The 71,716-nt window shown below is 45.2% G+C and overlaps 1 protein-coding gene across 14 annotated transcripts; it reads left to right on the forward strand.

The window, feature by feature from the left end:
* Window positions 1-12,380: 12,380 nt before the first annotated feature.
* Window positions 12,381-52,611, forward strand: PAX6 (paired box 6). Of its 14 annotated transcripts, none has more exons than XM_060766350.2 (12): window positions 12,381-12,421; window positions 12,699-12,754; window positions 20,515-20,645; window positions 21,922-21,963; window positions 22,058-22,273; window positions 23,734-23,899; window positions 40,576-40,734; window positions 41,951-42,033; window positions 42,958-43,108; window positions 43,250-43,365; window positions 49,251-49,401; window positions 51,644-52,611. In XM_060766350.2, the coding sequence occupies exons 2-12, from the start codon at window positions 12,745-12,747 to the stop codon at window positions 51,727-51,729; spliced, it is 1,311 nt and encodes a 436-aa protein (XP_060622333.1). In that variant the 5' UTR covers window positions 12,381-12,421; window positions 12,699-12,744; the 3' UTR covers window positions 51,730-52,611. The 14 variants fall into 14 exon arrangements, with proteins under 14 accessions (XP_060622333.1, XP_060622354.1, XP_060622402.1 ...); XM_060766371.2 differs by having other exon boundaries at window positions 43,268-43,365; XM_060766419.2 differs by having other exon boundaries at window positions 22,058-22,072.
* Window positions 52,612-71,716: the final 19,105 nt, after the last annotated feature.

The raw sequence follows: 71,716 nt of genomic DNA on the forward strand, positions 1-71,716 counted from the left end.
TCCAAGTGGCCAGCTATGGTCTAAGGACATTTAGTATAATGCCAAATTTTTAAACTTTGTTTATGTTCCTAAATACATTGCAACTGTACCTTCTGTTCACTTCTGATATGATAAATAACTAAATGCAGTTCACACTGCATTATTTGCAAGTGTCGAAGCAGAACCAGCCTAGATCTAGGTAATTTAGGGAGAAGAGGAGATTTGGGGAAGTTGCAAGGGGTCTAATGTTTCAAGGATAATTTCTCTGGATTTCACTAAAGTTCAAGACGTTCAGAAACTGTCCTGCGTGTCCTTCGCACAACATAGAAGTCAAGGCAAAGGAAAAGGGACTCCAAAGGCCAAGGGATGAATACACCTGCGCTAAGATTACCTTCTCGTACAAAGCGAGGGGGCCTTTCTCCTAGCTGGGCCCCTCCCTCCCTTCCAGAGTTTCCCCAAACATTTCCCCAACAGCTTTCTTTCCGTCCACCAGACGAAGCCCATTGAAACCCCCAACTGCGGCGGCAAGAAAAATAAACATCGAAAAACAACATATCCAAGTGCCTTTGAAAAGCGATGGATAGTGACGAGAGAAAGCTTCCGTGGACTCCCACGCGCGAAGGAAAGGCAGCTCTCAGTCCACACGCTAATTGGGGGGAAAAGGATTGGAAAAAACAACACAACTCTGACGGCTTTTCGGGCGCCACCGCACTCTTCGTCCTCGTCAAGAAGATCAACGAGGGGTCGTTGTGAGCCAAGAAGAGCCAACCCATAGTTCTGGTTTAGGAAAGGAGAGGCCTCAGTCCCTCTGAATTCCCACCCGAGGATGGCCTTTACCAGGAATGACCCGGAAGTCTGAAAGTCTGTCCAGCAATCCTCCAGGTGGAGAAGGCCTCGCCTTTCTTCAAGGTCTCACTCCTGAGCTTGGGGGGCCCTGTTTTCTCCCAGGTCTCAGGAGGGCAGAGGGAAAGCCTCAACTTCCGAGGCTTCAGCTAGGACTCGCGGGACGGCTCCACTCTTGTGCTTTTCCTCCTTTTTCTGGATCTGCCGAGGACCCCTCTTTCCCAGCCTGGGTCGCTCCTGGCTCCGGTGGGCCTCGACTTCTCCTGGGCAGAAAGTGGGGCGCCTCTCAGGCCCCAGGAAAGAAGGGGGAGAGAGCAGCCTCCGCCCAGAGAAGCTTCAGCCGAGAGAGTCAGCCCTCAAGTTCAAAGCTGCAGGCCAGCGGCTCTCTTCTTTCGCCCCCATGGAGCCGGGAGGAGAGCAACCCACCGTAACAATATACAAACATACAAAACACACACTCCCTCTCTCGGGCGTACATATGAAATAGTACACACACCCGCACTTTTGTTGTGGGTTGTTTTCTTTTTTGGAAAACACAATCTAAAATGGCGTCTTGGGCGCTGCGGCTCGACTTTTTCTCTCTTAAGATCCGGTCATCTTTCCAAGGTTTCTCCCCGGTTGTCCCTAGCAGCCTTTGGCCCCATCTACGTTGGCCATTGAAACAGTTCGTAGCTCGCATCAACCCTCAGGGCAGCCACACAACAAACTCTCACGAAAGCCCTCCAAAGAAAGCCCTCAATGCTGATCAGTGCTTTGTGATCTGTGTCCTCGCCATCTGGGCCCGCAAAATGGATTTCCTGTGGAATCGTCTGCACTGCGAAACCTCTGCCGTCAATACCGGTTTGAAACTGCATTAACTGTTCAGTGTAGATGGGGTCTTTGAGAAGGAGAAGTCCACAGATTAAAGGACGATCCACAGGCCCTCCTTGTTCACACACTCAGGTTGGAAATCTCGGCCCCCTCCTCTCCACAGCGCACTCCCCCCCCCCTTCGTAATCGGGTCCGAAGCGCGTTTGCCTCCCTCCCCCACCCCCTCCCCACCTGACTGGGCCTCCGCCGGACCCCAAAGGCGCCCTCCTTCCGCAGAAAGAGGCCCCTCGATTGGTGGCGGGCGCCCTCCTCTTCCTCCAGGTGAGAAAAGTCTGGGGCGGCCTTTTGCTCACCTTGGCCTGGGCCCCGCCCCCTCCCTCGGCCTGCATTCCTCCCCCAGCATTTTAACACACACCAACCCGGAGCCCTGTCCCTCCTCCCTCTTCGCGCCTCCACTTTTTCATTTTCACACATGTTTCCTTTCCCATCCTCGTATCTCCCCCTCCCTCCCTTCTGCTTCTCCTCCTCCTCTTTCTTAGCCCCACATTTCAATGTAGGCCCTTAGCTCGGGTTTCTGCAGGCCCCTCCACGCCCCCTCCCTCCCTTTCTTTTCAACTTCGCCTTCCTTCCAGTCCCTCCCAATCCTGACCAAATCCTCCAGCATCCAAAGCAAAAGCACCCCGTTTTCTTCTCCACCTTTTGTGGGTCTCTTTCTCCCCCCCCCCCCGACTTGCTTCCTCTCTGGTTCCATTCCCACCTTTGAAATGACGTCAGTTCTTCGCCCTTTCCCTCCTCTTCTTCTTATATCCCCCCCCCCCTTTCTCTCTCGCTCAAAACAAACCCTGTCGAGGGGAGGCCCACTCGGGTGCCCTCAGGGGAAATAGCAGCGAGAGGACGGCCTCCTTCTCCTACAAGCCTCTAAGAAGGTGCTAATCCAAAGGAAGGCTAATTGAACGGTTGTTAAAAATGATATTTGCCTGAAGATCTGAACCAAAAGAGAAAGACACGAAAGAAAAGCCCGTGGCTCGCTCTTCTCTTGCTATTTTTGTTTCCTTGTGTGGCTTTTCCACTCCTTGGAAAAGTTAGAAATCTTTCTTTGGGCGAGAAAATGTGTCTGGAGGCGGAAAGAAAGAGAAAAAGAAAGAAAACATGGGTTGGCCTGGTTTCAAGGGGACCATAACAAACTGGTCTAAACAAAAACACCAAGTAGTTGCTACTTCATCACACCGGGGCATACATAAAGTTTATTATTAGAGAATGAATCCACTTTAAATCCGGTTTCTGCCTCCTGCAGAATGCTGGTGTTTGTAGTTAACTGTTAACAACAAACCCCAGAATTCAGGAGGCAGCAACCGGATTTAAAGTGGCTGGATTCACTCTCAACTCTTTCGGAGCGCAGAGATCTTTTCTATTCTTTCTTCTTTTGTGTTGGTAGGATTTCTCTTCGCTCCTTCCCCCCTCCCCCGTCCTGGCTTTTAAAGATTTCTTTTCCCAAAATGCTTTTTTAATAAAGGCAAGGAGGGGAAAGAGTGGGTTTTTTCAAGGCCCTTTGCCGGGCGCTTTCTGGGGGGAGAGCCGCCAGGCACTGGCTTGGTAATCTATGTTTTCTTTCCATTTTGATCTCTCTGCAAAGATCTTCTTCGGCGCACTTTGAACCAGAGCCTGCCTCTTGAAGGCCGCCGCCGCCGCCAAGTTTCCCATGGAGCTGAATGGGAGAGAGGAGGAGGAGGAGGAGGAGGGGAGGGCGCCTGTCTAGGGCTGGGGGGCCGCCCTTCCTTGGCCTCCCCCTCTCCCCTCGGTCTCAACATCGGGGGAGACCAAGCCAGGCACACAGAGACCCACAAGGCTCAAAAGTCCAACCTACCTTAGAGGAAGTCCCGTCCGCGTCCCCGGATATGCTTTTCTCTTGTTTTCTTCCAACTTCCCAGCACTAGAGTCTGCTCCGAATTTGACCAAAACAATAATATAAGGCACGTCCGGTTGCTTTAGGCCTTAACTATTGAAACTGGAGGTGAATAGCTGTAAGAGTTCAGGCTTAAAGTACCCTAAACTGAACTCCCCTTTCTTCTGCCTGTGATATCCAAAAGGAGGAGGGGGTGTAGGGGAAGAGCAACCCCCACCCCAAAATAAGTGGAGAGAGAAAGGGAATCAAGAGAGAGAGAGAGAGATGTTCAAAGTCATCTTCCAATGGGAAGGATGTGTCCACTAATTCCTCCATGGTTGCTTGAGGCCTCTCCTTTCCCTTGCTGTAAAAAGTCTCCCCCCTCCCTCCCCCCAAAAAAGTTTCAAATCCGAAAGAGAGAGAGAATGGAAGAAGGAAGTCCTGGATTAAATTCCAGCCTTCCTTTGCCTCCTCCTCCTCCGCACACATACACAAACAGGCACACATGCAGAAGGATATTTTTCTTTTCTACTCTTTTTTTTTAAAGCCAGAGCCAGGCAAGCGCAGCCCCCCACATTAGTGGCAATCAGCATCAAGGCAAATTGGCACTAGGGGGAGGGAGGGAGAAAGGAAAGAAGGATGGAAGGAAAAAAGAAAGAAGGAAGGAAGGAAAGAAAAAGAAGGACGGGGGTGGAAGTAGCCACGAGGAGGGGGGGGGGGGCATGCGGGAAGGGAGAGGACTGTCCCAGTAGTCTCTTAAGAGCCCATTTGGGGCGGTGAGGGGCCGGGGGTGGCTTCCCGGCGAGGAGGAGGAGGAGGAGGCTGACAGGGGGGCTGACGGGCTGGCAGCCCATTATCCGGCTCCCATTGAGGCGTCCTTTCACTCCCAGGCCCACTCCTTGGCAGAGTCGTTTGTCTCCGCATTGTACTTTATGGAAGAATGCGATGGTTGTCAGGGCCCGCATTCACTCGCCGGCCACTTTATTGATGAGCTCTGACTTTTAGCACTTTTCACATGTCAAGAGAAGTCAAGTGTATGCGGGGCGACGACTTCATTTTATGCTTGGCGCGTTCGCGGGGCCCCTCCCCAAACACCCAGCCCTCCTCACACCGACCCCCCACCCCGGAAATGCAGAGAAGGGGAGAGGTCCTTCCACCCCCTCCCTCGCTTTATGAAGATGTGTGGAAGTTGTACCCCTCTCTTGAAAAGGAGTGGAAGTTCATCTCTCCTCCCCAATTGCCCCCTTGCCTCTTCTGGGGGGGGGGGTTACCCCCCCCCCTGTGCATCTCCCCTTTCCTTCTCTCACTTCAAGATGTGTGGTAGTTTATTTCCCTTCGCCATGCCCCCATGTCCCCTCCCTTCAAGATGTGTGGAAGATCATCTCCTTTCCCCATTGCCCCCCATCCCCCTCCCTCTCTCCAAGGCCATTGGAAGTTTATTTCCCTTTTCCTTTGCCCCTTTCCCCCTTCGAGATGTGAGGAAGTTCATCGCCTTTCTCCACTGTCCCCATTTCTCTCTCTCTCTTCACTTCACCCACACATTGCCCCCTCTTCTCCCCTCTCTTCACGTTGCCTTGAAGTGCACCTCCCTTCCCATTGCCCCTTCCCCCCTCCCTCTCTCCAAGCTGAGTGGAAGTTTATTTCCATTTTCCTTTCCCCCTTCAAGAGGTGTGGAAGTTCATCTTCTTTCCCCATTGTCCCCATTCCTCCCTCTCTCTTCAAGATACGTGGAAGTTCACTTCACCCTCCCCCCCCCCACCACCACCACATTGCCTCCTTTCCCTCCTCTCTGCACAATGCCTTGAAGTACATCTCTTTTCCCATTGCCCCCCCTTCCCCCTCCCTCTCTCCAAGCTCATTGGAAATTTATTTCCCTTTTCCCTTGCCCCCTTTCCCCCTTCGAGATGTGTGGAAGTTCATCGCCTTTCCCCACTGTCCCAATTTCTCTCTCTCTCTCTTCACTTCACCCCACATTGCCCCCTTCCCCCCCCCCTCTTCACGATCCATTGAAGTGCATCTCCTTTCCCATTGCCCCCTCCCCCTCCTTCTCCCCAAGCTGGGTGGAAGTTTATTTCCCTTTTCCTTTCCCTTTCAAAATGTGTGGGAGTTCATCTCCTTTCCCCATTGTCCCAATTTTTCTCTTTCCCTTCAAGATGTGTGGAAGTTCACTTCACCTCCACGTCGCCCCCTCCCCCCCCTCTTCACGATACCTTGAAGTGCATCTCCTTTCCCATTCCCCCCACCCCACCCCCTCTTCAAGCCGTGTGGAAGTTTATTTCCCTTTTCTCTTGCCCCCTTCCCACTTCGAGATGTGTGGAAGTTCATCTCCTTTCCCCATTGTCCCCATTTCTCTCTCTCTCTCTCTCTACTTCACCCCACATTGCCCCCTTTCCCCCCTCTCTTCACGATGCCTTGAAGTGCATCTCTTTTCCCATTGCCCCCCTTCCCCCTCCCTCCCTCTCTTCAAGCTGGCTGGAAGTTTATTTCCCTTTTCCCTTGCCCCCTTCCCCCTCTTCGAGATGTGTGGAAGTCCTTCCCCCTCCCCACCCCCTCTTCCCCCCTGTCTTCAAGATGTGTGGGTGTTTATATTCCCCCCTTCTTCGCTCCCCCTTTCCAACTGCCCTAAACGAGCGGCACCCCCGGGGCCCCGACTGGTCCTGCCAGCGTCACCTTAAATGGAGGCGCGGAGGGGTTGCTTTGGAGTGTATTGAGGTGTGTCCTAATACTCCGCCATTCAACAAATGAACTTGTGGTGGTGTGTGGTCAGATCAGGCAAGTCACTGGCTTCCCTTCGGCCTCTGAGTTGCCCCGGCGAGAAAAGGGAGGGAGGGAGAAGGGCAGAGGAAAAGAGAGGGCCCTGAGTGTGGACTGAAACCAAGGGGTGGAAAAAACCCCTGTGTCTCTCCTCCCTCTCCCTTGCAATACACACCCGTGTGGCAAAGGTATTAGGTAAAACTTTGCCCTCTGTCCCAGTTCTCTCTCTCTCTCTCTCTCTCTCTCTCTCTCTCCCTCCCTCCCTCCGTCCCTCCTTTCCGCGTCTGCAAAAGGGAAAGCCGAGAGAAAGCCCGAGAGTGCGAACACAACAGCTCTTCGTCAACAAACGGCACGTGGGAGAAGTTTGGGAGTGTTTAGGCGAGGGCTCTCCAGGCCCTTTCAGGAGGGCTCTCAATACACAAAGTAAATGGTGTATTTGCTCTGCACTTTCCAGGCAGAGGAGAAAGAGGGGAAGGGGGCAAAGGAGCCCCCTGCCTCTGCTGCAAAGAGAGGGAGGAAGGGAGAGGGGGAGGGGATTCATGCTCATGCACCCTCCGCCATCCTCTCTCCCTCGGAGTCTTTCCTCACCCCCCCCCCCCACCTTCTCCTCCCGCGGAAACCGAGATCGACGCGGAAAGAAAAGGGCACCTTCTCCCCCAAGCCCCTTTCCACCAGCGACGTGGCTTGTTTACTGCAGGGAGGGGGAGGGGCGGTGAGGGAAGGGGATGGTTGAGTTGGAGGCGAAACAGAAAGAAAGAAAAGTTTGAGTTAGACCCACGTTGGCTTTATTTGGGGGAGAGTTGGGTTCCCACTAAACAAACATTGTCCCAGGAGGAACCAAAGGGCTGTGGAGGAGGTGCTTGTCCACAAGGATCACGCCTCAGGGAGAGGGGAGAAAGGAAAAGAAGGAGAGAGGGGGAGGGGGAGGGACCCCGAGAAGGCAGCAAAGGGGGGAAGGGAGGGGAAGGGGGCCTCCAAGCGATGTAGAGGGGAAGGAGGGAGGGAGGGAGCGAGTGGGGCTTCCTTCCTCCTTTCCTCCCTTCCTCCCCATCCCAGGCGCAGGCCAATGGGTGCGGGCGGAGGCACGGGGCGTCCAATCGGTGCCGGGGAGGGCCCTGGGCGTCGCTTGGCACCGGGCAATATTTGGGGAGGGGGGAGGGAAGCGGGCGGCGTAATTGCATGCGCGGAGTGATTAGTGGGTTTGAAAAGCGAGCCCGGCTGCGGCTGCTTTCCCGCTCTGGCGACGGAGGCGAAGGGAGGAAGGCTTTGGCGAGGAGGAGGAGGAGGAGGAAGAGGAAGAGGAGGATGGCGGAGGTCAGGCGGCGCTAATGGGTCGAAGGAGAGGCAGGCAGGCAGGCCGGCCAGGCGGGGACCCGGGCGCACCCACGCGGGGAGGAGGAGGAAGAGGAGGAGGAGGCCCTTGAACCCGCACCAATCGGCAGAGGTGTGTGCCCCCCTCTCTCTCTTTCTCCCCCCCTCCCTCCCTCCCTCCTTCCTTCCTTCCTCTCTCCCTCTTTCCCCCTCCCTCCCGCGCCTCGACTCCACTCACATCCTCTTTCTTTCTGCCTCTCCAGTCAGTGACAGCCCATTTTATTGTCAATCTCTGTCTCCTTCCCAGGAACTCAAGATCACACAACCAGCAGCTTCCGTGGAGAAAAACTCTTTGGGGCGGCGAGCCCTGGGAAAGGCGCCTTCGCTTCGAATCAGGGGCGCTGGGAGACGCCATTGACAGCCGCTTTGACAAGGAGCCAGGATGCCTCGGAAAGGTGAGTCGGCGGCGGCGGGTTGCGCCCTCCTTTCCGGGTCTCCCCTCACCGGCCCCCCTCCCTCTTTCGGGAGGCACTCTCACACACGCCTTCTCGGGGGATCCCCACTTCCTCGCCTTCCAGGAGAGATTCCGAAGCAGAGCGAGAGCCCGGTCCCCAAATTCCCCAACTCTCGCTCCAGGTTCCCTCCATCTCTCCCTTCTTCTCTTCCTCTCCCTTTCACGCCCCCAGCTCTCCCCCCGTGCTTCCCACCACCCCTGCCTTCCTCTCCCTCCCTCTCGCGAAATATTCAAAGCCCAGCGACACCACCAACCCCTTCCTTCTGGCCTTGCAAAGCGGGGGCTCCGGGCAGGCTCCCCCCATTTTCCAGAGGGCGGAAGAGACCGAGCAAGGCTGAAGCGGAAGCTCGGCCGTGCCATCACCCACCTGCTTCCTAGTGAGAGAAAGGGCTGAGTTTTCTCTTTCGTATTTGCTTCGCCCGCTTGGTTTTCCGGGCAAGTTGGAGTGGAACCCCCTCCTTCCTTCTTTTGTGTGTGTTTATGTGCTTTGTATTGGCCATTGCAGGTGTATGGAGGTGGTCAAATTCTCTTTTTACCCCCTTCCTCAAGTTATCACTGTACTTTTTTAAAAAGAAAAACCCAAACGTGGTGAGAGTCAGGAAATGAGAGCTGTGGAGAGGGTCTGGAGAGGGTCTGGGGGGAGAGAGGGGAAAGCAGAGCCTCCTTCTAGGCCAAGGCAGGTCCAGAGCCGAGCTGAAGGGCTGTCACTCTCAATCAACCTGCAGCCAGGTTGTTTCTTAACACCCCCCCCCTTAAAAAAACTTGAAAAACATAACACTAAACTTGCCCACAACTAAAGTAAATGGGCAGAAGTTTCTAACACAATTTCAACTGTGCTAAAATAATAATAATAGTAATAATAATAATAATAATAATAATAATAATAATAATGGATAATATTTTCCCCAGCTGCACTTCCTCCTTCCCTCTTGAGATGTTTGCATTCTTTCGATTTTCTTGGGGGGGGGGTTGCATCCCAGAGGCTCGAGAGAGGCCTGTCCCTAAATCCTTGTTTTAAACGTGGAGAAAAACAAGATCCTCGCTTCCTTTTTCGAAGGGAAAGACTTGACTGGTTGCAATACTCCCTCGTTCCCTCTGTGCGTGTTGTTCTCTGTGTTTTCCAAAGCACCTCCATGGTGTCGCTCAGAAGGCTCGGCAAATGCAAATGCCACGGGGAAATGCAAATGTCCCCCCCCCCCCCCGCCATGATGATGATAAAGCCCGGCTCTTTCTGGGGGCGAAATGGGAGAGAAGGGACACTTCTTTCAGGCCCAAACTTGGCTAGGAAAGGGCCTAGAAAGGGAATGGGGAGACTAAACTTCCGGCGTTTGCTTACCTTTGATACCTTCCAGGGTGGGTGGAAAGGGGGAAGAATTTTATGTCTTCTTCAACAGAGCTCCAAAGGCAAGGGAAGGCCGCTCTCTTTAGACCAGGCCTCCCCACAAAAGGGAAACTTTCCAGGCCTGGCTGGCGATTGATGCGCCTTGGAAAGCGAGGCCCTTCCTTGTGGCAGCTTTATAGGCCCCGAATAATCATTGCGGTCTTTGGCAATAAATCGTTTTACGGCCGGCGACTTTTGCAAGCGTCTCCAAGGCCTGTTTCTCGGGATCGTAAACGCGGCGGAGGGGAGGCTCAGAGCCCCAAAAGCCACGAGTTGAAGGACAGATTGGGAGCCCCAAAAAGAGGAAGGAGTGGCGGAGGAGGCCTTGCAAGAGACCGAGGGGGGGGGGGAGGCTCCCAAAACACCCCAAACCCCCCCCCCCACCCAATGCCGGAGCTTCTTTCCTCTGCCTACCTGTGTCTCTTGGTCAGAGATCGATGGCTCGTTCTCTAGGGAGCAAGTGGCCCAAAGAGCAGGTCACTGACCAAGGGAGAAAGAAGCGCCTCCATCGTCGCAGGCTTCCGGGTGGGGGAGGTGAAGGAGAAAAGGCTCAAACATATCATATTTCTTGCCTCCTCTATCCCCTCCCCACCACCTTTGCCCAGCCGCCCCAAAATTATATTGGGTTGCATTTTGATTATTATTATTATTTTCGTGTGTTGATATATTATCCCCGCCTGAAACTGCCCGGATGTTTGTTGCAAGCACTCATAAAAGCTACACATTTCTGCACCCATCCCCTCCATTAGTAACAGAGTCCGGGAGTCTTAACAATTGTTTCTTTTCCTCCTCGAAACTACACTAAACTCTGCTTCTCACGGTTCGCTCTGTGTGTGTGTGTGAACGACTTCTGGTGGACGCGTGTGGATGAGCAGACGTGTTTGGGGTCTTAAAAGGGCGCCTTTTTGGTAAAGAGGGAGGCTCCGAGAAAGCGGGGCAGGGGACCCCAAAAGTGGGTCCTTCCAGGCCCTTTCCTCTCGTCTTAATCCGAGGCCTCTGGAAAGCGGAGTCAGTCAATATTTACCACCGGCAGCCTCGTTCACGCTGCGAGAAAGTCCTTGTTGCAGGTTGATTTTCTTTCTTTCTTTCACTTTTTATGGGAAGTAAATGGCTTTGGAAGGAGCGGGAGACTGACTCAGAAATCAAACCGGATCTGTTTTGGACTGGGGCAAAAGGCCTCCGGAGTTCTGTGTAGAAAAAAGAAAGAAAAGTGTGTATGAGTGTGTGTATGAGAGAAAGCGTGGAATTATTTTCCTTCCAGAAAGAAGGGAATGGGAGATTCTTGAGGACGCTTTCAAAAACAGAGCGGAGGGAGAGACTTGGGGAAGGAGGGAAGGAGGGGGCTGAAGAAAACCAAGGCTGTCCCCGTTTCATTCTTTTACCTCCCCCCTCTCTCTGTCTCTCTCTATCCTCCCCCTCTTTCCTTTCCTCCCCCCTCCCCGAAAGCAAAACCTCTTGAATAGGTTCTTTATTGTAATTGTCTCACCCCAATTGAGCGCCCCACTGAGCTGTTGTATCTTTTTACAACCCCTAACAACTCACACCAGTAACATAATTACCTCGAGATATTTATAACGAGAAATTACTTTTCCATTTTCCCCCTGCCAGGCTGGGAACCTAAAAGAACAGGGAGGGAGGGGGTTATTTTGGGAAAAGTGAGGAACAAAACTTCACTTAAATATCCTATTTTATATATAATATAATTTATAATATATAATCTAATATATTTGCGTGCACACACATTTTACTTAAACATCCAATTTTATATATAATAGAATATATAATATATAATGTATATATAATATAATATAATATAATATATGCGCGCGCACACATTACACACACACACACATATATTATAATAATTCTATAATACTCCCCCTTCCTGTTCTGAGGTTTGATCAACTTTTTAAGAGGCAACTTCCCTCACTGTGGGCTAGTTTTGGGGTTGCCCAGGGGGTCTGGGTCAAGGTAGGACCACGGGAAGGGAAGGGGGAAGGGGAGGGCTCCGGTTGCTCCTGGGTCCTTTGTAAGTTGGGGCTGTTTGGGCCCTGGAGTTGGGGCGCTTCGGCTGGGAGGAGGAGGAGGAGGCAAAAGAGGCGGCTGGACGGGGCCTGCCTCCCCGGGCTGGGAAGGGGAGTAAAATGGAAGCCATTGTTCGCCTCCGCTCGCCTTTGTCCTCGCCCTTCTCGCCCCCTCCGAGCCTTACTTTTTTAAAGCACTGAGGCGAGGTAGACAGCGTGTGTCACAGGACAGGGGAAAGGGGGAAGACCTAAAGACCAAAAAAGAAAGGGAAAAGCCGGCCACAATCTGTGGAGGTCTCCCTTTCCAGGCCTGGCCCTCCCCCCTCTTTCTTCTCTGAACCCCTTTCCTCTCTTGGGAAGAAGGGGAGCGGGGCCAGGAAGGCGGCCTTTCAAAAAAAAAAAAAAGGCCCAGAAAGTCATCCCAAACAAGGGTTTCAACATCAACAACAACATCTACATTCACATGGGCTCCGGGTTTGGTCCTTCGGTAAATAAAAGTGAGCTCTCCCCCACCAAAAAACTTTGTTTTTCCTCCGACAAAGGCCTTGGTCCCCCCAAAACCTTGCAGACCCCCTCGTCTGGCTTCCAACCCCATCAGATCACCCCAAGGTGTCGGTTCCGTGTTTGCAAATACAGGCGCCCAAAGTGTCACAGAGCACCACTCGAGGGGCTGGGAACAGAGGGAGAGCCCCCTTTGTGTGTTGAGTCCTTTCAAGGGCAAGGTTTCCCATTGCCTCTCCCTGCAAGGGGGCCCATCGGTGTGGGGAGTGGGGGTGGCGCCCTTTGCAAAGCCCTTGGCCTGCTCCTCACTAAGGCTCCCTTTCCTCTCTCTCTCTCTCCTCCTCCTCCTTAGCGGGAAGACTTTAACCAGATGTGCGAGCCCTTCACCTGCAGGAGAGGAGAGTCCGTCACGCGTCAATCAGGCAAGTGGGACCCAGGCTCCTTCCCCAAAAGCATGCCTTCTTCTGGGTTTTTTTGGGGAGGGGAGGGGGGCATTTCAGCGCCTCTAACTCCTTTCAAAGATTCAGTCTGGCCCTTCTGGAGGTTAGGATTTGGGGCGGGTGAGTGAACCAAGAAAATAAAATCATACAAATTGGGAGGCCTTTGATGCCTTGGAGAGATGAGCCGAATATTTTGGGGGGTGTCCCTTGATGTTGCCCACCCCCCCCCCCCCAATGACTGATGCCTGTTTCCTCCTAGAGCCCGATAGAGCGATCTGCCTGGGATCTTGCCTCCTGCAGCCACCATGCAGAACAGTAAGTGAGCTTTCCCTTCTCTTTCACGCGTGGATGCCGGCTTGAGAGTGCAGAGCTGGAAGGACTGGCTTGTGGCTTTTGGTCTTTGGCTGCTGGGAGGCCGAGCGGGGGGGGGGGGGGGGCAAACGGGCTCCACATTTTCAAAATCTTCTTGTGAGTCAAGCGATTGATTTCCTCTGGAAAGAGAGAAGAGGCGGGTTTAAGAGAGGCCCCACACCCCAGTGGCGGAGTGGGTGCGTGTCTCCATCCACAGCCAACTTCACAAAGTCTTTGTATCCATGGAAATACTCGAAAATTTGGAAGTGTTGAGTTGGGGCTGGTGCTTAGCAGAAAATAAAAAGTAACACTGGCCAACACTCATTTTGGTGCCTTCTTACTGGATATATTTGGCCAGGGATGGCACTCTCTACCACTTGCTATCTGTTCGTTATTATAGAAAACCATAATAACCATAATATCTAAAACGCTAGAGCTGGTGAGGTCTATCCAATGCAATTTTCTGAATTAGCGCCACAATTCACTCCCAGGAAAGGGCCTAAAAAACAAGACGAAAGGGGTTGTTGTTGCTGTTGTTGTTGTGTTATTGTTGAGCTGTGTAATTGGTCTCACCCGGAGGCTTCTCCCAGACCAAACTTCCTTGGAGGAGCCCTTCGGTTCAGATTCCGAGTGACGAGGTTGTTTTTCCGGTTGGCGCGGGCCTGGCGAGGCCGCTCTTTGCGCGTGGATCCCAGGCGGGAGTCTTTCTGAATGTTTGTGGGTGAGAAAAGTTCTCTGAGCCGGGAGGGATTGTTCATTTCGACCTGTTTTGGAGCCGAGTTCATCTCCAAATTGTGTCAGGGAAACGGAGGAAGAGAGAGAGGACTTTGGCTGCTCTGTGGATGCAGTGGATCGTGCGCCTTGCTGCCGAAGAGGCCAGAGCCGGCCTGTGTGTCTCCATGGCATGGAAATGTGGGGGTGCCTTTAAAAGCGTGACCCACTTTCAGCAGGAACGGCCTTGCGCCGTGTTTCCTTTCAAGGGTTTCCTTTTAGAGGCCGGGCTGGCGGCGAGGCGAAGGAATTGGCCGCCGCTTGGCTGCTGGGCCCTGTTGTCGCCGCGAAGGCCGGGCAGCCAGGCAGAGGCACCAAGGCCGGCTTCCAGGGAGAGAGGCGCCGCGTCTGTTGTTTGTCGTTGTTGTCGTTGTCGCTTTCGCGGCTGCCATTGCCACGCAGGGAATTCCAATCTGCTCCCAAACTGAGGCGGATTTGACAGAGTGGCGCACGATCCACTGCTTGAAACTGGGGTCCTGGAAAAGAGTTCCAGGTCTTTGCTCTGATTTACAAATGATCCTGGGCCCCTCAGCCTGGTTCTGGGGTTTGGCAGGCCTTGTGGGGAGGGGGGTGTGCGATTTCCAAGTCGAATCAGCCCAGGCTGCAGGGAAATGAAGGAAGATGGGCCATTTGAGGTCCAAATTCGCTTGCAGGATCTCTGTTTGTGGATGAGGATCGGGACCTTTCAGGTCTGCTCGCGCGAAGAAATTGGCCCCATCTGAACTGACCATTTGATGCAGTTTCAAACTGCTGTTGAAGAAAATGGTTTTGCTGTGCAAGTGAAACCCTGGAGCCAATTGGAATTTCGCAAACCTACAAAAAGCAGTATTTTGTGCGCTTTCCTGAGAATGTGTTGTCTGGCCACGACAGATGAAAGTCAGCCTTGAACTGCATTAAATGGTCTGTGTAGATGGGGCTTTCTCTCTAGAATGGGAGCTCCCTCCATCCCTTGACTTGTAAGGTGACTCCGAGTTTAAGTGGGGCTGGATGCCCAATGAAGCCTTGTTTACCAGAACCTCCTCTGAGAGTCGCCTGGTGTTTACTCATGACACTCCATGAATTTCAAAGGGTTTCCTTAAGCAAGGGATACCCCAAAATGGTTTTGCAAATTCCTTCCTCTGAGGGTCCTTCCACACAATCCTATATCCCAGAATACCAAGGCAGGAAATCCCACATTATCTGAGTGTGGACGCAGATATCCCAGTTCAAAGCAGATACTGTGGGATTTTCTGTCTTGATTTCTGGGATACAGGGCTATGTGGAAGGGTCCTGAGACTGGATCTACACTGATTTATATCCCAGGAGATTATCCCAGATTATCTGGTAGTGTAGACTCATATAATCCAGCTCAAAGCAGATCAACTGGGATCAGATCCTGGGATATATAGGGTAGTGTAGATCCAGCCTAAACACAGTCATCAGCGGCTGATATTGGTTGTGTGTCTCCCATCCAATTCCCAACCAGCGCCATGGAGATATTTGCTCCCTCGTAGATGTGCCTGGGGAGGGGAACAGTGTTTGAATGTCTTTCCAGCGCCCTCCTCTACTGCAGTGTGGCCAGAGGATGGGGCCCCGTCGGCTCAAGCAGGACTTTTCCTGAACCCCTTGGATTCAAGGCAGAAGTAAAGGTGCTTCAACCTCTCTTCCTCCGAGGGAGACTCAGGCCTGCAGTCTCAGCCAGAGCAGAACCACCGGGTCAGTAGGAAGGACTGGCTAGCACCAAATGCAGAGGGTCTGCCATGTCGGACGAAGCAACAGCTCTAGCAAGGCTGTCGGGAAAAACAAAGGCTGCCTCTACACCCTAAATAATACAGTTTGAACTGCCTGATATGGTCACCCTATGATGCAGTTCACTATATGTTTCTACGGTGACCATATAATATGTTCAACCTGCATTATTTGACAACTCGCCTTGTGGAACCAGCCTTATCTGTGGAGTTTGTTTCTGAGGGGTTTCCCTTTTGGGACTGAGGGGCTTCCCCTCCTGGGCCTCTGAATGCCAAGTTTGCCCACTTGGAAAAACTCAAACTGTGGCCCGTCTACACCGACCCTTTCATGCAGTTCAAACCTTAGCTTCACACTCCTGCAGCTCGACTACAAAAGCGTGCAAATCAAAGTCGTTCAAAGTCGTGCTCTGTGATTTGTGTCATCGCCATCCGGGCCTCAAACTGGTTTTAGAGTTTCCTAGGACTGCACAGCAATACCGGTATAAACTGCATTAAATGGCCAGTGAAGATTTGTGTGTGTGTGTGTGATGAGTGACTTGAGAAACTGCAAGTTGCTTCTGATGTAAGAGAATTGGCCGTCTGCAAGGACGTTGCCCAGGGGATGCCCGGATGTTTTACCATTCTGTGGGAGGCTTCTCGCACGAGGGGCTGGAACTGACAGAGGAGAGCTCACCCCGCTCCCCGCATTCCAACCTAGCAGTTCAGCTGGTACAAAGGTTTAGCCCATTGCTCCAAAGGGGCTCTTTGCCACTGCAGATGAGGCCTAGGGAGGATTAATATTCCCGGGTCCGCATTTTGAAGGATTAATATTCCCGGGTCCGCATTTTGAATGTGCAAAGATAGCGGGATGCTTCTTCACTGTAGAATTACTGCAGTTCGACCCGCGTTCACTGCTAGGGCTCCATGCTAAGGGGCTGGGCCTTTAACCTTCTGGACAAAGAGCGCTAGCTAGTGCCTTCCCAAACTAGAGGCTTCAGCATTCCAAAGCATGGAGCCAGGGCAGTTCAAGAGGTCTCAAGCTGCCTTAGTTTGGCAGTGTGGACGCCCGGCCTGCTCGAGGCTCCCTCCCTCCGGGCGTAGAGGCAAAGGGTCCCAGTGCGGACCCGCGTCCCAATTGCCAGCATATGCTTCCCCCTCAGCCCCCTCCTCCGCCTCGTTCCCGGGGGAAATCAGGGCATTGATTGGGGCCTCACCTCCTCGAGGCACGTTGCGGACAGGACAGGCCTCCGGGCGAGAGGGAAAGGCCAGAGGGAAAGGCCCTGTCTGCACTGAGCACTGAAGGTAGCTTCAAACCGGAATGGAAGAAAATCGTTCCCCTGTGCAGAGGTTACATAGGAAATCCTGGAAACTGTTTGAGGCCCGGAGGGTGAAGACACAAACCACGATGCTAGCTTCAAATTGCATTAAATTGGCAGTGTAGACGGGGCCAGGGAGAGAGGGGGTGATAAGATAGAGAGGGGGAGATGAGAGAGAGATGAGAGAGAGAGAGCTTTCCCGCATATTTCCACGGGGGAGAGAAAAAAGGACCCCCTCCCCAAGAATTCAAGGCCTCATTGGCTTGCATGGGCCAGGGGGCAACACTCACTCACTCAGCTATCCCAGGGCAATATCATAGGCTGGGTCTACACCGCCATATAATGTAGTTTGAACTGCCTTATATGGTCAGTGCAGAAATTCTCGATAATTCAAGGCCTCCTTGGCTTGCATGGGCCAGGAGACAAGACATACTCAGCTACCCCAGGGCAAAATCATAGGCTGGTTCTACATAGCCATATCATGTAGTTTGAAGAGCATTAGACGGGCCTGTGTACTGATCATATAATGCAGTATAAACTACATAATGGGTCTATGCCCCGTCTGCACTGACCATTGAGGGTAGCCCCAAACCGGGGTGGAAGAAAATGGTTCCACTGTGCAGAGGTTACATAGGAAATCCTGGCACCAATTTGGGGCCCGGAGGGTGATGACACAAACCATAGAGCCATGGTAGGCATGAAGGGCTTTTGAGGAAGTTTGTTGTCTGTCCCCCTGCAGTTGCATGCTAGCTTCCAAATACATTAAATGGTCAGTGTAGACGGGACCAGAGAGGGGGGGGGGGCGATAAGATAGAGATGAGAGACGAGAGAGAGAGAGAGAGAGAGATAGAGAGAGAGTGCTTGCCCGCATATTTCCACGCGAGAACGAAAGAAGGACCCCCTTCTCGAGAATTCAAGGCCTCATTGGCTTGCATGGGCCAGGAGGCAGGACATACTCAGCTATTTCAGGGCAAAAGTACAGGCTGGGTCTACACAGCCGTTTCATGTAGTTTGAACCGCATTAGATGAGCCTGTGTACTGATCATATAATGCAGTATAAACTACGTAATGGGTTTATACTTCGTCTACATTGAGCATTGAGGGTAGCTCCAAATCGGGATGGAAGAACAGGGTTCGGCTGTGCAGAGGCTACATAGGAAATCCTGGAATCAGCTTGAGGCCACGGGGGTGAAGACACTAACAAACCACAGAGCAGTGATGCTTGCATGAAGGGCTTTTGTGGGAGTTTGTTGTCTGTCCCCATGCAGTTCGATGCTAGCTTCAAAGTGCATTGAATTGGCAGTGTAGACGGGCCCAGGGAGAGAGGGGGAGATGAGAGAGAGATGAGAGATGAGAGAGAGAGAGAGATTGCTCGCTTATTTCCACGGGGGGGGGGGGAGAAGGACCCCCTCCCCGAGAATTCAAGGCCTCATTGGTTTGCATGGGCCAGGAGGCAACACACACTCACTCAGCTATCCCAGGTCAAAATCATTGGCTGGGTCTACACTGCCATATAATGTAGTTTGAACTGCCTTATATGGTCAGTACAAATAGACCCATTTGATGCAGTTTGAGCTGCCTTATATGGGTCCGTGTACTGATCATATAATGCAGTATAAACCACCTCATGGGTCTATACTGACTATGTAATGCCGTGTAGTCATATCCATAGAGAAGTGAGCAGCTGGGGCTGGATGGGGGCCGTGGGTTTGAGAGAGGGGGAGGCCAGGGCGATTCCTGTGTAATCCAGGGCAACGGGAGGGGTAAGAGAGGAGGAATGAAAGAGAGGGGGGGGGGCTGGGAATCAATATCTAGGGGTGGTGTGCGAGGGGGGGGAGGGGGGTCTTTGCCGCCCCTCCTCTTTCAAAACTCTCTTTCTAATGGTATGTCCCAGAAGTCGAGATAAAAAGCAATACAGAGAGAGAGAGAGAGAGAGAGAGAGAGAGAAAGGAGGTCTCTCTTGCCCTAGATGCTTTCTCTCCTTCCTGGCTTTCTGGGGTGGCTTTTCCTTGGCGCTGGCTCCCTCCCCTCGCCCTCCCCCCTCCCTTTCCCCCCTCCCCTCCCCGCATCGCGTGTCACTTCGGATTTGTCCCGGCGGGCCGCGCGCTCCCTCGGTTGTGTCCGCACTGGCCCCGTGGCTACCTTAAAAAGTCGCTTCCCCTCGAAGGGGAAACGAGTAGAGTTCAATCTCGTCGGAGTGATACCCAAATCCGGACAGAAAGGGTCGTTTTTATCATGCTCCTATTTGTCGTGACGATGCAATTTTCAAAAGCGGAGCGGTGTCATAAAGTGACATGTCTGCCACAAATGCTCCAACTGATCTTTTCAATTAGCCTTCCATGCATGATCCGGGGCGACTTCCGCCTATTTCCAGAAATTAAGCTCAAACTTGACGTGCAGCTAGTTTTATTTTAAAGACAAATGTCAGAGAGACTCATCATATTTTCCCCCTCTTCTATATTTGGAGCTTATTTATTGCTTCGAAGCCGAGGCTCCTGGAGTCAATTTAGCAGGAGGCTCCAAAGAGAGGAGGAGAAGCAGGACTGAGAGAGAGAGAGGCAGAGGCAGAGGCAGAGGCAGAAAGAGAGGGGCAGAGAGAGCGGGCGCAGACCTTCTCCAGGGACCCCTTGGCCTCCAAAGCCTAGCGCTGCAGGTTGGGGATCCTCTTCGAACCCTCTTTTTAGATCCATGCTCAGGTGATCGAGGGGGGAGAGAGGGATTTGGGTTTCCCTCGCCTTGGTTGGGTCTGGGAGGATGCAAACCCAGACCACCTCCATGGCTTCAGAAGAATAGCAACTATTTTTATATTATTATTATTATTATTATTATTATTATTATTATTATTAATTGCCTTCCTCTTTTCCGGACTATGGAAGGGAGGGAGGAGAGAAATTGGGGGATTTCTTAGTGGGGGCGTTAGGGATGTGGAAAAGAGGGGGTCTCCTGTTGGCTTCCCCCCTTTGGGATCTAGAGGGAAGGAGGGAGGGAGGGAGGGGGAGGCAGGTGGATGGTCTCTGGGGCGGCGATCGGGGACCGAGGAGCTCTCTCCGACCCCACCCCACCCACCCCATGCCGGAGAGGGGCCGGTTCTCCTCCTCCTGCTCCTCCAGCCCAGCCCTCCCCCTTCTTCCCATCCCCTCTTTCCCCCCAACCTCCGCCGCTTTCGCCCGCTTGCTGCTGCTGCTGCTCCCGCCGCCAAGTCCATGGAAAGCATGACTCTGAGCGAGAGTGGGTACCCCCAAGGCGGCTCTTGTGGGGAGGAGGAGGAGGAGGCTGGCAGGGCTGGGGCCGCGAGTGGGGCTTTTAAGGGGGAAGAGGGGGAATTGGGGAAGGAAGGAGGGAGGGAGGGGGCAGAGGCGGAGAGGCGCGATGGCGAGCGGAGCGGATCTCGGCGGCGGGTTCCCAGCCCTCCTCGGACGGATCGCGATGCCTCCGGAGGAATCCCGCGAGGAGCCTGGTCTCTGGTGGGCTGTGGCGCGGGGGGCAAGGCTAGAAGGTGACCCCACGCGGGGAGAGCGGGCGGGAGTGGAGCTCCTCCGTCCGGCCGCGGAGGAGTGGGCGAAGGGCTGATTCCGTGGGGAAGGAAGGGCTTTGTGTGCGGGGTGGAGAGGAGGCTCCAGACCCTGAGGAGGAAGGGTCTCTTCCTAGTGAGAGGGCTCTCTTTGCCCCCCAAAGTCCCCCCATGCCTTCCCTCCCTAAGCCCCCGGGGGGACTCCCTTTCCGTACCCCCGTCCCCTCTCTTCCTTCTTTCTTTCCTTTCTTCCTTCTTTCCTGCCTTCCTTCTTTCCTTCTTTCCCTCCCTTCCTCCCCCTTTCCCCCCTTCCTTCCTTCCTTCCTTCCTTCCTTCCTTCCTTCCTTCCTTCCTTCCTTCCTTCCTTCTCAGGTGGCCGAGGCTCCCATTTCTCCTTCTCTTCCTCCTCCGTCCACGCAGGTCACAGCGGCGTCAACCAGCTCGGCGGCGTGTTCGTGAACGGCCGGCCGCTGCCCGATTCCACCCGGCAGAAAATCGTGGAACTGGCCCACAGCGGGGCCCGGCCCTGCGACATCTCCCGAATCCTGCAGGTGAACATGGCCGGTCGCCGCCCCGGCTCCTCCGGCCCCCCATCCCCCCCGCCCCCTTTGCTGTGTTTCCCTATGCTATGCTATGCTGTGTGTGGGTCACCCACGGAGGTGGGGGTTGGGACAGGGCTTTGCTTGGGGCGCCCCTTTGGGCAGAAGGGGGGGATCCGGTGTGGACCAGGAAGCACCTTCCTCTTCCTCCTCCTCCTCCTCAACCCTCCTGGGCCAGTCTGCCTCTTTACCTCCTAGGGCTGTGCTTCGGGAGGGAGACTCAAAGGGTTCTTCCACACAGCCCTATATCCCAGAACACCATGGCAGAAAATCCCACGAGATCTGCTTTGAACTGGGTTATCTGAGTCCACACTGCCATATATTTCCAGTTCAAAGCAGACAATGTGGGGTTTTATTCAGTTGTGTGGAAGGGGCCAGAGGGACCTCCAGTAGACATTGTCGCTTGACACTCTGCCTTCCCGCAGTGTAAACACTTTGATTCGAATTAACTGCCTGGAGGTGGACCGGGGCATGTGAAGCTCCCCAACCTACACACACTGAGCTGGAAAAAAGTAAAGGGGTTTTGGCTTTGTTTCAAGGAGACTTCTGTCCAATCAAGTGTGTCTAGGTCAGAGGTGTTGACTTTTCCCCCCACCCCGCTAGGACTTCTGCATGCCAGTATCTATATATATTTGTGTGTTTGTATATATTTATATTGATCGATGTCTATATTTCGATATTGAGAAACAAGAAGCATCTCTGGTCCCCTTGGAAAGATTAACTGGTGGCCCTTCCACACAGCCCTATAGCCCAGAACATCAAGGCAGAAAAGCCCACAGTTGTGGACTCAGATAACCCAGTTGAAAGTGGGCTTTTCTGCCTTGATATTCCGGGATAGAGGGCTGTGTGGAAGGGCCCTGGGCGCTGATTTGTTTCTGAGAGAGTGATTTGGCCAGGGATTTGGCTTAGGGATCCCGGTAGCATTATTCCTGCTCTAGATCTCCCCCACCTCCCTTCCCGACCAACCCTTAGCGACCTGACTCTTTTGGAAACTGGTCCGATGGTGTCTCTAGTTCCATCCCTACCGAGATCTGACATTTTTCTCCGGTTTTTCTCCCACCCTTTCCCTTTTACAAGTGGGTTTTTTACTAAAATATAAATATCTCACCTCTGTAGTGTGTAGGGCCACAAATGTAATATTTTTAAGAGAAAGAGAAAAAAAGAAAAGAAAAGAAAACCTCTCTTAAGTAAGTTCTCATACCATTTAAGGTATATTTTTGTGTTATAGACCCATGCAGATGCAAAAGTCCAAGTGCTGGACAATCAAAACGTAAGCTTGTCATTGTTTAATGCCTACTTAAACAATTTTATTTTTGTCTTGAAATTATTAATAATGTGATTTTCTGTCCGCTTCCCTGATGCAGGTATCGAATGGCTGTGTGAGTAAAATTCTGGGCAGGTATTACGAAACTGGCTCCATCCGACCGCGGGCAATCGGAGGTAGTAAGCCGAGAGTAGCGACTCCAGAAGTTGTAAGCAAAATAGCACAGTATAAACGGGAGTGCCCCTCCATCTTTGCTTGGGAGATCCGAGACAGATTACTATCGGAGGGGGTCTGTACCAACGATAATATACCCAGCGTAAGTGCCTCCAGAAACCCCCTTTTCCCCTCTGCGCTCTAGAACCCTCTCAGGAGGGAACGGGTTGTTCCTCGCTCTGACCTCCCTTCCCTTTGTTCTCCCGGGCCAAAGTGAACCCACGCAAGCTCGCCCACGCGCGTCTCCCTTTGTCCTTCACGAGGGGGAATTTCGGGATTCATGGGGGTGGGAGAATTGAAAGCAACCACAGCCAAGGAGGATCTCAACCCCTCCTTGGCTTTTGGGCTGAACAGAAATCCTCCCAAATTCAAGTTACACAAATTGGATTAAAGAAATGAACAATTGATGCCCAACAGAACCTGTGGCGAGGACCAAAGGGAGAAGCTCTGTGGGTGAGTTCTGCATTGAACCAGGTCTCATGCCATCCGGAGGCTGGTTGGTTCTCTCCCCTTATTCCGCCCCCATGGGAAGAGGAAAAACGAAGAAGGGGAGGAAAGTAACCAGCTTCCACGCCTGGATGGAGACTTGGTACCAAGCTCACTTCCTTATCTACTCGAAGGGGGACGGTGGTGGTTGTAGTTCTTTCTCCAAATGGATTGGCAACCTCTGGGTTCGGGGCTCTTCTCCACGCGCTTCTTTTGCTTCCACAGCCCCCCTTGTCCTCTCTGGTCCTCCTGGCGATGGCCAGCTCTTGACTTCAGAGGCCATCAAAATCAATGGGGTTCCACCTTCCCCATCCCACCATCCAAAGGGCTGCTGCCAACCGACCCCCATTTGCGGGAAGTCCTTGGTGGGAATGCCTGGGTTCTCAGTGGGTCTGCGTCTTCTCTGAGGAATATCTCAGAGAGAGTGGGAGTAGGAGTGGGATTTGGGGGAGGGAAGGGGGGACTCTGAGTCCTGGGTAGGTCTGTCTCTCCTCTGAGGAACATCTCAGAGGGGGTGACGATGCTAGTGGGATTTGTGGAGAGCGAGGGGGGACTGGCTGACTCTCTGAGTTCCCAGTGGGTCTGTCTCTTCTCTGAAAATATCTCAGAGGGGTTGTTGATGCTAGTGGAATTAGGCGATGGGGACTCTGAGTTCTCAGTAGGTCTGTCTCTCTTCTGAGGAACATCTCACGAGGTTGGAGATGCTAATGGGGTTTGGGGGGATGGAAAGAGGGACTTTCTGAGTTCTCAGTGGGTCTGACTCTTCTGAGGAACATCTCAAAAGGTTGGGGATGCTAATAGGGTTTGGGAAGATGGAAGGAAGGACTTTCTGAGTTCTTAGTGGGTCTGACTCTCTTCTGAGGAACCTCTCCGAGAGGTTGGAGATGCTAATAAATTTGGGGGGGGGGGGAGGAAGGAGGGAGGGACTTTCTGGGTTTGTCTCTTCTCTGAGGAACAGTCGTCGATGTTTGTGGGGCGGAGGGCGAGGAAGTGGGTGCTGTATATGGTTTGCTTTCCTTCCGAGGAAAGCCCACCTCCCCGTTGCAACCGTGGGGCTGACTGCCGCCTCTCTTTCAGGTCTCTTCGATCAACAGAGTCCTCCGCAACCTGGCTAGCGAAAAGCAACAGATGGGTGCCGATGGAATGTATGACAAGCTGAGGATGCTGAACGGGCAAAGCGGGACGTGGGGCACGAGGCCGGGCTGGTACCCGGGCACCTCCGTCCCAGGGCAGCCGGCGCCAGGTAAGGCCGAAAGAGGGGAGGAAGAGAGGGAGGGGAGGAAGAGAAAGAGCCGGACGGAGAGATCAGGCCTCTGCCCACCCCCACCCTGATCAATCCCTAATGTCTAATGACCCCTCACAGCCTAAAGTGGCCCAATTCGGCCTGGTTGCCCGCCTTTTGACTCCACCCACTCCTTCTCTCTCTCTTTCTTGGCGTCACCTTCCTTCGCCTCAATATCTTGTCTCTTGTCACCGTCGGGGATGCCTTGTGTGAACAGCCATAAAGCAGAGGGGAGGGGGGAATGGTCAAGGGATTGGGAAGGATTCTCCTGCGCCCCAAATATTTAAATCTACCCCCCCACACACACACACACACACCCCGCATGAAAAGACGATGCCTTTCCTCTTCTCTCTTTCTTGTCCCAATCTTCCGCCTCACACTGTATGGGAATCCCAAAACACACACACACATACACACAGCTAGTCGACTGAAACGCGCTTCAATCAACCACAGCCTCCCAGACGCTAAACCGCTGACAGGCGGAGAATACAACATCATTGTATCAGGTGGCTCTTTAAGGGTAATTGACAAATGATGTGACTGCCTGTGAGGAGAGAGCATTACCGATAATGGACCAGGAGGGAATAGAGGCTTCTGCCAGCAGCACCTCGGACAAACAAACGGGTGCCTTTCCACTACTCTGGCCCCTTCCACACAGCTGAGTAAAATCCCACCTTATCTGCTTTGAACTGGAATATGTGGCAGTGTGGACTCAGATAACCCAGTTCAAAGCAGGTACTGTGGGATTTTCTGCCCTGATATTCTGGCTGTGTGGAAAAGCCCTTTGTTTTAATTCGGGTTTCTTCGCTTCCACTTCGGCCCCTTCCACACAGCTGAATAAAATCCCACATTATCTGCTTTGAACTGGATTATATGGCAGAGTGGACTCAGATAACCCAGTTCAAAGCATATATTGTGGGATTTTATGCCTTGATATTCTGGGTTCTATAGCTGTGAGGAAAGGTCCTTCTTTCTCTCCTGCTATCTTTGGTTGTTCCTTTTTTCCCCTCGCTGCAAGTGTTGGGGTATTAGGTATTGTGTGTGTGTGTTGAAGTTTCCTGTTTGGCCCCACGAGTTTTCAGAGAGTTTTCTTCAGCAAGGAATACTCAAGACTGAAGTGCATTGATCTCAAGTGTATGAGTCTGGGGGCCCTTCCACACAGCCCTATATCCCAGAATATCAAGGCAGGAAAATCCCGCAATATCTGCTTTGAACTGGTTTATCTGAGCCTTGATATTCTGGGATATAGGGCTGTGTGGAAGGTCTCCCAGTTCAAAGCAGATATTGTGGAATTTTATGCCTTAATATTCTGGGATATAGGGCTGCGTGGAAGGGCCCTGCACTGCCATATGATCAATTTCAATGCAGTCAATCCGACTTCTGAAATTGCATTATATGGCAGTGTAGATAAAGGTCTCAGGGGAAGTTTTTCCATCTCCTTTCTTTGAAATATAGCCCATCCAGGAAGTAACCAGGACTGACCCTGCTTAGCATCCAAGATCAGGCGGTATCTGATTATTATTATTATTATTATTATTCCGTGTCAGGAGCGACTTGAGAAACTGCAAGTCGCTTCTGGTGTGAGAGAATTAGCTGTCTGCAAGGACGTTGCCTAGGGGACGCCCAGATGTTTTATCATCCTTGTGGGAGGCTTCTCGCATGTCCCCGTATGAGGAGCTGGAACTGATGGAGGGAGCTCATCCGCGCTCTCCCCGGATTCGAACCTCTGACCTGTCGGTCTGCCATGTATCTGATGCCTTTTGGGTATTTAGGCCCGGTAGGAAACGTGGCCTCTGTGAGACAATCACCAAAATGCCTTGATTTGATTTCCCGCATGGGTCTTCCTTGAGGGGAAAGGACCGATCCAGGCTGGAGCCGGTCTGGATTCGCTTCTCTCCGGAGTTGCTCGGCTTTTTCCTTTCCTGCTCCCAAAGTGGTCAAGACGGGCCTCTGTTTATCCTGAAGATTAATAGGTGTTTGCTGTGGGGAATGACAAGGGGTTAATGGGAAGGAGAAGAGGACGAGCGGCGGGTCTCTTCCTCCAGGCCCCTCTCTCTCTCCGGGCTCCGGCCTGGTCTTCTCTCTCCCCCCCCCCCCCCCTCTCTCTTTCTCCGGAGAGGTGTCTGCCTGCCCAGCAACCTGTTTTTGGGGGGCTTTGTTTTCCCTTCGGAAAAGGAGGTTAAGACGGGAGAGCGAGCGAGCGAGCGAGGGGGGCTGAAAGAGCGAGAGAAAGAAAGAAAGAAAATCAGTAACAATATGCGGAATATCGGGTACAAAGGATGTTTCTGTCACACGCAAGAATTTGTTATGGGAACAATTCTGCCGCTATGTAATTGCTCATTAGAGATCGTTTTGTTTCTCATTAAGGCGACATGAATAAGCGTCTAGTTGAAGGAGACAGCTGTAGAAATGTTCCACAGGAGACCTCTGGACACGATATGGCACCGCTTGCCAATTAGGCATGTCAGTTTTTTAAGGGAAGGGCGCCTTCTGGGGGGACCTGGGAGAGGCAGGCAGGGGCCGGGCCCATCCCGGGACAGAGCAGGAAGAGGAATTGGAGGAGGAGGAGGAGGAGGAACTCAGGAACTCAGGAACTCAGTCTAGTTTGCTTCCTTGGCAAAATGCGTCCTGGAATCCAAGGGAAGGTCTGGAAAGGTTGGTGTTGACCTCACTGGAGAGATCCCAGTCTTACACCAACCATATTATGTAGGAGTCTCCCTCATGGCAAAAAAATCCCTGTTGCCTTTCAGGTGGGACTATTTGTGACCCTTTCCCAAGACCCCCAACGCCAGGTATTGACAGCTTAGAACAGGCATGGGCAAACTTCGGCCTGCCAAGTGTTTTGGACTTCAACTCCCACAATCCCTAACAGCCTCAGGCCCTTTCCTTTTCGCCCTCAGCCGCTTTTCGCCCTCAGCCGCTTAAGCGGTTGAGGGGGAAAAGGAAAGGGCCTGAGGCTGTTAGGGATTGTGGGAGTTGAAGTCCAAAACACTTGGCAGGCCGAAGTTTGTGATAGGAATGAGGATAGGATTCCTATGGGATATGAATGAGGAGATGTTAGGCTCAAAAATAACCCTCACTTAGGGGGTGATTCCACAAAAATATAGCAGAGTGCCAGAAACACAATTCATAACCATACTGTGTAAAGTGCAAGGATTAGTTTCCATTCTAGAACAGGATTGCAGGAGCTACAACTTCATCTATATATAAATAAAAATGTAATTTTCGTTTGTGGGATTAACATAACTCAAAAACCACTGGACAAACGGACACCACATTTGGACACAATACACCTATCAGGCCAAGGAGCAACCATCACTCATAAAAAACACTGAAAAACACACCAGAAGAGACTTAAAAAGCAAAAAAATACAAAAAATAAAAAATACATTACAACACATGCACAAAACCACATATATACAGAAATGCACACACACAAAACACATATGCACAGCCTGGGACACAGCAACGCCTGGCAGGGGACGGCTAGTCTATATAAATAAAAATGTAATGCTCGTTTGTGGAACTGACATAATTCAAAAACCACTGGACGAATTGACACCAAATTTGGACACAATACACCTATCAGGCCAACTAGTGACTATCACACATAAAAACACTGAAAAACACAGCGGAAGCTACTTAAAAAGCATTTTTTTAAAATAATAATACAACACATGTGCAAAACCTCATATACGCACATATATACACACATATATGTATACACACAAAACACATATACACCGACTGGGCCACAGCAACGAATGGCAGGGGGCGGCTAGTAGGTTCTAAAAATAATAAGTTTATTAAAGTCAAAAGAAATCCATTCTGGGTAGAAAAAGTTATTGTAGTTAACTAGCTTCACTGAGCTTTTTTCTAAGGAAAGGGAAATAAATAAATAAATAGTATCCATGCAATTCCATCTTGCCTGGAGACTGGCAAGAAGCATCCTCACTCAAGGAAGACAAAAGGAAGAGAGAGACCTAAAATGGAGACAGGACCCAAAGCTAGGCCAGGGCAATACAAATACCTTTAAAAGAGGAAGTTACCCCATCCCGCAAAATGTCACATTGCTAAGTGTCCAAAAAGGGGAGGAGATAGTGGCACGCAGGAAGAGTAAGGACAGAGCCCCTTCTAAGCCCCTTCTTGAGATAGGCATGCATAGGGAAACTGAGGAAGGAATTCCTCACTCTGATCCCTTCTAGGCTAACAACTCATTGAGGGCTGGAGACTTGTGCAGTCAGGGATGAAACTCAACAGTTTGCCTATGCCTGGCTTACAAGCTATTTCTAGACATTTCCTTTGGATTCCAGTCTCTGATCAAGAATGCCCCTCCCCTCCATACGAACGTGGGCAGCCCCATTGAATGCCCAGGACATGAAAAAGAAAAACAAAAAACCGAGCAAGAAGAGGGGGTGTTTGAAGTGTTCCTTCAGAAGGAAGCCGCCTATTATATCTTGAAGCATATTTTCGGTGTGAAATCGGATTTTTTTGTGAGGCGGGGGGGGGGGGGAGCCTCAGGCCTCTTTCACACAGCTGAATAAAATCCCACATTTTCTGTATTGTCGAAGGTTTTCATGGCCGGAATCACTGGGTTGTTGTAGTCTTTCTGGGCTTGTATGGCCTTGTTCCACATTTTCTGCTTTGAACTGGAATATATGGCGGTGTGGACTCAGCTAAACCAGTACAAAGCAAATATTGTGGGATTTTCTGCCTTGATCTTCTGGATTATGTGTGATGGCTTTCATCCCTGACTGCACAAGTCTCCAGCCCTCAATGAGTAGCCTAAATAGAATTAGAGTGAGGGATTTGAGGGTTGCATTTGAGCCTAACAGCTCTGATTCCCATCAATGTGTCTGTGTGGAAGGGCCCTCGGTGTCGTGCTTGAGGTTAGTGGTTCCTTTCAAGCAGGGGCTTCCCTCCTGAAATATGTATTTGGATGTGAGAAAGTGGAAGGAAGGAAATTGAATCGAAACTTCCATTCCCACACATAGAAGTCACCCCCAATCATGGATTAATAGTATGGCGAAGAGGGGAAAGACAAAGAGATTTGGTTTTCTGGTATGCAGACACGTTGTGGTGCTTTGAGTGTTGAACTCCAGCTCTGGAGACCAGGGTTTGAATCCCCACCTGGATATAAAAACCCATTGGGTGACCCTGTGCAAGGACCTGGCGCAATGGGTTAAACGCTTGTGCCGGCAGGACTGAAGACCGACAGGTCGGAGGTTCGAATCGGGGAAAGTGGGGTTGAGCTCCCTCTGTTAGCTCCAGCTCCCCATGCAGGGACATGAGAGAAGCCTCCCTCAAGGATGGTAAAACATCAAGACATCCGGGCGTCCCCTGGGCAACGTCCTTGCAGATGGCCAATTCTCTTACACCAGAAGCGACTTGCAGTTTCTCAAGTAGCTCCTGACACTAATAATAATAATAATAATAATAATAATAATCCAATATGTGATCTAATACAACAGCCAACAGAGTGATCTTGTCTGCTGTGGACTCATCTTGTTGTGTTTATAATAATAATAATAATAATAATAATAATAATAATAATAATAATAATAGCTCCAGAAAACCCATGGAAACGACTTAAAGCACAGAAGAACAGAAATGCAGACGGGAGAGATAGCTAGAGAAGTTCAGGTGCTCCCAGGAGGAGAGAGAGGTTCGCCCCCCAGGTGTGTCCCTCTCTAGGCGGGGCTCACCTTTCGACCAGGTGAAATCACAGAGAAAGCTGACTCGGGTTTGCTGGAGCGGGAGCCAAAGTAGCCGCGGAGGTCCCTGGAATCCCGGCTGCCTCCTTATTTCTGTGTCCAGATGTTCAAAACGCTCCCTAAACCCGAGCAAGATTCCTTCTGTCACCTTCCCAGATCGGAAGGAAGGCCAATTCCTCTCCCCTCTTCTTCCTTCGTGGCTTTTCAAGAGGTTGAACCCAAGAAAAGTTCCCGATAGATTGGGTTCCTCTTTTGATGTTCCTTAAAGGCACCATCTTGAACATCGCTTTCCAATGGTGCCCCAGTTCCAATGGGAAGGAGAATTAGTGCCCGATCCTAATTTCCTTGAAAGAAAAGAAAAGTGACCATTATTTACGAACCAACCGAGAGTCGAGTCTTAAACCAAGGCTTCAGTCCTCGTGTCTTCTTATCATCGCTTGGACTCAGCACATTGTAGGCATCCTGATTCTTTGGATGCAATGTTTCTGCGTAATTGAGATTACTTGGTGATTCCAGCCCCCCCCCCCGTTTATTTTTATTTTTAAGATCGAGCTTTAGTATGTGGCCTTTATAGGTTTCATAGAATCCATTGTTGTAGGTTTTTCGGGCTGCATGTTCTAGAAGCAGTCTCTCCTGACGTTTCGCCTGCATCTATGACAAGCATCCTCAGAGGTTGTGAGGTCTGCTGGAAACTAGGAAAAATGGGTTTATATAGTTTGCAACAGATCTCACAACCTCTGAAGATGCCTGCCGTAGATGCAGGCGAAACGTCAGGAGAGACTGCTTCTAGAACACGGCCCACAACAACCCAGTGATTCCGGCCACGAAAGCCTTCGACAATACATTTCATAGGCTCGTTAGCTTGCCCCGAGGAAACCGCACTGAACGGAGTGGGGAAAAGCTCTCAAGGAAGGGCTGTACTACTAGTCTTAGCTTCCCAGGGAAGTTGGTTTCGAAGCTGTTGAAATAAGGTCTCCTGGACTCTGTGGAGGGCGGGCGACCCTTTCGATTGGCGTGGCCACATCCAGGGGTGTACATAAGAAGGACAAAGTTAAGACATTGACTCCCCAAAGAAGAATTTCCCTAAATCTTCCTCACATTTCTAGAATTAGAGTCATTTAAAGCAATAGACTTTCGGAATCCAAAGAAAAGGAGCAGGCAAAATGACGAAGGGAATGCGAAGGCATCCAACTTGAGGTATCCATCCCATACCTCATCACACTAGAGAATGAATCCACTTTCAATCCGGTTTCTGCCTCCTGCAGAATTCTGGGTTTTGTATTTTAGGGAGGCTGTTAAAGGCCCCCTCCTTAAACTACAAACCCCAGAATTCTGCAGGAGGCAGCATTGAATAGTAATTTCAGTAAGAAGAGGCTAAGGATTTATATTTTTATTGACTTTTTATGAACCTATATTTTATATGCTAATGTTTTAATTGTACAGTATTTTATATGTTGGGGGGCATCGAGTCGCCTTGGGGCTGAGAAAGGAGGTATATAAAAACGGTAAATAGATAAATCTATTTAAATAAAATGTAATGTTCGTTTGTGGGATTAACATAAGTCAAAAACCACTGGACGAATTGACACCAAATTTGGACACAAGACACCTCTCAGGCCAACGAGTGACCATCGCTCATAAAAACACGGAAAAACACATCGGAAGAGACTTAAAAAGCCAAAAAAACAAAAATTACATTACAATGCATGCACTAAACCACACACATATATGCAAACACACAAATATATAGACACACAAAGCCCATATACACATACTGGGCCACAGCAACACGTGGCAGGGGACGGCTAGTAAATAAATAATAATTAACCGTATTTAAAATGGATTCATTCTCTAGTGTGATGAGGTTGTTGGACAAGACCAGGGTTTGGACTCCACTCGACCGTGGAAGCCACTGGGCGATTTTGGGCGAGTTACACTCTCTGGGCCTCAGAGGATGGCAAACCCTTTCTGGGCCCTTCCACGCAGCCATATAACGCAGAATACCAAGGCAGAATAACCCACAATATCTGCTTTGAACTAGGTTATCTGAATCCACACTGCCATATCTCAGTTCAAAACAGATATTGTGGGATTTTATTCAGCTGTGTGGAAGGGGCCAGAGTATGAGAGGAAAGTTTAGGAAGGAAACGCGCGTGATGGTAAAAGGTGGGACATCCCTGAGAAAGGGTGAGCGGCGAGGAAAGACTGCCTCTCGTTAAGGGTCTGAAGCCCGTCTCCTGGTCTCCTCTCCTCTTGGTTGGGTCGGCATTTCCTCTCCTTTCCTCTCCTTTCCTCTTCTTTCTTCCACCCACGCGCGAGGCTCTTTAGCTAGCGGTTATTTATTTATTTCGTATCAAAAGCATTGCATAAATTAGTATAAAACCAATAAAAATAGAAGGAGCGCAGGTGGCAAAATATCTTTTGACCAAAAAGGAGCAACAGCAATGGCATTGTCTGCAGCCTCCAAAAAATCCTTCCACTGTACATGAGGCAGGGCATAGTGGACAAGCATACAGATGCGGAGTTGTCTGTTCTGCTCCACAGTCACACAAGGTGTGGGGTTCCTTTAGGCTAGGAAGCCCCACGTCCACATTTCCCATTGACGTGTAGGTTCTACAGTTTAGGACTTTTATCCTTACCCTTTGAGCATATTTTAAGTTTTTTAGATGTCACGAACACTCTTTCCAGGGGGGAAAAACCGCCTATCCTCGAATTTCTCCGGGTCATTTGCAACAGGCGCTGCCTGTTTTCAGGAGAAGGAATCTACCTTCGATTATTTCAACAAATAATCGAATTTTTAAAATCCCATATTGGAGATCCCCCCCCCCCCCTTAAGATGTGTAGAATCGGCGTGGGGACTTAGACCTGAAAGGAAAGTTCTCGCCAAGGTTTCTGCTTGAGGGTTTCTCTGTTGATGTCCTGCCTGGGCGCCTTTTCGGAAGGTGTTTGTTGTGCTCGTTCCCGTGGCCTTGAGAGCCACGGCCCTGATCCAGCCAGGCAGCGAGGGGCTTGGGCACCCCATTACTTTGCATAGGAGGCCTCTTGCCAAAGATCCTACCACGGGAGACTCCTCCAGACCCGCTGCAAAGAGAGTTGCTTACTCGGGAGTAAAAGCCCCCTTCCTGGGTTAAGGCCAGGAAAAGTCAGAAAATACCTCATTTACTTTAATGTTGGAGCCCCCCCCCCCCCGGTGATGCAGTGGGTTAAACCCTTGTGCTGGCAGGACTGAAGACCGACAGGTCGCAGGTTCGAATCCGGGCGAGCATGGATGAGTTCCCACTGTCAGCTCCAGCTCTCCATGCGGGGACATAAGAGAAGCCTCCCACAAGGATTGTAAAACACCTAAACATTCTGGCATCCCCAGACGGCCAATTCTCTCACACCAGAAGCGACTTGCAGTTTCTCAAGTCCTCCTGACACGAAATAATAATAATAATCAGATACCGCCTGATCTTTGATGCTAAGCAGGGCCAGCCTTGGTTACTTCCTGGATGGGTTTCTCAAGTTGCTCCTGACACGAAAAAAAAATTAATGTTTAGCCCAGGACACTGGTGGAGCACATTGACTTGGCAACAGATGTCTTTTGAGGGCCGACTTGTTTAGTATTGGGGTGCCTGTGCCTGACACCCCTATTAATCCCGCTTTGCCATGAAAAAGGTTGGGGAAAAAGGAGGAATTCCACCACATCGTTGGCTCCTCTCTCTCAGGAGCAAAAAAAAAATGTGAAAAGAAAGGGATGGGGCGGGTGGAGTAATGCCTTTTTTCTTTCCCCCTCCGAGCTAAATTAAAATTAATAAATCCGTCTTTGGCCGGGAATATTCATGGGCCTCTCTAATGCCCCCCCCCCCCTTCTCCTCCTCCTCCGCCTCTTCGCAGACCCATCTCTGTCTTGCTGGATTTTAAGAGTCCATTACGCGGAAAGCATAAGGCAAGGTTAGGTCTCAGAGGGGGACAAATATGGTCTCAATCTGATAAACGCCATGCAGCAGTGAATAAAATAATGGATACACGAGGGCTGACAGAACAAAAAGAGACATCTCTATCCGGGAGAAATTCTCCAGTGATTTAGTGGTTTTAGGGATCACTGTTTCTTATCTGCCCCCTCCCCACACAAGCCTCCCCCCCCGCTCTCTCCTCCTCCTCCTCCTTATAAGCTTTCTATAGGATTTAGACACTTTCTCTTTCAACAGATGCTACACTGTTTTGATCCCAGCTCCGCAGCTGAAAGGTGCCGCAATCGGTTTGCTATCTTTCTTCCTTTCTTTTCCCCCCTCTGCTAGTTTTCCGCCTCACTGGTTAAGACACTAAGAAAGTAAGGCATGATTTTATTTCCCAGCGTCTTTTATTTTTTTCCCCTCCCTCTCCCCCTTCTTCCCCTTTTCTCTTTCCTGGAAACAAATCCTATGCCCAGCGTCAGATGGTCTCGCTATAGGATAATAGGAACGGCATATTCACTGGCTTTGGTGCGGATTAGGTCTCGAGAAGGTGGAACGGGCGATTGAGTTCATTCCCTTTCTTATGGCAGGGAGTCCCCCTTTCAAAGCAAGAAAGATATCTTAATTGTCTGGCATTTCTTTATTTCCCCCCCTCCCTCTTTTTCTAAGAAAACATATATCTGCCTTTCCAGATCAACACTTTTAAGTAGTGTTAACAGACACCGTTTTGGGAGGGAAAGGGGAGGGGGAGGCTGGGTGTGTGTGTGTGTGTGTGCTTGTGTGTATGTGTCTGCCTGAAGAGGGACTTACAGGAGAATGAATGGAGACCAGAGAAAAGGTTGCCATAAATGCTACTTAAAGAAAATGAAGAGCCCTTGATTTAGGGCACCAATCGACAGCCCTATTGAAGTCAATGGGGAGCTCCCCATTGATCTTAAAGGAGCCTTTGAGGTCTCGAAAAGGGCCGCGTGACCGAGGCTGAAAGTGTTTGGGGCTGCTTTTCTTGGATTTGGGGTTTCTCACTGGCCTTAAGATACAAACAGGAAGAAAGGAAAGTGCCGCTATTTGCCAGAGACGGACAGACAACCTCTCTCTCTCAAACCCCCCCCCCCCCTCTCTCTGGTTGATCACTTATATAAACAGCACGCTCCACCATTTCCCCCCTCGCTTCCCAAACTTCTGCAAAATGTATTGTCGAAGGCATTCGTGGCCGGAATCACTGGGTTTGTTGTAAGTGTTTCGTGTGTATGGCCATGTTCTAGAAGCACTCTCTCCTGACGTTTCGCCAGCATCTATGGCAAGCACCCTCAGAGGTTGTGCATAAGTGTGTATGGCGCCTGTGCATATGCATGTGTTGAGGCCAAGCAGGCAGGACGCAGACACAGGAAGCCTGATTTATTAGTTTTCCTTGTTTACCTGTGTCATATTAATTATTTGGTTTGTTTGTTATGGTTGTGAGGTTGTGAGATCACACAACATCTGAGGAAGCCTGCCATAGATGCAGGCGAAACGTCAGGAGAGAATGCTTCTAGAACATGGCCCTTCAGCCCGAAAAATCAACAACAACCCTTCTGTAAAATGTGTTGTCGAAGGCTTTCATGGCCGAAATCACTGGGGTTGCTGTGAGTTTTTAGAGCTGTATGGCCATGTTCCTGAAACCTTCTCTCCTGACGTTTCCCCTCAACCTCTGAGGATGTCTGCTATAGATGAGGCCAAACGTCAGGAGATAATGCTTCTGGAACATGGCCATACAGCCCGAAAAACCTCACAGCAACCCTTCTGCAAAATGCGAGAAAGAGGAGCTCGCAAAGGCCGCCAGACTGTGCTTTTAGAGAGGGAGTCCTCTGAGGTGGTTTGGTCAGTTCCTTCTTCTAAGCTACAGCCCCACAGCACCTTGGAGCTTGGGTGAAAGGTGGTCTTCCGCCGTGTTTCATCCAAGGACTAATCAGGGTCGACCCGTCTTCGTTTCCAAGATCACCCGGATCTGGAGTTTCCAGGGCAATCTTTTAGTTCCTGTTTTTCGGTGCGGTGGGTTCTCTTCCCGAGGAAGGAACTGCAGGGAAGCGGGTCAGCCGCCCAAGAAGCTCTTCCCCAGGAATCCGGGCTGTTTCCTTATGTGCACAGAGGCACCTTCCGATCCGATCCCCACGCCGGGTCAGCCGAACGTGGACTCTTTTGTCTTGGCATCTAAGGAAGGCCGCCCTGCAGTCCAGGAAAGCGTCTTCCCGGTGAAATGTGTGGTGCTCCAAGGGTTCAGAAGAGTTCTAGGCTTCTTTCTCTTTCTGCGCCCTTGATCTCGGTATCAATGAGAGAGGGAAGCCTTTCAGTGGAATTGGCCAACCCAACTGTCATCTTCTGGTGTGTTTGCGTGTGTGTGTATGTATGTGTGTGGAGATTTGTTCACACCTTAAGGATGTCTGTCCTGGGAACCTGCTTCCCAACATTCCTGCGGATCTGGGCTGGAGGGCAACCCCGCGCCCCATTTCTCCCCCTTTGCTGGCTGTGTTGTGGCTATTTTGGAGCTCAGTTTTTGCCCCCTGCATTTTAGATCACTGGCTCCAGGAGGACCCCTTCTAACCGAGTTGGAAAGGGCAGGGGTTCTTTGTTTCTTGCATTGTGGCCAAACATGGGCAGCCAATTTGTCCTGGGTCGCAAGATACACCCCATGCCCTAACTGAGCCAACATAACCTTGACCGGCAGTGGTCCTCCAACCTTTTGGACCTTCAGTCTTTGGAATTTCAACTCCCAGAAGCCCCAAGCAGCTTGGCCCAGTGGCATTCTGGAAGGGGAATTCTGGGAGCTGATATATCATGACCTGGAGGACTAAAGCTTGGCAACTGCTGATCTACATCAATGCTTGCCAATTTTTGGTAGTCCAGAATTTGGAACTTAACTCCCAGGTGCCCCAGCCAACTTGGTCAATTGTCAGGAATTCTGAGAACTTCTAATCACCTGGATGGCCAAAGGTTGGAAAACTCTGGTGTGTAGACCTGGTGAAGTCTTCCTGACTTCAAGTGATAACCTCTTCCTTTGATATTCTTGGTGCCTGAGCTCCAAGCACAAGAACTAAAACCTCAGTTCTGAGGAGGGTGCTAGGCATGGAGGCCTCCCCTCCCCCGCCCCATAACAAATTTGTCCCTGGCACCCAGGAAAGTAATGTATCTATGCTTTGGTCATGTGTAACCCTCACTTGGAATAGTGCAGTGGTTTCCAACTTGTGGTCCATGGACCAGCAGTGGTCTGCAAGAACGTAGATATGGTCTGTGGCCTCACCATTACTACACCATTGCAACAAGAGCAGCTGGTCTTGAGAAACCCTTTCAAAATGCTGAGGCTTATTAAATATGATTTTCTGTGGGCGAGCAGATGGTGACTACTGAATGGCATATGTTCTGTATCAGAAACTAGAGCTGATGTGGTCTATAAAATGCAATTTTCTGAATCAGCACCCAAACAACCAAACTGAATCTAAAGTTGACCAAAACCTGTTTCGTAACCCTTTTGGTACTAATGTTGGAGAGTGGTCCCAGATCAAAGTGGTCCCTGGACAAAAAAAGGTTGAGAACCACTGGACTAGTGCCTTGTCTTGAGCTCTCCCTAGCCATTCTAGTAGGAAGATTTGGAGAGTTGTGGTCCAAAATTACAACTTTGACAATCAACTTCTCAAGATATTAAGTCAATATGTGTTTGTTCACTGAGTTGCTCTAAATCTGAATCCATGTTGTATTGTAAGAACCATTGCTGAGATCCCCAAACACCTTGCTTGGAAAGTGCAGAAACAAGGAGAAGTAAAGAAAGATCAGAATCAGCATCTCCAACCTACAGGTATATGAACCTTGGAGTTCATATACTTTGAAAACACTCAAAAAGTCAGTATCCAATGTTGGTTAGTAAATTTAAAAAAATGGGGCCCTTGTCTTGGACCCTTCTCTGCTAGCTGAAGCTTCTCTAATCTTAGCTAAGTCATTTTCTCCCCTCCTTTTCCTCCCTTTTCCTCCCCCGCTTTTTTCTGGTGTTGAGTAAACAGGCCTAGTGTATGGAGCTGGCCTATTCACCAGTTTAGGGGTGTTCTTTCTTTCTTCCCCAGCTCCTATAGAAAAGGTTTTTTTTGAAAAAAAAATCCTAAATAGCATTGAGTAGCCCAGCCCAGGGGACAGTGATTAATGATAGTAGTGCCTAAAGGTTAACATACTTCACTGAAAAGTCTGTTGACTGAGATCCTTGTGATACAATGTGGGCCACTGCACGTCTCAAGAGAATCCTTTTGTTGGGCCGGTCTGATTGTGTCCTCAAAATTCTGCCCACGAAAGTTTGCCAACCCTCCTCTTTGCCCCAAGAGTTTAATAGTTTCCCTCACTCGGCTGGCATTGTGTCCCCGGTGAAAGGCATCCCCCTCTCTATTCAAGTGTTGGTGGTCATCTCAATAGATCTCCAAACGCCCATATGGTGACCACTGGAGATGAATCCAACTGTTTAAATGGGGGAGAAAGTTGAGGTTTTAAAACATTTCAAAGTGTTTGAAAAGATCCCGACCAGATCCTGTCACAATTCTCTCTTGGCTTTGAAGGCCAGTCCCCATTGTTAACTGATTATCAGCAATATTACTTTAAAGTATGTTTCCCACAAATAATGTTTTATATATGCATGCGTGTGTGTATATTGCAGACGAGGCTGGAAAAAAGGGAGAGTAAAACTGTTCTTTTGTTTTTATTTTCCACCTAACTTTATCTCCTGCTTTTCTTCTCAGTCCGGCACATTTAAGTGTCAAAAGAATCCCTTCTATTTTTCGTTTAACCACACTGAAAACACTCTGAATTAGACTCTGAAAGAAAAGAGAGAGTTAATTTACTGACAACCTCTCCTCTGCCTCTACAGAAATGTCCATTCCTTTTGTAAAACACACACACACACAGACACACACACATACACACAACACCTCCCCCTTTTCCCTTCAGTGTCTGCAGACACTTTGAAAGACAGCTAGACCACGAGCACATCTTTACCTCCAGCAGCAATGTGAAAACAATAAAACTTTCTCTTGTTTAATGATAGAAATTACATTAAAAGTGGTGGAAATGCCCTAATTAAAAATGTACCATTTAAATGATATGCCAAAGCGCTCAGCTGCGGAATAGCATATTTAGCTACTTAGTGAACTCGCTACTATTCCTTTTTAAAATTACATGTTAAATTTTTTAAAAGAAATCTTACTTTTCTCTGGTGCAACACATTACAAAGAATGGACAGTCCTTTTATCTAAATATAAAATTCCATTTTCAGCAATTATAGCCTGTTCTTGGTGATGATATAATTACAGCTGTGCTCTGTAATAGGTGTCAAGGCAATGCACACTCATACAATAGTTGAATAAAACTGCAGAACAATGCCGGCACTTCTAAATTCACAACCTTTAAAATGAAATTGACTGTGCAGAATTCAAATCAAAACTAGATAAATATTTTTTAAAAAAGATTACAAGCTTGGTTTGGTTTCTTAATCGCATTTTCTGCAAACCTATCAACATCTAATTGATTACATAGGGATTACTGATTATGGATTATCTGAAATATGGAACGTCACAATTTTAAATGAAGTGATAAGTACACAAATTCCATGAAGAGAGCATTTTTGGAGGGCATTTTTTTTGAAAAGTCACAACCATGGTTTGTTATATTAAGCAGAGGGGATATTGTGTATATTATTAGAATAAATACACCGTTATCCATTCTTAATTCCTATTGTAAAACATCTTTGTTTAGACATTTATATTATCAGAGTGTACTTTGTCTGAACATGATCTGTGTTCAGATTTTTATATTATTATTATTGTTGTTGTTGTTGTTGTTGTTGTTGTTGTTGTTAGAAACACAACAAGATTAGCACACAGCAAACAAAACCACTATGCTGGCTGTTGAGTTGGATCACACATCTAACACTTTCCAAGTGTCTAGAGCTGTGTGATGTATCGGCGAATAATGCGTGCAGATGTGGGTAGGGTAGCCTTTTGCAGCTGACAGATGACAATTTTGTCAGTACAGATTGTGTTTGAGTGCAGGCCATGGTCTTTAGGTACTGCACCCAGTGTGACGATTACCACTGGGACCACCTTTACTGTGCCAGAATCTTTACAATTTATTATTATTATTTTTCTTTCATCTTATTCCCCCATCTCAGACCTCTTCTGTATGTCAGGAGGAGAAATTCCCGGTTTCTTTAGCTACCATTCTAGCTAAAAATCTTGGTAAATGTGTTACCATTGCAGTTGTTTGCCTTCTTAACCGAGATTCCTATGTGCTTCACTACAGACCAATTATCACTGCCTCATATCCAGCCTCTCAATGATTGCCAGGCTATCTGATATAGGAGGCTTACCCCCCCCCCCAACCCACATGTACTAGCGATCAGTACCACATTTATCCTTATTGGCTTATTTCTTTACTGCAGACTGGCAAATGATGACACATAGGCCAAGCCTGGCCCAGTAGCTTGAGCAGACCCAATTTAAACTAGAATGCCAGGACATGAGAATAATGCTCCCAATCCTAATGCGTTTTTTTTCTATTTGAGTTGCACATATAATTGCTATACAAGTGCATGCATGCATGTGTGCACACTTCCCATATCTGCAGACTTTCTCCTGGATTTTAGCCTACATTTCTGCTTTGGCGAGAATAGTTCCATATCGCATAATAGAAATGGGATCAAAAAAGGACAATGTGTGATTTCAATGAGCCATATGGACTCCTGTGTCGCCATGCAAATGTGGTTTAGATCAGAGTGTAAATTGATTTAAATCCAAATATTTGGGCTTAGCTGATGTTGGGATTGAGCTATAAGAGGCTTAGCATATGGTTTGCAATGAGCCTCCAACTGAGCCATTGGATGAATGTCACTTCAACATGGTCTGTAAACGTGGCCGACTGTGTTTGTTATCGCATATTAGCTCAACCCGCTTTTCCTGAGAATTGCCTCCTCTATCTATTGCAGATGGCTGCCCACAACAGGAAGGAGGGGCTGAAAATACTAACTCCATCAGTTCCAATGGTGAAGATTCAGACGAGGCTCAAATGAGGCTCCAGCTGAAAAGGAAGTTACAGAGAAATCGGACTTCCTTTACCCAAGAACAAATTGAAGCGCTCGAGAAAGGTGAGCTGATGGATGCTCTTTTATCCTCATGGAAAAGTCAGGACAAAGGGACTGTATGGAAATTTCCTGATTCTTCTGGAAGATTCTGCACAAGGTTGCGGATGTACACAATTCTCAAGGGCTTTCCTTCCTGCAACATCTTTCAAATGCTAAGAGAGGAGTTGACAAGGGATGTGAGAAAGCAGTTGAAATACTATAAAAAGCTTTAGTGTGGTCAAGACATATGCATGGGCTGAGTCATTATTACTGAGCTCCCAACTGCAATCTCACACTTCATTTTTTCAGGCTACGTGACATGGGATGAGGTTTACAATCCATTCAAGTGTTATTCAGTTATCACCTTCTACTTTTATGCAAGTCTCCTCCTTAGGGCCTGAATTTCAAGCACCTTCCTTAAATGGAGTGTGTGTATAGATATTTCAAACTATGTGCATGCTTTCAAGTAGCCTACTAACTAATAGCACTCTACTGAATTTCATAGGGGTTTCTTAGGCAAGAAATATTCAGATTTTTACAAGCTCTTTCCGCTGAAATATAGCCAAAATCAGCTGATATTTGTGGTCTCCCATCCAGATACGAAGCAGAGAAGACCCAGTTTAGCCTTTTAACCCACTTTTGGTGGCGCAGTCCTACAGAATCCTAAGACTTTTACTTTGATGAGGCATTTGAATCTTCCCACTGAAGAGCTGTTGTGCACTGCCTTGCACCACAGCACTAAAGCAGTCAACAAAAGATTGTTAAGTACTTCACTAAACTACAAATCCCAGGATTCCATAAGATGAAGCCATGATAATTAAAATAGCATTAAGCTACTATTACTGTGGTGTGCAGACATTGTCATATATTGGCTAATGGAGGCTTCCATTTTGGAATAGGAAAGTCTGTCCTAGTTTTCATATGATACCTATTTAAAGCTCACCTCATTTCTTGAATTCTCCTTCACAACCAATAAATGAGGTTAATCTACAATCAATTCAATATTAATCACATGATCCAGTAAAGTAAGGATATAGGTGTTCACGGAGATACAGAACATTAACACCGCCCTTTTGAAAAACACTTTTCTTGTTCCAAAGCACTTCTGCAAGACTATTCCTCATCAAAGATTTAAAACACAGAGTGCACTCAGTTATGTTCAGAAAGCTACTAGGAAGAGGTGATTTTTCCCCTGAAGCCTATTTTTAACATTAATTCTATTATGTTTCCTTTTGACTAGAATTTGAGAGAACTCATTATCCTGATGTTTTTGCCAGAGAGAGACTAGCTGCCAAAATAGACTTGCCTGAAGCAAGAATACAGGTATCTAAGTGACTATATAACATTTCCCTCCCTCCCTCTCTTTCTTCCCTTTTTATAAAAAGAGCACATTGATGCCTTCGGGGGGAAATATACAATCAAGTGGGCCCAACTAACCTGGAAACATCAGTGTGTCCCTCTTTATCATATATGCAGACGGGAAAGTGCTTTCTCACCAGCAGTGAGCAATGTTCCTAGTAGTATTTCTTCCAAATCTCACCAAGTTCTGCATGTATATTCCTAGGATAGGCAACAAATATGCATTTAATCTACCCCTATGGAAACCCACCTCATCTACAGAAGACCTTGATTGTCTTTTGCTACATCCTCAGTCATATGGTAACAAATGAAGAAGTAGATGGAGATGTATTGTCAAAGGCTTTCATGGCCGGAATCACTGGGTTGTTGCAGGTTTTTTGGCCTATATGGCCATGTTCTAGAAACATTCTCTCCTGATGTTTCACCTGCATCTATGGCAGGTGCCCTCAGAGGTTGTGAGGATGGAGATTCTTCAGGAAGATCAGATCTGGGCTGAAATATTTTGCTGGCTGAGGAATAGGATAAGATTCCTTCAGCTAACCCCAGTTCTTCACATGGAAACTAACTAGAATGGTGATGGCATCTTAGCATTGCACTACTGACAAGAAGCTGTGGCATCTGAGACACCAGGCTTGTTGATAGGATTGCATACACAACTCTGACTTCCAATACCTTTGCTTACTGTTCCAGCATGTGTCATTTAAAGTGCTCTTCCTCATGACAGAGTTGTCCCAAAGGAAAACCCTGTCTTGGTCTTTGTGAAGGCTTCATATCTGTTCTAAAAGCTACCAAACTTTAGAGAAGTGCCACATCACCCCCTGTGCATGAATCTATGATAGGACCCCAGGTGATTTGCATCCTCCTAATGGGAAGTTCTTTCATTTTCAGGTGTGGTTTTCCAATCGGAGGGCCAAGTGGAGACGAGAAGAGAAGCTAAGGAACCAGAGAAGACAAGCCAGCAACACCCCCAGTCATATTCCCATCAGCAGTAGTTTCAGCACAAGTGTCTATCAACCAATCCCACAGCCCACAACACCTGGTAATGTGCTTTAAGAAATATGTTGACCAAACGCTCACCCTTTCAGAGCAATATGACCAAACACCCTGTACAGTCATATCGTCATCTAAATGAAGCATAAACTAATACTTCCATCCTGTCTATCTTCCTGTTCTATTATAGTTTCCTCTTTCACATCAGGTTCAATGCTGGGCAGAACAGACACCGCGCTAACAAACACATACAGTGCTTTGCCACCCATGCCTAGCTTCACAATGGCTAACAACCTGCCTATGCAAGTAAGTATAATCCACTAATATGCTCTCTTGTTCTTCTTGAGGAGCGGGATTACTGGGAAGAACTTTGTAGTTTATGGGGTTAAATGTCAATCCTGGGCCCAAAGAGGAAGTTCTCAAATGTCTATGGCAGGAGTGGGGAATTCTATTTTTGTTTCCAAGGTCTGAATTCAATTTTAGAGAAGATTTAGATTTAGATCTTGCCACCACGTTCTACTGGTGGTTGAAGGACAAAAGTCAAAAGGATGGAATAAAATTACCATCAAATTTTAATTTAGGAAAAACATTTCAACCTTCAGTAATGGGAAGAAACGTCTAGAAAAGCTGGAAAATAACCCAATGGTGGAGCCCTGGTGGAAGAAGTGTGGCAATTGGAGGAGCTCAGAGGGCCAGATTGGGATTCTAGAGCAGCAGATTTGGCTGGAGGACCTGAAGCTGCCTAGCCCCCATTTAGAGTGACAGCGCGGAATCTGTATCCCTCCAGGCTTTTTATTGAACAACTACAGACATCACCCCTCACCTTGAATTATCCTGTCTGAGAATAATGGGAATTTGATTCCAACAATATCAAATGGAAACAGATACGATCTAGAGGATTTATTTTAGCACATTTTCTAATCTGTAAAGTCTTGATATGACCCATGTTTTATTATCAGACTTTTTATGCCAATAGGGAAGCCTGAGCCCCTCTTGAAGATTTCACCTTGTGCTAATTATTCCAGAATAACTCCCACCTCCTTCCCATTATGGGCCAACTTATAGCTCATGCCAGTCAGATCACTACTATCTGCAAACATCTGTTAAAACACCCTTTTACCATTTTTGCTTAACCATCTTGAGCATGACAGATGGCTAGAGAGTATTTCAGAGATAATGTTTTATCTGTACTGTGTAATCTTGAGTAGGGGTGGAAGGAAGTTTCCACGGTAGATCTTTGTGTGATTTTCAGTAGACTATTACACCCAGGTTTCTGATTCACAATGGTTTAACAATGATAACAGGAGTACTTCCACTCTGAATTTTTCTGTTGTAGTTGTTGTATGCCTTTAAATCACCCTAAGATAAACCTACCATGGGTTTTCTTGAAAAGATTTTTTTTCCAAAAGTGATTTGCCTTTGCTTTCTTCTGAGGCTGAGACTTACTTAGGGTGCCCTAAATGTTTCAGGTTCAGCCTGTCTTCAAGACCACATCTCCTTTTATGAACCAGCACGGGCTTTGAGATCTGCTGGGGAGGCCCTTCTCTCGGTCCCATCTACGTCTCAAGCACAATTGGTGGGAACGAGAGAGAGGGCCTTCTTGGAAGTGGCTCCCCAGCTTTGGAATGCTCTCCCCAGGGAGATTAGATTAGTCCCCACTCTCCAAGAATTTTGAAACAATTGGAAGATTTGGCTCTTCAAACTGGCCTTTGACCTTGTTTAGGAATTGTTATTCATTATATTTGAGGATTAGTGTTCATCTCACCTTGCACTTTATGGACTAATATTGATTGTAATTGTTTACACTTGCAACTTCATTTGCATTTTACTGATTTTAATCAAGTGGAATATTATGATTTTATGGGATTTGTTATTGTTATTGTCTTGTGATATTGTCATGTATTTACTGTATTCTATGTGTTTGCACACTGGGTGCTTTGTGAGCCACCCAGAGTCTCTCCGGGGAGATAGTGGTGGGGTAGAAATAAAGTACTACAGTGTTCCCTCACCTATTGTGGGAGTTCCGTTCCAGGAACCCCTGCGATAAGTGAAAAACTGTGATGTAGGGATGATATACTGTATATGTACAGTATAGTTCCGACCACCCCTCTCTCCCCTCTCTCCCCCTCCTCTCTCTCCCTTTTCCTCTACTTGTATGCTACTTGTATTTTAAATTAATTTTTTTTGAAAAGCCGCAAAACAGCAAGTTTGCGGTTAGCGAACCGCGAAGTGGTGAGGGAACACTGTATTATTATTATTATTATTGTTATTATTATTATTATTATTATTACCACCAGTGAGTTCCATGGCTGTATGGGGATTTAACACTGGTTTCCAGAGACATAGTTCAATGGTTAAACCATTATGTCATGGTAGCTGTTATGCTGGCCTCTGAACCTAGGCAGCTGAAATTTTAAAAAATCACAGAACTTTCTCATTGCATTAGAAAAAAAGTTTCACTTTATGTCAACTTGAATCTTGGCTTTAGGTAAAAGACAATATATACAATAAAGATAATATCATCATCATTTCCTCCTCTTCCTCGTCAATCTGTTAATGTTTTGCTATGGTAGTAACAGTATTAGTTTTATTCATGGCCAACTTTTTGATAAGTAGGGCTGGATACTGCTTCCAATTTCCAGTAGAAGTGTTTAAGGATAGGCTCTTCATCTTTTGATGCTCTTTCAGCTTTTTAAATTTATAGTTAGAATGCCATCATGCTCGCTTTGAGCTGTAGCATGATATCTATAATGTCTAATACAAAAAATGTATCTCTAGTTAGCCTAGATTCTTTTAATTCAACATACACTAAGTATGAAATTAATTAAAGGAGTTCATTTATATCAGTGAGCTCTTAAGACCCCAATTTCATAGACTATCGGGCATTTGTAAGACAAATTTATCAACATCCTTGGGTGGTTTGTAGTTGCTGAATGATCAGCTGCATAACGTTTTGATCGGGAAAAGGCACACTTAATTGAACAACCAGAAATTTGGTAGCCAAGGATGCATTTTTCATAGCCTGGGAATCATAGAATCACAGAATCATAAAGTTGGAAGAGACCACAAGGGCCATTCAGTCCAGTGCTCTGCCATGCAGAAACACACAATCAATATTTCCTCATAGGACTACATGATAGGAATCCTGATTCTGTATGTTTTTAGCCTGGAGATCTATAGAGCTTATTTCCTTTCAAATGCAGGCTTTAATTCTATATTTAACTGTGGCCATTGACCCTGTTCAGGGAAAATTATCCATGCTTAATCATTGCATTTGTATTAATTGTCATTGTTTAGCTCTCTAGATTTTAGTAGGCATGGTTGTGTTTTACATGATCTAATGCACCATATAGAAATTTGGATTCTCTTTGCACTACATGAATACTCTAAGAAAGTTGGGAGATACAGCAATATAGAAATAAAGTATTATTATTATTAATAATAATAATAATTGACAAAATTTAAATAGAATTTAAATACAATCAACTGTCTCTGAATTAAGGCCAAGTTGTTTATTCTCAGGATATAAGCCCAGTTTGTTTGGTTTGGTTGTGTGTGTGTGTGTGGAGATTTGCCCAAGTATTCTGCATGTGTTTTGGGATTTATTCCAGTATCTATATCTATGCTTCTTTTAAAAAGTGACATTATTAATTTCAAAATGGCAGAAGTACCCAAAATAAAAGGGCCATTGCAATGGCTGTATATAGAATGCAGCTGAGGAAAAAAGTGAAGAATTATGGAGAGATTTCCAAACCTTACACTGAATAGTGTGAAAGGGAGATTTGAAATATCTGATAAGCTTATGCAAAATATGTGTGGAGAAGGTTAACTGAGACTCCTAAATATAAAGGTAAAAGGTCCAGTAGGTTAAAAGGAAATATGTAAGAAGCATCAAGGACTTTAAGATCATTCTTGGAGGCCATACTCTCGATCCCACCACCCTCGAAAGCGCGAATGGTGGGGACAAGGGACAGGGTCTTCTCAGTGGTAGCTCCTCTGCTGTGGAACTCCCTCCCAAATTATATCAGATCTGTCCCCTCCCTCCTGGCATTCCAAAGAAAACTTAAGACCTGGCTCTAGGGTCAAGCTTTCAAGCAATAAATACAGCAATTAAATGTGGTTGACTTACGTGACCGGCAATGGACTGATTCTGGATCATGATTTTAAACTGGCAATTAATTTTTTTAATTTTTAAAAATATTTATAATTGTTTAAATTGTTTGTTTGTCATTTAGTGTTAATTGTTAGTTCAATGTCCGGCATCTAATGGTTGCCTTTTGTAAGCCGCCCTGAGTGTTGTCTTCCCTGCCCCCGGGGGTGAAAAGAATGGGGTATAAATGCTTGAAATAAATAAATAAATAAATAGTTGTATATAGCCAAAGAAACTCATTAGTATAGCACTGGTGAGAAGAACAAACTTATCAAAATAGTAGCAGGATCACACTTTGGTTGGCACCTAATTTCTAATACCTGGGCCGGGGTGGGGGGGTGGGGGTGGAGTGGGGTATGTGAAAAGCATCTGCAGTTGTAAAAGCATTGGCAGTGCTAAGATGAATAGCGCTGCCAACCTTCCTCCTTGTAAGCTTATAGCTAACTAACTGGTTCAGGAAAAAACAAACATAATTAACAAGGCCTTCATAATTACTATGCTCATACAATGGAAGTGATAGCAAGATACTGAATGTATAGATGTTTCATTGGTTTGCTTAAAGTTTTTTCTAACATAAAACTTCAATTTATAACAAAAATGTAAATAACATTATTTTTCAAGGAACTCCAGAGTAAAAGCTATGATGTACATCTCTCAGTATCAAATCAAATCAAATCATTTATTTTGGTCATAGACCAGCACAGGAAATAAAATTCACACTTTCATACAAACTTGGTACATTTAGTACATTCAAAATGTAAATATAAATACTGAAGCACAATGGGGGGAGGGAGCGGAAGAGGAAACATGACTCAGTAAATATTAAAACAATTTAGAAATGAATATACTTTGTCATTTTTAGGCTAAAATTCTAACTACTTAGCAATGTTTTGCCAATTTAAAGATAAATTAAATTGCAGTAAAACCCACTGAATTCCATTGGATATATATCTGAATGAATGTGCCCTGGAAGAGACAATATTTGGATTTATGCTGTTTCCTCCTCATGGAACCAGTTTAAGTACTTGTATTAATTGATGCAAGTATTGCACCATGATACAAAGAGAGAAGAGTCATACTGTTATGCATTGAGTATGAATACATATCTTATATTCCTCTTCCGTGATGTGGCTGTCATCACCAGTTGAATTATTTACATTCTCCATTATTGATGTCCAAAGAATTGCCTAAACTGTGGGAGAGATGCAGAATAAGACCCAAAGAGGAAATGTGACATAGGCTTTCCACTTCTTCCTTCCTGGCCCCTTTTTTGTGTACACAAAATCCGCTTTGGAAAGTGCCACAACCTAAATGTAAGGATGTTTGGGGGTTGTGATGTTTGAATAGGAATCTCACCTCACAGTCTCCACTGATGCTGCTCCATTGATGGAGGGAGCTAACATGAATCCAGGCTTGGGGTATAAGGCTTGTCAATTGGAAACCTGAATTGAAGGAGTGCTTTCTGCCAACACAGGAGAGTACAGCAGCCATTGAGATCAGCACTTTGAATCGACATTTGTTGGATATCTGAAATACACATTTAAGTGTAAAATGAAGAGCATCCCAGTACAACAAAAGCTTCAGGGCATGGATTTGTTGTTGCTGTTGTGTGTCTTAGTAGTTTCCGACTTATGGCAACCCTAAGGTGAACCTAACATGGAATTTTCTGTGGCTAAGAGTATATGGCTTGCCCAAGGTTAGCCAGTGGGTTTACACGACTGAGCATAGATTCGAATCCTCACTCGATTGTTAGTTCATCACCTCTGTAAATACCCTGGAAGCATCTGGTACTTTAACATTGTTGAAGCTAAGCGTGTACTCAGAGGAAGCAAGCAGGGTCTGAGAAGGTTATCAGTTAGGTAAAAGTTCCCACTCTCTACCTGCCGGGCAATCTAGATGGACTTTTATTCTCTTTTTTGAAGGGGGGGGGGGATGGCACATTGTTTATGAATGACGAGTGGCTTTGTGAAGAGGACAAAGTTGTAACAGATATGAGATGATGTCGAATTATTATTTTTTATTTCTGGCTTTCCTCCCACAGCCCCCAGTACCCAGCCAGACTTCCTCCTACTCTTGCATGCTGCCCACAAGTCCGTCAGTAAATGGGAGGAGCTATGATACATACACCCCTCCACACATGCAGACACATATGAACAGCCAGCCAATGGGCACTTCTGGTACTACTTCAACAGGTAAGCAACCTTGAGTTTATTCCCTAAGGATAATTAACAGGGATCACTTCCTCTAATGTTCTAAATCAGTGCTTCCAAAACTTTGGATCTCCAAACTCCCAGAAGCTCCAGCAAGCTTGGCCAAAAAGTTAGGAATTCTGGAAGCCAAAGTCCAAAACATCTGGAAGACTAAAGTTTGGGAAAAACTTATTTGGTTCCTTTATTCAGAGACGGATTACTGTTTTTCTGTCAAAAGGTGATAGTTACATAGCTATGATAAAATGGAGGGGTTTGGATTTCCAATTTAAAATGGTGATACTTTTCATTACTGTACAATTTCCTGGAGGCGGTTCTCTTCTCTTGGGGAAAAAGTGGAATATAAGAGAGACAGACAGATATTACACATCTACCCACATCTCAATAATTTTGGGATATATATATATAAAACACTAAAATTAAAACAAAAGATTAGATGAACTAGAAGAAATATGTTGAGGGAGAATGCTCTCTCATGTGTTTACAAGTGGTTGGAGAATAATTTCCTTGAATTAGGAAATGATTAAATAATATCCTTGACATACTCAAGAGAACAAGTGAAAAAAGAGTTTAAAGGGAAAAATATAACCTTATAGTGTGTTCTATATAACATACCATGCAAATATTATTAAACTAATTTTTGAAAAAAAACCCTCATTTTTTTAGATCCTTAAAATGATGCAAATTGATAGAAACTAATTTCTTTGTGATGTAAGTGCTATAAACCACTTATCCATGTAAAAGTTCTGATGGGAAAATCATGAGTGTATCTCCATTATCTCATTTCAACCCTCAAATATGTGAAGGGAACTTCTAATGGGGGAAGGTGCATTCCTATATTTTGGAGTTATTGCTCCCAGAATCATGCTTGGGATTCTGGAGCCTGTAGTATAAAGAATAAGCCAATCAAACAGATTTTTTTATATGTCACTGTGTGTACACACTTGTTCATGCATCCATCTGTTTATCTATTTTATAGTAAGTTTTAGCTCACTCCCAGAACAATTCTATTACTAAACCAATGTGTTTGACATTTCCAGTGCCCTGCTAGACTTTTGTAAGCTGTAGGGAAAAAGGAAGGAGCTCTTTGCTGCTCATTTCCAGCTTTCCCTTTCTCATCTACGCTGAGCACTAACTGCTATGGCTCAATACAGTGGAATCCTGGGAGTTTTTGCAAGATCTTTACCCTTCTCTGCCAGAGAGTGTAGGTTCCTCAACAAATAACAAATTCTGGGTTTCCATAGAATTTAGTCATAGCAGTTACAGTGTTATCAAAGTGCAGTGTAGAATGCCCCCTCTCTTTCTGTGTGTATATGCTTAACATTTCTTTCCCATTGTATGCAAAGTGGGAATACAGACATTTAGAGATATGTGTATGTGGTGGAAGGCTGAGAGCCCTTCTAAGCATGCAGTAAAACCAGGAAGTAACTGGGATAAATGGGGAGGGTGGCTAAATGACATTTGGGAAAAGTGCGGGCTGAATCAGGATAACAGCTGAAAAGCACATGCTTAAAAGGTGTGCTTAAAACCCAGTTCCACCCGAAAAATGTGGACCAACACATGACATATCCCTACTGTCATGGAAAACATGTGCCTTTCTTCTCATCCCCCTGTGTGAACTGCTCCTGCGCACGTGTCTTAAAAGCCTGAAAGAGCTGATTGGGGAGTCAAAAAATGGATCCATGGACACACAGGTGGCTAAAGGGAAGCACAATTGGAAAACAATTAGCACTCTCTGCAACAATTCCTTTCTTTCTTATAATATTAAACAGAGCTTCAATTAACAGTTGGGTGAAGAGAGAGATAAGAAATCTGCCCAGACTGTGAACTTTAGTCTTCCATTTAATTCTTATCCTAAGTCACTTTCTTGTTTTCCTCATGAAATCAAGTCTTGCGGGATCACTTATGTTTCTTGAATTCTATAAACATTGTTCAGTATTCCAGGGGATACATGTGATTATGTTGTAGAACTCTCAGCAGATCTGGCTGGCCTTGCTAATAGCCAGGAATGCTGGGGGCTGCAATCCAGCAGTGTCTGGAGAACCAGACAATTGCCATACATCAGTGCTATATTTTATTATTATTGACAAAGAAAAGAAGATTTAAAAGAACCTTGAAAATGACACTCTGAAAGTATTCCAACTAATGTCAGTTCAGGATAAAAAGTTGGATATGTGTGTGTGTAAGGGTATGTAATCATTTCCTCCCTCTCTTTACCCCAACCCAGGTCTTATTTCTCCGGGAGTGTCCGTTCCTGTTCAAGTTCCCGGCAGTGAACCGGATATGTCTCAGTATTGGCCAAGATTACAGTAAACCATGTGTTGATTTTGTAAATTGCTATATGGACAACAGTTGGAGGATCAGCTGTCTTTTTAAAAAGAAGAATGGCTTTCAAAGTACTTCGGGCCTGTGACTGTGCCCTACGATGTAACACATGGAGAAAGACTTTAACAAGGACCTTTGTATACTGAAGGCATTATATCAGTTGGAACAAATCTTCATTTTGGTACCCAAACTTTTATTCATTTTGGTGTATTATTTGTAAATGGGCATTTGTATGTTATAATGAAAAAAGAACAATGTAGACTGAATGGATGTTTGCTTTTGTGTTGGTCATGAAGTTGTTTTTTTTAAAAAAAGGAAGCCATGATCAACAAGCTTTGCCACGAATTAAGAGTTTTATCAAGCTATATCGAATACTTCTACCAATCTGTTCATAGATTTCAGACTGATGCTCCAAGTTTGTATCATTCCATTGCATATAAATTCAACCTGGGACAATACACACTAGATTTCTGTAAGAAAACTATCTGTTGGGATTTCCAAAGGTTATTAACAGGTGACACTTATGTGCAAACAAAGGATTAAGAGAGAACTTCAAAGAAGAAAAGTTTGATAGGGAAAGGGTAGATTGTGTCTTCGATATAATCCAATTTGTTTTATGTCAAAATGTAAGTATTTGTCTTCCCTAGAAATCTCCCAGAATGATTTCTATAATAAAGTTAATTTCATTTATATTTGACAAGAATATTCTATAGATGTTTTATACACATTTTCATGCATCAAACGTTTCTTTTTTGGTCAGCAAAAGTTTATTGTTCTTAGCTATAGTTGTACTACTGTTCACAGTCCAATCATTTTTGTGCATCTAGAATTCATTCCTAATCAATTAAAAGTGCTTGCAAGAGTTTTAAACTTAAGTGTTTTGAAGTTGTTCACAATGACATATCGAAATTAACCATTGTTGATTGTAAAAAAAAAAAAACCATGCCAAAGCCTTTGTATTTCCTTTATTATACTATTTTCTTTTTAACCTTATAGTGTGGTGTGGCAAATTTTGTTCCTTGATAGGTTTTAACATTTTTTAAATATCCAGGCAAATCTTATGTTGGCATTATTTTTTGTTTTAAAGTATTGGGGGGAGGGGGGGGAGCTCAAGAAATATTTACTATAGAGCAGTGGTTCCCAACCTGTAGTTTTTGGACCACTAGTGGTCTGCAAGGACTAAAATATGGTTCGTGGCCTGTTACTACATTGTTGCAACAAGAGCTACTGGTCTCACGAAACCCTCTTATAGTGCAGAGGCTTATTAAATACGATTTTCTGTGGGCGAGCAGATGGCGACTACTGGATGGCATATGTTCTGCATCAAAAACTAGAGCTGATGTGGTCTATCCAATGCAGTTTTCTGAATCAACACCCCAAATAACCAAACCGAATCTAAAGTTGAACAAAAACTGATTCGTAACCCTTTTGGTACTAATGTTGGAGAGTGGTTCCTGGTCAAAGTGGTCCCAGGTCAAGTGATCCCTGATCAAAAAAAAATGTTGGGAACCACTGCTATAGAGTTTATTGTTTGGTTTGGAACCTTAGCTTAAGAGATTGCTGGGTCATCAGTGTTTTGTATCAAAATCTGTCTACAAAGGTAGCATTTTCTTGTTGCATAAAACTATATGTAAAGAAAAAAAACCAATTTAACAGGGGAAACTAAATGGCAGGTCTGAATTTTGAATTTTGCTAGATAAATGTGGATTTATAAAAAGGATTAGCATTTGCTACTTATTTCACTGAGGCTGCAATCCTGAAATCATTTATCGTCAAATAAATCCTGTTTAAATTCAAATGGGATTAACCTAGAATATTTGGTTGCAAGACTGCAGTCTCAGGCTTTTTTTCTTTGTTAATTGTTAAACTGGGGCGTTTACAACAAGAACAAAGCTCTCCATGAATATGAACTCCTTATGTGCTTTCACAAAGCACATTCCCAGTGTAGTTTTCCAATGAACTTATAACCTGGCGGATATTTTAATATTCTTTGCACAAGTGTGGGCAACAGCGAAGGGATGAATGTCAAGAAATAATGAGAGAAGAGAAACAAACAGACAACAACAAGTGAAATTGTGCTTGGCTAGAGTTAAGGGTTCTAGTCAGTGACAGCTAAATATAAATATTTCCCTATCTATGAAGAAGATTCATTGTGGCCCAGCTGTTACTTGCAAAGTGGCAAGGAAGAACAGATCCAATAAAGTGTGAAATACAACACACAGGGAGTTTGGAATCAAAAGGAAGGCACTGCAGGCTGCCATTGGATAGAAATAGAAAAGAGTGCTTTTCTTGCATTCATAACACTGTGTAAACTAACATTACTTTCCTTTAACTTGGAGCAATGGTGGTTGCTTTGAGACAGATGCTATTTTGCAAACTCCATGAAAGCATCTAGATACATAAATCGACTCCATGAGAAACAGAGCACAGAATAATGTGCAAGGAGGGACATGGCTTTATTTCAAACACAGAGAATACATTCAATATGAGCTGAAATAAAGTTGAAGAATCTGATAAAATGTAGATGTGCCCATAATGTGTAGTGCTTTGCGATCTCAATAAGAACAAAAAATCCGTTATGAACAAACTGCTTTGGCATTTATTCATTTCTGCCAATGTTGTACTTTTCAAGAGGTAGAATATATTTTAAGAATAGGATAATACTGTGTCCCTGTCACTTGGGAGCCTCAGTTGTGTACAGACTATATTCTAAAGCAGGCATCCTCAAACTGCGGCCCTCCAGCCATTTTGGCCTTTTACTCTGAGAATTCCTGAGCATTGAACAAGCTGGCTAGGGCTTCTGGGAGTTGGAGGCCCAAACAGCTGGAGGGCCACAGTTTGAGGATGCCTGTTCTAAAGAGAAAAATATTCATTTAGTTATTACAGGAGGTTAAAGGAGAATTCTGGTTTACTGACATTATAAATCTCGACTCATGTACTTGAGAGTGTCTCATTGGACTTGGTGGGGCTTCCTTCTGAGCAGAGAGGTATAGCATTGCACTGTTAATTCTGCGTCTCATAGTGTCATTTCCTCTAGCTTGAGATTTTTTTAGTTGGATACAAATGAGAATTTTGAAATCCCAAAGTAGATCTTCCTTTCTCATATTCAATTTCATTCTAATTGCATTATATCTTTTTCAATCAATATCATCTTTGATTTTTATTGCAATGCAGGATGTGTTGTGCCCCCTCACCTCAAATATATGCCCTTAGCAGTTTATAATTCTGCAATTATTTTAACAGGTTTAAAGATTTCAATAGTAGAAAGCTCTCATGAATTTACACAAGAAACTTGAAGCAAGGTCTTGCAACTCTGCTTCAACAATGGGAGCAGTGCATTGCTGTACAGGGACAATAATTAGAAAATCTTAAATGAAATTATCATTTAATTCCTAATTTCGATTAAGTTATCATTATTAACATGTAATCTTCAGTATCAATGTATTTATTTAGTCTTAAAATAATCATCATACTCTGTGTTTGTGAGCATATATTTGTAGTGTGTCCCTATGTACATATATACACAACTGAGCTATCCAGTAGATGCAAACTAATTGGAAAAAATATAAATACCTGAGACATTGTCCAAATATTTACTCTGACTAGTTTGCATCATCAGGATAACTCAGTTGTGCCCCTCTTCCCCTGCCCCTCACAAAACTAACTACCACCCCCTCTTTTTGTCCTCAGCACTTCTAAAACAGACTATAACCATCCTGCTAGATCTGAGTAGGCTTGAAAGTGTGAAGGGGTAAACTGTGCTGAGTGAATACAAGAATATATTTTTTTGCATCTCTGACATGGGGGCTAGGTTACAGACAGGTCAAATGGGGCAATAATACCCTTTGCCTGCCGTTACAAACCCTTTGGTAAACCTTTCACCCAAAAGAGGCAGTAAAATGATCCAAAGAAAAGGGCCATTCCTTTAGCACCCCATTTGGGTGCCTATTTTTATAGATAGGCAATCCCAATCTTCGACTTAGGGGTGGAGGTAGGACTCTGTGCAGAACACGAGGCTTCTTTGCAATGTTTAGTTTGATATTTTATTGGTATTTTGTTCTTTGTCCAGAAACCTAATTCAGAGAACAGGCTAAAAGCTAGTGTGAGCAACAGTGGCAGTGTATTGGTGTTGTGTGCCTTCAAGTCCATTTTTTTTTTTTGGCATGGTTTGTTTTGAGAAAGGTTTTGCTTTGCCTTCCTCTGAGGGCCCTTCCACACAGCCCTATATCCCAGAATATCAAGGCAGAAAATCCCATAATATCTGCTTTGAATGGGCTATCTGAGTCCACACTCAGATAATGTGGGATCTTCTGCCTTGATATTCTGGGATATAGGGTTGTGTGGAAGGGTCCTGAGACTGAAAGAATGTGACTTGCCCAAAGGTCCTTCAGAGTCAAGCAGAGATTTGAATCCTGGTCTCCACCGTACTGGTTCAAGGCTCAAACTACTATGCCATGCTGATGATGTGTTCCCTTAGTTCATTAAGATCCAGAGAAGTCTTTGTTGTTATTACAGTTCCCAGTGACTGGGACTCCTTTTTGTTGTGACTGGAGTACGGGGAACTTCCCTGGATGGTTACTAATGGTACTGAAGCTGGGTTGCTTGGGACCAAAGGGAAGGAGAGGTAGCGAACCAGCAATGAAAAGTAACCACTCTCAACCTAGGGAGGGGAAGGCTTGGATCAGATCCCTGCAAGGCCTGTTGGCTAAGCGAAGAATTCTGAAGCATCCCACGGGACACAGAAAATTGTCAGAAAAGGTTTTTTGGGGGGTATTTATTTATTTTGTGTCAAAAACATTGTGTAAATAAGTTTAAAGCTGATAAAATCAAGAGATCACAAGCAGCTAAATAGTTTTAGATAAAAAACGGGGCAACAGCGATTGCATTGTCTGTAGTTTTTAAACAATTCTTCCTCTGTGCATGAGGCAGGGCATTGTGGGCAAACATACAGATGCTGAGTTGTTCTGCTCCACAGTCACACAAGGTGGAGAATTCTTCTAGGTAGTGCCATTTTGCCAGGTGGTCTTTTGATCTGCCAGCTCCACTTCTGAGTCTGTTCTGTTGGGGGGGGGGGGGGCAGTGAGAGAAAGAGAAAGAGCTCATGCCTTGGACCTTGGACCTGGTTGCCCTACACTGCAGTTTCTCAAATCTACACTGTGGAATTAATGCAGTTTGATACCACTTTAACTGCCATGGCTCAATGTTGTGGGATCTTTGCACTTGTAATTGTACACGGTCTTTAGTCTTCTCTGCCAAAGAGTGCTGGTGCTTCACCAAATTAGAACTCCCAGAATTCCATAGCATCAAGCCATGGCAGTTAAAGTGGTGTCAAACTGCATTCATTCTGCAGTACAGATGCAATCAAAGACAAATGACTTGAATGGATGTGCTCCAAAACTTGCATGCAGTTCCTATAAACACGTGCAAATAATCAAGGATGGGGTGGGGGTGGGAATTATTTCTGGCATTGAACCCCTTTCTATCAAAGCTTAAGGGATGTGGTTTTGGACCTGTTGATCCTCCCCACCCAAATTGGACCTTTTCCCTCCCCCCACCTTTTTTGTTTAGTAGTTTCAGGAAATGTGTATCTCCTCTTTTTCCATTTGTGATGCACTCTTGTCTTCCTCAGGGCATGTTACATTATTGGCAGGCACACAGGCAAGGAACGAGCGCCTAAGCCTTTCTCCTTTCTAGTGTTCAGTTCTAAGCACTATTATTTAAAAGATAATAAAATAATGGGTGATGTATGTATATATAAGTATTTGTTTTATGTCTGGGTGCTAATGTTGTTCATAGGCTTACAGAAGAAGCCTTACTGTTCAAACCTCAGGTGTATCAGTTTCATCCACTACTGCCATCACTCCCATCATCACCGCGTTGGTGAAATTCTATTGGGAACAATATATTTTGGGAACAAAAGCATACATTGATTCATTAATTGGGGGAATTGCTCTATAAGATTTAATTGATTTTTTTAACGTGTGGGGTTTAAACTGGATTATAAGTGGGGAAGAATGCTCAGAACAGATGGCACTATGTGCAATTTGTGCACATACTGGGTCAAGGCAACCGAAGTGACATTTTCTAAATGATGTTTTCTCTGGGTTATTTAAAGCAAATTTGAAGCAGGTGACAACATGGTACAAAGTGATGGGTTGGATCTGTTTCTTGCAGATGAACAGGTGCAGTCTATCCACAAGGATGGTAAACACATCAAAACATCTGGGTGTCCCCTGGGCAATGTCCTTGCAGGCAGCCAATTTTCTCACACCAGATGCGACTTGCAGTTTCTCAAGTTGCTCCTGACATGTAAATATATATATATTAATAAATCTGTGAGTGGTTTCTGGTTTAGCAGAGGAATACCATTAACTATAAAGGAAACTACAGGGATCTTGATCAGTTACTTCTGTCCAACTTCTGGATGACTGGAGAGACGTAAAGGACATTCGTGAGGATTTTCAGTTGTCTTTTCGCCAATGGTAATATTCTGAGCAAAACTCAACTCAGTGAATATGCAGAATCTGATTCTAACTCTTTGCAATGAATGAGAATTAGGCAAGAGAGTATATTGCAAAGATGCATCTGTCAATGAGCAATGTTTTAAGCACTTTGCACAGGACACGTTTCCGGTGAAATATGTTTGATGGTTGGTTTGGGGGTGGGGGGATGTTAACCTTTACCTAACCTCAGAATGAAAGTTCTTTAATATTATTATAAGCGAGCTAATTTATTCTTTGAAAGACAGTTGTACATGAAAAAGTACAGATAAAAGTTAACAAAAACTTATTGTTGTTTTTAAATCTAAGCTTCCAGTTATCCAGAAATCCAGGAGTTCCTCGAGATGATTTGCATGAATTAGTTTGCACAATATAAACAGAAAGGAATCTCATTGCATATAGTATAGAAGGTTAACTGTGCTAGATAATTATTTTATCAACAGGAACAGAAATGCTGGGGAAGTGGTTTGAATGCCATTAACCTTTTAAATTGGTATTTACTAACTTGCAGATTCAAGAGGAACAAAGTGGTCATAACTTCAGAGTTTAAAATCGTATCTTAAAAATGATTAAACATGTTATTCTTGGGCTCACCATTAAATGGAATCCAAGTGGAGCTTACCAGTGGTTTTTCCAAGTGTAAAAGAATGGTAGTTTTACAGAATACGGACCCAGTTGTCATGTGCAGAAAAGCAACCAATTTCCCTCAATGACTTTTCAGACCTGTATGAAGTTTAATTGCTCACCAGCAATAACACAATGTGATTGAAAGTGGACAGATCAATCAAAATAGAACAGCCAGGAATCACAGGACATCACTGATGGGCACCTACATACATGACCTAGTGGCTGTTCTGTTTTGATTGATTTGCCCTTTTCCAATCACATGGTGCAATTTAATTTTCTCCAAGCAACACCTGCAGGGCTTAGTGTTAATTTAGGGGATCAGCTCTTTTTACAGTTTGATGCCATGATGGACACTTGAACACAACCTCCTTTTATCCCTTCTTGGCTTTTGTGCAGAACCCTCACAAGACTCAAATGGTAGCTGAGCTTCCATGAAAAAAATACATGTGCTCCCCTCCACTTGCTCATTTATATTTGAGAGCCAAACATTGTCTTTCTCTTCTTTTCCTATCAATTTTCTTTATTTTACCAGTCTGGAGAAAGGGAAATTCATGTTTATGCAGAAACTAAGTGTGGAAAGGATAGGAAAAACTAACATTACCAGAGAGAGAAAGTATGTTTTTTAAAGGTGCATCAGTTAGTATGATAAACTAAAATGGAAAGTCTTCACTTTTTGAAATGTTTCCTTCTGGAGTTCACATCATCCAGCCATTATATCTGACTTTGGATCTCAAGGACAATTACACTTACTTTTTTTTGTCTTCCTGCCCAATAACTCCAAGGATGAGCTCTCTTTTAGCACGTAATTGCCCTCCCTCATTCAGCTTTACAGTGGCTCCAGATGGCAAAGTCCTCCACTCGCATGTGTTTAACAATGGGGGAGGGCCAAAATGAGGCCATTGTCCCTCCAAATGAGAATTCTGTCCCCTCCTCTCAAATTCCACCAATTAATTAATTAAGGCATGCTTTCATTCCCAGGATCTTTATAGGATTTCACAGACTTGGTGAGGATGGAGATAGGAGTCGTGTGGGAACTGGTTAAACTGAAGCTGGAATAGTAAGGTTTCCTCTGTAAGTCTGTGAATGACTTCAGTGCCCAGCCCATAAATAAATAAATAAATAAATAAATAAATAAATAAATAAATAAACCACTATATTCCTTTTATTACCAATTTTTTGGCACTGCAGAGAGTGGGGCATTGAAACTCAGCTACATTTGAAACTCTTGTATTTGCTATGTTGACATCCCCATGACCACGTAGGCCATCTCTTTTCCTTGGAAATAATGTTGTATTTCTAGAAGTTCAGCTCAAATTTTAAATTGTCGAATTTTTAGAAATATGAGGACTGAAAGAATATTAAATTTGGAGAGCATTTTTGCAATGTCCTCATTTCATCTCCTATACCTACACCAGGTCTCCTTGTAATGCTAGGATATTTAACCAAAATTGGTTCTGGGTTGTTGTTTTTTATTTGTTTTTTAAATAGACAACCACAGGAGATAAATAATATTGCTTCACAGTCCTTGCCACTTCTAGATGCACATGTAGAAACATTCATAAAATACCTATGCTTCTCATTTCTGCTACTCCTTTCCCTCCTCTCCCCTCCTTCCTTCTGTTCTGTTTTTCTTTTTCTGTATTCCTTATCCTGGAGCCCCCAGTGGTGCAGTGGGTTAAAGCACTGAGCTGCTGAACTTGCTGACTCAAAGGTCACCGGTTCAAATCCGGGGAGTGGGATGAGCTCCTGCTGTTAGCCCCAGCTTCTGCCAACCTAGCAGTTTGAAAACATGCAAATGTGAATAGATCAATAGGTACTACTCCGGTGGGAAAGTAATGGCGCTCCATGCAGTTATGCAGACCACATGAGCTTGTAGGTGTCTACAGACAACGCTGGTTCTTTGGCTTAGAAATGGAGATGAACACCAACCCCCAGAATCAAACACAACTGGACTTAATGTCAAGGGAAAACCTTTACCTACCTTTATTCCTTATCACAACTACACAGATAGAGGATGGAATCCAGTTGGTTAATCAAAACTAGACTTTCCTATTGACTTGGTATCAAATTATTTATCCACTGAATCAGTTGCCGAATAGTGAGTCAACTTATAAGTAAATCCTAATGATTTACTGGGTCTACTCTTTTCAGGACTAACAAAAGGATTTAGGCTGAGGATGTATATAGTGAATGGAAGGAGGAGGCAATGGATGGGAAAATCCCAATAGGTTTTGAAGATTGTTTAAGTTTATGATATCACAAGTTGCCCATTTGCCTGTTAATGCTACAAGACTTTCGATACAGCAAGGTCTGAATTATGAGTAGAATCAGGCCTGCTCCCATACCAAAGACTTCTGTGGCAGTGCCACATTCCCTGCATGCCATGGTCTTATTTTACACAGCGGGGATTGGTTTTGATGAGCAGGCTTTGAAGTCTGTGAAAAAGGCAGAGCTCAGTGTAAACTTTATTGTTGCTGAATGAGAAGTCATCTATCCGGACAGGAGGAAAAGGGTCATGACTGTCCTTGGTCTTTTGCTCTTGAGACTTTAGGTGTATCATACAACATCAACAACTCTGTCATTCTCATGTTGAAAATTACTAGAACAAACATACTATTTTGAACAAAATAAAATTCTGACAAAATGTTTAGATTTAGAAATGAAAATGGCAAGCTCTAAAACTGAAGAAAACAAACAAAAGCAAAAGGGAGAAGAAACTAAATATTTAAAATCGGTCTTCTGCTGAGTGACAAAGTTGGGCAATGTAGCCTGTATTGTGAGTTTTGACCAGCAATGGCTTTTTGGGATTTCAGAGAAGTCTGACATTATCTGGGGGATAGCAGTTTTCCAGCCAAAAACTAACCAGGTGTTCAGGGAGGTATGCCAGAACTGATCAATCTGCAAGGAAACAATGTTAAGGGTTAGCTTGGTAAACTTCAGACACACACTGTGATGCCCTGACAGTAGTCCCAGGGCTGAGGAACAGATGGGAAGCACGCTCCTTCTGTCGTCGGGGATATTGGGAAACAGCACCTTTTACCCAACTATAAGAACATTAAACCAAAGGGCAGATTAACCTGGACTCATCCATTGCTTTGAAAAAGATAAGTCATAGAGGGCATTTCTCTTTCTCTTTCCTATAAAAAATATTCCATATCAACAGCTTGTCGCCTCTCGGCTGCAAGCAAAAGGCAAAAGAGGGTGCTGGCATGATGGACTGAAATAAGGAGGAAGAGCCACAATAAGTAAAGATTGACCTGGCCCCCTGAACTACCTTTTTACAGCACTCTCACTTTCTTTGAAGAGCTGACTGTTCTCCAGTTCAGAAGACATCTCTCTTCCTCTACATGTCATTTAATTTGTAATCCCAAGAGGATTACAATCAGACCTACACATTTGAGGTATAAACATTCACTGCTGCTTTACACTATTTTAAACAGAGACTTCAATGACACCGATGCTGCTGTGTGTGTTAAATAAAGTTTGGGAGCCTAGAGATATCCATGATTCCACAATCTCCAAGGTCCTGCAGCCCTAGTCCCAAGAGCACAGTGGAAGAGTGGCTGAAATAATAATAATAATAATAATAATAATAATAATAATAATAATAATAATAATTTTATTTTTATACCCTGCCTAGGGGACTCGGGGCGGCTTACAAAGGGACAAGCCCCAAAAAATTACAGAAAAAACCAGAGACACAATTAAAATCAAGCAATAAAATAATAAAACAAACACAGTAATAAAACAACATCATAAAACAATATGGCTGAGATAAAGGGAACATAGCTGAATTCTTCATTGTTTCAGCACAGAGTAAATATGCAACAGCTGAGTTATCCCTATACTAAATAGCAATATATAGTGTGATGAATGTGGATCAATATCCAATGTATTTGACTGACAACCCATTATGCAACTGCAATGCACAATGCAAAAAGGCAATAGGTCTTGACAATGCACAGCCACATACTAATCTGGATACTTAAATGTGATACTGCAAGGGAAATAGTCCACATAAACAATGAAACTTATTCCACTTTCATTTGGATAACACCATTGCACAAAGAAAAATAAAATTCCGTATGTGTAACACAACATACATCTGCATGTGTTGTTAAGAGGATGTTAACCAATAAGTAAATGAAAACAGGGTCTGTCTTACACACTCACAACTGTATTCATGTTTACTGACACATTATAAAATGCCTCTCTTCTCCCTCCCCAACCTACCTGAACAGTCTTCATCCACACTGAGTGATAGAAGGCCGTTCTGCTGGTGATGCAGGCACAGCAGGCTGATGTTTCTAGCTCACTCCTACCAATAATCTGCAGTGTGATGAGGAGTTGTGATGTGCTTCTCACAGCCTCCACAACACTTTGACCAATTTAATTGATGGGGAACCTCTGAGGTAATGACATTGAAACCTACTTGCTGTCTTATGACAAAAAAAAAAGGTTTGTTGTATCCAGGTAGTGGGAGGTGATGTTTCCATTTCAGGAGGGCAATGAATTCAGGATGTAGTCTGAACTTTAAAAGATATGTCCAAGGTGCCAAATCCCATTTTCAAGAAATGTTGTCATCATCGTGTACCTTCAAGTTATTGCTGATTTAGAGTGAACCTATCATGATGTTTTCTTGGCAAAATTAGTTCTAAGGGAGTTTGCCTTTATCTTACATTGAGTGACTTGCTGAAGGTCACCCACTTGGTAACTGTCGACATGCTGCAGACTACAGAAAATGTTCAAATCTACTCTTTGTAATGTTTTGCTAAACATTACTAAGCTGAAAGGATGATTACAGAACCCTTCTTAGGATGTGTATGGTTACTATAAATTCAGCATTTAAAACAGCTAAAAGAAGGTGTTTAGCTTAGGAAGAAGTCTTGCTGTTGTATAGAGGACTCTCTTTTAGTTCTTCAAGTGTTCCCACCACCACACTGTACCGTTCAACAAAATGTAAAACTGCATCATGTCACTCAACCCAACAGGTTTCACAAAGTGGCAACAGATTGTTTGCTCTTGATTCAGGGAAGCAGTCTTTTATATTTTTTTTTCAACAGTTCCAGTCTGATGGATGATGCTCTGAAGAATTTGCACAATGAGATTGTTCTTTGGCAGTTTCTGACAGGTGGAATGCTGCAAATCTTTGCTAAGGATAAATTTAGTGAGTGAGCACAGAAAAGGATGTATAGTCTTTGGATACTTCTGCAATATAATTGCTTATGCACCACTAATATGACCACTCAGCAATTCTATCATAACTCTGTCCACACAAGTATTGCAAGTTCAGCCCATTTTTTCCAGTGTTTTCAGAATATGCCTGCAAGTCTTCCATCTGTCATATCACTAATCTTCATAAAGCCTATAAAGTCTTCTCTTGTTCCTGAAGCTTCAATATCAATGTACCTTACCGAGAGCGATAACTGTTCTGAGGTACTCACGCCCAAAGTTTCATCTGCTAAAATAGAGACACAATGTGATGCATTGCATCTTTCAACAATTATTTGACTATCTTGTCACCACAAATGTCTATTAGTTCATTTTGTATTTCAGGACTAGTATACTGGGCATTCATAGCTGCAGTTTCAAGATGACTTTTCAGGTCAGTGTTTCCTGATCTGGCACAAGATCTCAACAAAGCTCTAAAATTACCATCATTGTGTAAAGGTTCTTCACAGGTAATGGGTTCTGCATCTTTGCTCCCTCTTCAAGTCAGTTCATGTCAGCCACAAAGGACAATAGCCTTCACAATTGGCAGAAGTTTCTTTCTGTTTTCTTCTGCTTCTTCTTATTTCCTTTATCATGATGATGGGTTACATCAAGATGTTTTCCACTGTGAATTAGCAAGAATTTTCAGCCAAGTACAAGTTGTTGTGATGGTACTCTTTTTTTTGGTGTCCATTGAAGACTTGTATTGCATCTTTCCACCTCACAAATGGTTTAGCAGCCAATGTACCAAGCTGCTGATGAAACATCTTTACCCCCAACTTCTCCAAACACCACACAGTACTTACAGAGTGCACCTTGTATGTGAAATGAGGAGCTAAACCAGGGAAATCAGTTGAACCAATTGGATTGAAAACTTAGATGCCTCTTCTTATCCACAGGAAATATAGATCCTGCCAATGGAATCTGTGAATGTTGCAATGAACTTTCACTTGGTCATCAGAAACAGTCTTGTTCATATAATATCCAATGTCTAATAATTACGCAGCTTCTTGTCTTTGCTCCTGTTCTATTGTTTCTTCAGCAGGGCTTGGATTAGATGAACAAGTGGTAGACACCTCAGTTTCTACCTAGAATCCAGGTGTGTATTTTCTGGGGTCTTCATCAGTACTAGCTGCTGCAATGGTTCTCAACCTGCTGCCTTCTTTGTCTTCAATATTTGGCTTTTTTGACATTAACTCAAAAATCTTCAGTTGCTTTGATAGACATTTAGGCATCTTCTGGAGTCAGGTGGATGAAATGAAACACTAACAGCAACTAACAGGGCTTTAAGTCTCAGAACTGAAACTCAAGCTAGCACAGTAAGACAGCTGTGTTTACAATGACCCACAGCTGTTTTCATGCCTTCCTTTTACACCCCAGTGGGAGGAGCAAGAAGGTGGATATAAGAGAGAGCTCTGAAAGGGGGAAGAGTAAGAGAGCAGTGATGTGATCACTTTCAGGTGTTTTTAAAAATAGTATTTCAAAAACTACGAGGGTTATTTTTTAGGTAAGATCCGTTTTGTTGTAGACACTAGTAATTCACGCGCATACCGCAACGAGTACTTGCGTCGTGTACCGGCATGCCTCGGGAACAACTGTGCTCAGTTTCCGCTCTGTAGCTAAACTGTACAGTTCTGTTCTGTGTTTTAAAAATGTTTAAGACTATCGACTCACCCGCTGATGAATTTCTGCTGACAAAAACCGTATCACTGAGCGAACCTCACATGCGGCGGGTGAGTTGATAGTCTTAAACATTTTTAAAGCACAGAACAGAACTGTACAGGTTAGCTACAGAGCGGAAACTGAGCACAGTTGTTCCCGAGGCATGCCGGTACATGACGCACGCGTTCGTTGCGGTATGCGCGCGAACTACTAGTGTCTACAACAAAACAGACCTTACTTAAAAAATACCCGTCGTATTAAAATTAATTAGATGGGATCAAAACAAATGAAACTACATAATAAAATCTATAATTGTGTTTAATTTTACAAAAATGTTGATTAGAATCAGAGATATTGCATTTTGAAAGATCTCTTAAATATATTTTAACTTTAAATTGAAATATCTAAAAATCAAGATCTATGACCCAAGCGTATTAATAGATTTTTAGAAACTAAATTAAAATACCTTTAATCTGGTATCTAGTTATTCAAAAATACTTGATAGTTGAGGAGAAATTAAAGTATTAACTTTTAAAGGAAGCATAAATTATCATAGTTGTTATATACTTGGAAACACTGTAAATTGTATTTAAACTTAAGTTTTTCTTAAGAAGTTTAACATAAGGAGTCTTATTCTGATGTCATTTTCAATGGATTACATCATCTTCATGTTGAAAATGTTGATTCATGATGTCAAAACTTGGTTGTCTCCACTATGTCGGCTATTGCCGCTGTTACCAAGTAAATTGGCAGAAAAGTAGGTAATGATACTGTGAATAAATTATCAAAATTTGGTTGAGATAATGCTTGCAGTTCTGGGGGAACTCTAATTTTGCTTCTCATAGACTTAGCATGGGGATTTAATTAATTCATGAATAAACCAGGTTTTTTAACCTGAAAAATGAGTGTGTGGGTGTTGAACCCATAACCCCTTCCCCTCCCCTTTGACTATGGACTGCAGGCAGTCTTTATTATTCCTGAAAATACTCAACACCAATATTTTCTCATTTTTCCAGATTACATTTAGGGGACAGCCCACATTATAATTTTAGGCAGACTTGAAACCTTGTTAACACCGCCCCCCCCCCCCCCCCAGCTCCCATACCCAGGGTATTTGACAGTGCAAAGAGGTGATTTGTCATCCTTTCACACCACAAAGATTTGTGGCAAGTGTTACTCAATTGGCAGTGGCCACCAAATTTGGGCTTGGTGGTGACCAGCATATTTGCAGTGCAGCATTACTGTTGTTTCTCATTATGGGGTTCCAGTATACGATCACTACTGTGAAATGGCCTTCTTTTAGTCTATGATGAGTGTCAAACTCTGTGACTCATTCTTCACTCATGTTTGATTTCATCCAGTTGCCAAAGCTGCCAACCTCTCCAAATGTGCGTATCATTGTTTCTTTCCAGACATTCATTGTTGGCACACTCCAGCAGTCTTTAATTTTTTTAGGAGAGCCAATTGGGATCCCAGAGGTTGACGTTCAGCCCAGCTGTTTACTGTGGTATACAGTCATTCTCTCTTCACGTTTGTCTTTGAAACATTTGCAAGCAGTTGTCATGTCTGTTTAACTTCTTCACTTATTCTAAACCATCATTATCAATTTTCTTGGTGCAATGGGGTTATTGGTGCAAGGAGTCACCTTTTCTATTTGCCTCTCAACATTACTTTTTAAAAGGACATCTTTGGAGGACATAAATTTACTTCTATTCTTTTATCAATCTAAAGGGTTTTTTTTTAAAGGAATGGAAATACAGTAACAAACCTTTCTGGTCTTGAATTCCAGAGTAGAAAAACTGTTAACTCAACTTAATCTAAGACACAGTTAGATAAAGGACAGCTGATGTCTCTTAGGGAGAGTACTGCAGTGTTTGTAGCACATCATTCCTTGATCCATGCCAGATTTGTTAGAATGTCCTGGGCTACATGTAGAAAGTCCACACCAGGTTTTGTTTTACATACCTGAGAAGGTTGAAATACTTGGCTTGTGGCTTTGAACAGTGAAGGGACCCCAGAACAATGAAAGCTGTATCCTTTAAGCATTTGATGAGTCTGCATTATGGCTTCAAATAATGCAAGACTCCTAAACTCAACAAGAATCTTGTTTCTCATTGACAGCCAAGTGCTTAAACTTTATTCATTGTAGAGGAAATGTTTAACCAATCTTCCTCTCCATTCTAAGTGGACAGCTGAAGTATCCTTAATGAGACAGATTTATTGAGAGGTACAAAGATATTTAAGATCAGTGTACTCATTAGTTCAATTTATCCTGAAACTATTTGCATTACAAATATTTATTTATTTATTTATTTATTTATTTACCATATTTATATACCACCCCTCTCAGTCCGGAGGCGACTCAAGGCAGTTTACAGTCGGCAGTCAATGCCCCCAAACAACATAAATACAGTTAACCATTACATATAATAAAAACAGATAAAAACAATAAAACAATAAAATATGAGCTGGAAATCTATATCATTATGTTATGTTGCTTTGTATATTTAGCTATGTAGCAGGGATGCTAAGAAACCCTGTTAGTGCATTTTAAAAAGACATAACAAGACACTGGAAATATTGTCTGGTGTCCACTGGTTTCTGATGCACATTAGGATGGCTGTGATACACATCTGGACCAATATGATGCACATCCCATTGTGCATCAGTCCTATTGCAGAACATTAATTTTGCCATCTCTGCTATGTAGTAACATGACACCAGGCCTCTACTGGATATGAATGTCACAGAAATACCCAATTCTAATTCTCACAGATGAATGTCTACTTATGAAGAACTATCCCTCCAACAGGATTCTGCCCCTGACCAGTTGTTTGATTATTCAGGTTTCATAAGTCTATTTTAGTTATTTACCTTTAATTCGACTCTGAGTTGCAGCAATCTCATCATAGTTTTCTTGGCAAGATTTCTTCAAAGAATATTTGTCACTGTCTTCCCTTAATTTGAGAGGGCATGAGGGGCTGGGGAGAGTATGGCAGAGAAGGAATTTGAACCCTGGTCTCCTGGAGTCATAGGCCAGCACTCAAATCATCACCATGATGGAGTTAACAGGAAGTTCACATAAACCAGAGAATTTAAAGCCCAAAAAGTACCCCAAGATGTCAAATGGGAAAATCCTCACCAACAAATCTGTGTGCAATCCTATAGAACCCTGAATAAATCCCATTGTTTCTCTTTACATTAGAAGCTACCCACTGAGGCTGAAACATGGCAGGCAAAATGGCATATTTCTGCATACATCCAAGTTAAATAATTAAATGATTAAAATATGCAACGTTTATAGCTGGGGCTGATTCCTGCCAGCAAATAATATTCAGAAGTGTGCTGCAAGAGGATGTGAAAAGTTCATGGAGGAGAAGGCTATCAGTGGCTGCTTGCCATGGAGGCAACATACTCCCTTTGGGAGCAGAGAGAGCAATAGCAGCATATCTCAGAATATTATTTGCTGGGCAGGAGTCAGCTATTGACCTTGGCAGGCATCCTGTTCATAAATTACAGTGGTATAAATTTGACTTGAACAATTGCACTTTTACGGTCATTGCTTAACTTAGAAGTTTCATCTGACCATACAATAACCAAAGGTCCATCTGAAACCTTCCTTTTACTACTATACAATGTGAGTATCCCTTATCAGAAATATTTGGTTTCATAATTTGGCCGTGATTTAGATTTTCCCAGATTTAGGAATACTTGCATATACATAATGAGATATCTTGGAGATGAACGATATATAGACTTCATACACATAGCCTGAAGGCAATCCTATAAACAATATTTTTAATAATTGTGTGCATAAAATCATGTTGGTGTACACTGGACCATCAAAAAGCAAAGGTTTCACTATCTCAGCAACCCTTTAAAGCAGTGTACTTAAGTCGCTCTGAGTCACCTTCGGGGTTGAGAAGAGCGGGGTATAAATACAGTAAATAAATAAATAAATAAATAAATACTCACCCCTACAGAGTAATTTCTGTGTTGTCAGAAAGCAGGTGGGTGAGCAATGCTATGTTCAGCTCTTTGTCTGTATCTGGATGTGCTACAACAAGCTGCTTATCATAGGATGCCGAGGTGCAGGAAAACATCTGGATGTGCCCATGCTATTCCTGCTCAGTTTCCAGCCACACAGAAATGGCTACAATGACTGCAATGGAGGGGCTGCACTGCTTAAAAGGTAGGGTTTTGGAAGGGCAAACACTGGGAGATATGGCTACATTTCTATATTTATGGCTCCATAGTTACATCTCCCTATGCAGACACTCACTTCTCCTGTTACATTTTAAAATTGCTATGAGGATCATGTTGGCCACAGTGCAGTGGTCTATTCTGCATGGGATCCCTTATGTTTTCATGTCACATTATTCATATCCTGGACTTGATGCATCATCTCATCCTGCAGAAAGAAACGAGGAAAGGAAATCTTTCTCTTCTCTTGCTTCCCTCCCCAAAACAAAGTGTCCAGGTTCAGGGCCTGCAGCCAGCCCAGAATTCACAGACTCCAGGGCTGTATAGCACAGCAGGGAAGTGTTTTAAGAAGATGTGAAAGAAAATACAAAGCTGTCTTTTCTTTCTCTTGGGACCGCCTGCCCCTCCTCCAAAAGCCCCAAATAGCAATGAAAAGCTCCTATTTTAAGTTGGCTGCAGCAGGCCTAAACATGACACTCCTCATAGGGGTCAAGCTAGAGATACATCTGCAACATTTGGTTGTTAATCCCCACTACAAACACAATGGAGTTTAGAGCAGTTTCATACCACTTTTAACTCTATGGCTCTATTCTACAGAATCCAGGGTTTTGTAGTTTGTCGAAGTGCTGAGAATTCTTTGTTAGGGGACTCGAGCACTGTCATTCAGGGGAACACACTACTCAGAGATCCCTAGTGGGGAACATATAACAAAACGGCAAATCCCACCAAGCGGCACACCTCAGGATTCCTTAGGAAGGAACCATCGTAATGAAAGTGGGATCAAATTGATATACCAATGGAATCTGAGTACACTCTATGGGAAACAAAAGCAAATTGATCCCTTGCTTGTGCCCACATTTGTGATCAGCAGGAATTCTTAAAAACTTTATTATGATAGTGTTTGTGATATGATCCACCCATACTGACAATCCATTTTCTCCCTAAAAGTCATGAAGCACTATTGGGAAAAACTTGGAAAGACTTGCATTGGATATAAAGCAAGGGCAACTTTTGGGATTGCCATCAATAAAAAAAATGTTTTGCTATGATAAGAGGAATTGGCAGGCTGGATATATGGAAAGCGGATGCTGAACACTTGGTTATGGGGTTGTACTTGAGTCAGGTTGCAATGCACTGTCTCATGCCCACATAAGTGTTAGAGAATATTGTGATTTACCAACTAGCTTGTGAATATTGAAATTAATAGAAAAAGGAGAGAAAGAGAAAGGATAACACAGGCACTTTTTAAATGAACATGCAATTTTTGGTAGCAGATATTGGCTGAGATCTTGTTTCATGTGGGCAGAGCATAATGACACCTGCAGACATTGGCATGTCTTCTGACCGTATAAGACAACTTCGCTGCACTGGTGTGTGTCTACAACCATTTATGTCTTCTGTGGTAGAGGCATGTTAGAAGGCACCCAGGCAGCATGTAGCTGCAGATCCACATCCAGAAGAAAAACATGAATGCCATGCTGCTGGATTTCTCATGGTTTGTTAGAGATCTGCCCAGGAGATGTCAAATCTCGTCTTTGAGTTGCAGAACTGCAGCTAGGTGCTGCAATTACTGTGGCAACTTGCCCAGGTAATGGAAACCATGTAGGGGAGTAAGTAGGGATTGATGTTGTGCAAGAAGGTGTTGAATCTACTTTCTCAGTGTCTAAAATGGACATGAATGCCTATAACCTGAGTTGTGTGTATGTATGGACAGATTCAGACAGGCCTTTATCTCAGGAGAATCTGTGTTTCAAAAATGTGGACTTTCCTGG

Source organism: Anolis sagrei, chromosome 1, assembly GCF_037176765.1.
Source record: "Anolis sagrei isolate rAnoSag1 chromosome 1, rAnoSag1.mat, whole genome shotgun sequence".
In the NCBI taxonomy this organism is placed as follows: domain Eukaryota; kingdom Metazoa; phylum Chordata; class Lepidosauria; order Squamata; family Dactyloidae; genus Anolis; species Anolis sagrei.

Bases quoted from the DNA above. Each gene is read 5' to 3' on its own strand.
- PAX6 (XM_060766342.2), top strand. From the start codon at position 19,787: ATGGAAAGCATGACTCTGAGCGAGA. The intron at 21,964-22,057 runs GTAAGCTTGTCA...TCCCTGATGCAG, and splicing joins AAGTGCTGGACAATCAAAAC to GTATCGAATGGCTGTGTGAG. The intron at 49,402-51,643 runs GTAAGCAACCTT...ACCCCAACCCAG, and splicing joins TTCTGGTACTACTTCAACAG to GTCTTATTTCTCCGGGAGTG.